At 31.6% G+C, this 72,089-nt stretch overlaps 3 protein-coding genes and 2 long non-coding RNA genes across 5 annotated transcripts; 1 reads left to right on the top strand and 4 right to left on the bottom strand.

The window, feature by feature from the left end:
• Nucleotides 1-13,636: 13,636 nt before the first annotated feature.
• Nucleotides 13,637-29,166, top strand: LOC139498644 (ficolin-1-like). The gene is made up of 12 exons (XM_071287130.1): nt 13,637-13,752; nt 14,404-14,451; nt 17,207-17,289; nt 18,983-19,054; nt 19,581-19,713; nt 20,243-20,325; nt 21,971-22,042; nt 23,201-23,345; nt 25,579-25,703; nt 26,212-26,308; nt 27,707-27,871; nt 28,862-29,166. Exons 1-12 carry the CDS (start codon nt 13,746-13,748, stop codon nt 29,104-29,106), a joined length of 1,275 nt encoding a protein of 424 aa, XP_071143231.1. The 5' UTR covers nt 13,637-13,745; the 3' UTR covers nt 29,107-29,166.
• Nucleotides 29,167-34,429: 5,263 nt separating this feature from the next.
• LOC139497145 (uncharacterized) lies at nt 34,430-35,793 on the bottom strand. Its single transcript, XR_011657691.1, has 3 exons — nt 35,688-35,793; nt 35,098-35,226; nt 34,430-34,565 (listed from the first exon to the last, which is right to left on the bottom strand). It is a non-coding gene; the product is annotated as an uncharacterized lncRNA (long non-coding RNA).
• A 2,555-nt stretch (nt 35,794-38,348) lies between these two features.
• On the bottom strand, nt 38,349-40,390 carry LOC139497144 (uncharacterized). The gene is made up of 3 exons (XR_011657690.1): nt 40,311-40,390; nt 39,087-39,215; nt 38,349-38,483 (listed from the first exon to the last, which is right to left on the bottom strand). It is a non-coding gene; the product is annotated as an uncharacterized lncRNA (long non-coding RNA).
• Nucleotides 40,391-45,285: 4,895 nt separating this feature from the next.
• On the bottom strand, nt 45,286-49,912 carry LOC139498666 (cytochrome P450 2U1-like). Its single transcript, XM_071287168.1, has 5 exons — nt 49,766-49,912; nt 48,362-48,498; nt 47,751-47,847; nt 46,922-47,125; nt 45,286-45,746 (listed from the first exon to the last, which is right to left on the bottom strand). The coding sequence occupies exons 2-5, from the start codon at nt 48,419-48,421 to the stop codon at nt 45,565-45,567; spliced, it is 543 nt and encodes a 180-aa protein (XP_071143269.1). The 5' UTR covers nt 48,422-48,498; nt 49,766-49,912; the 3' UTR covers nt 45,286-45,564.
• On the bottom strand, nt 49,719-61,995 carry LOC139497648 (cytochrome P450 2H2-like). Its single transcript, XM_071285877.1, has 4 exons — nt 61,439-61,995; nt 55,327-55,552; nt 51,275-51,395; nt 49,719-49,916 (listed from the first exon to the last, which is right to left on the bottom strand). Exons 1-4 carry the CDS (start codon nt 61,821-61,823, stop codon nt 49,719-49,721), a joined length of 930 nt encoding a protein of 309 aa, XP_071141978.1. The 5' UTR covers nt 61,824-61,995.
• Nucleotides 61,996-72,089: the final 10,094 nt, after the last annotated feature.

Below are 72,089 nucleotides of genomic sequence, written 5' to 3'. Positions count from 1 at the left end.
AAAACATATTGATAAAAGTATTTAAATGTCCCACAATATATGCATGACGATATATAATTACACATGCGTATGTACATACAGGATATTGCACAACTAAGCCAATACAGTTTATATAGTTAAATTTTCCTATTAAATATCGGGTGAGCCGTAGCGTAGTGGATAAATGACTACTTACTACTGAGACTAAAGCAGCTAGTTCTATCCTTGTCTGTTGAGTCTCGGCTCGGCAGCAGGGATACCACTTCGCCAACTCGACACTCACTCTTTTTATTTTATTATTTCAAACGTATTTTTCTTTTCGCTGAATTTTGGGATAATTTTGGAAATTAATTCATAGTTGAAAAATTTTTTTTTTCTTTCCTTTCGTAATAAAGGTTGTGTGAGTTTGGTTGACATTTTTACTTATAGGATATGGATCCTTTTGTTTGAAAAGTGAAAATATTTACACTATCTTTCTATATAGTGAAAGGGAAAAGCACGACGACAAAAATAAAGTGTCCTCCGTACAAATTTTCATCTCAGGAAGTTAATGTATAAATTGATTCTTTTTTCATATTTCCATGAATGTTTTATGTTTCGAATTATTTTTCATCGTGATCTTTAGTCTTAGTGTTGCATTATCTATCATCATAAACGGGATTCAGAAAAAAAAAAGACACCCCTTTTTTACCGGATAGAGCTGATAATACAAGGCGTGAAAAATCATACGAAAAACTTGCCTATTCGGCATTAATATTTTTTGTCTGGTCGTGTATCATTGTTTTCTTGTTCTTATTAGCAAATATCTTTCCCTGCTCTGCAGAAGAAGAAAAAAATATACGTCATTTCTCATATACTCTTTATCGTACGTGTTCTCACTATATGTAAAAACAAAGTCATTGATCATGTTGATCATAATATATAAATAGCCTCAATTTATCAGAACTGTATTTATATTTCTTAATAGACGAGCGTTTAACACGTTTGACTTGCAATAAAGGGGAGATGGGATCGAATCTTATACTCCCTTGGTTCGGCTTTTATCAAGAATTTTTAATCAGTTATTTACGATAATTTCTTCACGCGTGATATTTCCCAGTTCCTTATTAGTAAATATCTTCAACTGTCATTAGGAATCTTATTGAACTGTTGATAAATTGTTTAGATCTACTTTCATTTTGACTTTGATTCTATAATCCTCAAATGAAAAACATATTGATAAAAGTATTTAAATGTCCCACAATATATGCATGACGATATATAATTACACATGTGTATGTACATACAGGATATTGCACAACTAAGCCAATACAGTTTATATAGTTAAATTTTCCTATTAAATATCGGGTGAGCCGTAGCGTAGTGGATAAATGACTACTTACTACTGAGACTAAAGCAGCTAGTTCTATCCTTGTCTGTTGAGTCTCGGCTCGGCAGCAGGGATACCACTTCGCCAACTCGACACTCACTCTTTTTATTTTATTATTTCAAACGTATTTTTCTTTTCGCTGAATTTTGGGATAATTTTGGAAATTAATTCATAGTTAAAAATAGTGTTTTTTTTCTTTCCTTTCGTAATAAAGGTTGTGTGAGTTTGGTTGACATTTTTACTTATAGGATATGGATCCTTTTGTTTGAAAAGTGAAAATATTTACACTATCTTTCTATATAGTGAAAGGGAAAAGCACGACAACAAAAATAAAGTGTCCTCCGTACAAATTTTCATCTCAGGAAGTTAATGTATAAATTGATTCATTTTTCATATTTCCATGAATGTTTTATGTTTCGAATTATTTTTCATCGTGATCTTTAGTCTTAGTGTTGCATTATCTATCATCATAAATGGGATTCAGAAAAAAAAACCACCCCTTTTTTACCGGATAGAGCTGATAATACAAGGCGTGAAAAAGCACACCTACTCTGTTTTTGTGATTCATTAGATAGGTATTTCACTTGACCCATATATTTCATCTTTTAGTACTGTGATTTTTATAAGTTATAAAGTCAACCTGTAGCTTTGATATATAAAAATGATAGAATCTGAAGCGAGACGGTGTATGAAATATTCTTGCTTTGTACGATATCAAGACAAAATATTCAACTCAAACTAGCCCTAACATAAAAAGGTGCACTCGATTTTCTCTTTTCGATACTATTGTTATCCATTTTTTGGAATTTTTTCTTGAGTCACATAATAGAAGGGCAGACACGAAAATTACTGAACTAATAGATTGATATGTTTTTGGTCCGTGGTAATTTTTTTAAAAGAAATCGGAGGATATGCATTTTCTACATCCAACTTGTAAGATACCCATGTTGTCAACCTGATATCTAATTGTTTTACTTAACTATGTACTAGATAAATTGAAAACTTATGCAAATGGTGTTTTTAAAATAAAACACTTCGTTATTAAGAAGAATATTGTAATTTTGTTTGTTTTTATTAACTTTTAAATTTTTTGTCACTATAGTAAACATTACAGTACACATTTATCGCCTTCTCTAACAAAGAGCTTCGATTCTTTTGTTCTATTTCAACCGGGTTTCCGACTGATAGACGAGCGGTTAACACGTTGGACTTGTAATAAAGGGGAGATGGGATCGAATCTTATACTCCCTTGGTTCGGTTTTTATCAAGAATTTTTAACCAGATCTTCAACTGTCATGAGGAATCTTATTGAACTGTAGGTAAATTGTTTAGATCTTCGTTCATTTTGACTTTGATTCTATAATCTTCAATTGAAAGAAATATTGATAAAAGTATTTAAATTTCCCACAATATATGCATGATGATATATAATTACACATGCGTATGTACATACAGGATATTGCACAACAAACCCAATACAGTTTATATAGTTAAATTTTCCTATTAGATATCGGGTGAGCCGTATCGTAGTGGAGAAATGACTTCTTACTACTGAGACTAAAGCAGCTAGTTCTATCCTTGTCTGTTGAGTCTTGGCTCGGCAGCAGGGATACCACTTCGCCAACTCGATACTCACTCTTTTTATTTTATTATTTCAAACGTATTTTTCTTTTCGCTGAATTTTGGGATAATTTTGGAAATTAATTCATAGTTAAAAAATTTTTTTTTTTTCTTTCGTATCGTGATAAAGGTTGTGCGAGTTTGGTTGACATTTTTACTTATAGGATATGGATCCTTTTGTTTGAAAAGTGAAAATATTTATACTATCTTTCTATATAGTGAAAGGGAAAGACACGACGACAAAAATAAATTGTCCTCCGTACAAATTTTCATTTCAGGAAGTTAATGTATAATTTAATTTTTTTTCATATTTCCGTGAATGATTTATGTTTCGAATTATTTTTCATCCTGATCTTTAGTCTTAGTGTTGCATTACATATCATCAGAAATAGGATTGAAAAAATTACCCCTTATTTACCGGATAGAGCTGATAAAAGGCGTGAAAAAACATACGAAAAAACTCGCCGAATCGGCATTAATTCTTTTTGTCTGGTCGTGTATCATTGTTTTCTTTTTCTAGTTAACAAATATCTTTCCCTGCTCTGCAGAAGAAGAAAAAAATTATACGTCATTTCTCATATACTCTTTATCGTACGTGTTCTCATATGTAAAAACAAAGTCATTGATCAGAATATATAAATAGCCTCAATTTATCAGAACTATATTTACATTTGTTAAGTAGACGAGTGGTTAACACGTTTGACTTGCAATAAAGGGGAGATGGGATAGAATCTTATACTCCCTTGGTTCGGTTTTCATCAAGAATTTTTAACCAGATATTTTCGATAGTTTCTTCACAAGTGAAATTTCCCAGTTCCTTAATAGTGAATACCTTCAACTTTCATTAGTAATTTTATTGAACTGTTGATAAATTGTTTAGATCTACCTTCATTTTGACTTTGATTCTATAATCTTCAATTGAAAGAAGTATTGATTAAATTATTTAAATATCCCACAATATATGCATGACGATATATAATTACACATGCGTATGTACATACAGAATATTGCACAACAAAGTCAATACAGTTTATATAGTTGAATTTTTCCTATTAGATATCGGATGAGCTGTAGCGTAGTGGATAAATGATTACTTACTTCTGAGCATAAAGCAGCTAGTTCTATCCTTGATGTATAATTTTTTCTTCTTCTGCAGAGCAGGGAAAGATATATGCTAATAAGAAAAGGAAAACAATGATACACGACCAGACAAAAAGAATTAATGCCGAATAGGCAAGTTTTTCGTATGCTTTTTCACGCCTTGTATTATCAGCTTTATCCTGAAAAAAGGGGTGTCTTTTTTTCTAAATCCCGTTTAAGATGATAGATAATGCAACACTAAGACTAAAGAACAAGATTAAAAATAATTCGAAACATAAAACATTCACGGAAATATGAAAAAAATAATTTATACATTAACTTCCTGTGATGAAAATTTGTACGGAGGACACTTTATATGTTTTTTCTATGAATAAATTTCCAAAATTATCCCAAAATTCAGCTAAAAGAAAAATATATTTGATATAATAAAATAAAAAGAGTGAGTGTCGAGTTGGCGATATAAACGGTATTGGCTTTGTTGTGCAATATCCTGTATGTACATACGCATGTGTAATTATATATCGTCATGCATATATTGTGGGAATTTAAAATACTTTTATCAATATGTCTTTCAATTGAATATTATAGAATCAAAGTCAAAATGAAAGTGATTATAAACCACTTATCGACAGTTCAATAAGATTTTTTATGACAGTTGAACATATTTACTATTAAGGAACTGGGAATTATCACTTGTGATGAAACTATCGTAAATATCAGGTTAAAAATTCTTGATAAAAAATGAACCAAGGGAGTATAAGATTCGATCCCATCTCCTCTTTATTGCAAGTCTAACGTGTTAACCGCTCGTCTAATAAGAAATGTAAATACAGTTCTGATAAATTGAGGCTATTTATTTCTTCAAGAACGATAACTATATAACAAATTTGGCCTTGAACCGTTTACGATACCACGTGTTTTACTTTCCACAGGGAATATTTTGACCGATCACTAAACTGAGGTAGGCAAGCGATACTTTCTCAAAATTACACTTTTGTAACAATCTTTAAGCATAATATGAACGATTTAAATATGTTTTGTAACAAACAAAAGTGTCAAAGTGTTGTTATTAAGGTTTACTTTTTGTTGAAATGAATCAACGGTGACGTTGTTGAATTATATAGGCAAATTAATTTGTTTATCGTTTCTCCCTTCAAAAACCTTTTAAAGACATGTACTAAATGATGATCTAAGATATTTCATATCAATTAATTTTAAGTAAAATGCGTAATTATCTCTAAATGAATCTTTTTCAAAAAGATGTCGATAGTTGTCTCCCTTGACATTATAGTCCATTATTTTTTTTTGGTTATGTGTAAATGGCTGAAATATATTTGATATAATAACAACTCACCTTATTAATGTAATCAGTTAATATATTAGTATGAAAGCATAATTGAAGATATTTGAATAGACTAGTGTGTGTAACTAGCTTTGTTTAAAAAGGGGGGTGGATATATTAGGTGACTCCATCGGTTGTAATGTGTAGTATGGGGTCAAATACTGATTCAACCACACATGTATTCAGTGAACTTCAATACACATCATGTCAATATAAATCTGTTTTTTTAAATAACGACAGTGTTTATTTAATCAAAAGTAACAGCTGTCGATTGATCCTCGTTAAAAGAGGGGGGTGTACATGTTTGTGTAAAAAATAAATTGTTACAATAACAATAATAATAGTACATGATGTAAATATTAATGAATGAATAGATTTATTGTGATTTATTGTGAGCGAAATCTACACAAGAATTGACCAGAACTGCAATTGTTATCTCCCTTGAATAAGCTTGTTATTTCAATTATACTAATAATTATTTAACCTAATATTTAATTATGATAAATTACACAACAATTAATAAATAGTAGTATTTACAATTAGGTTCAAGAAAATATTTATCAACATTTGGTTATTTTTTGTCTTTTTTGAAATATATAAATTTTTGACTCACCAATTTTTGGAACATTTGATGTTTTTATATAGAGTTAAGATTTTTTTAACACTACACTACTGCGAAAACTAAAGGCTCTATAGTAACCTACAGTTAATGAAAAAAAAAATAGTAACCTACAGTTGTGAATGAATATAGCTGTGACATTGTGGGGTCTGGTGGATATATCACCGTGGCAATAATACCACATCTTGTATTTTATATATTCCGATTGAAGTCAAGCATGACTAATCTGTCACTATTGTTGATATTTATAGTATTATCGTATTTGCAACACTCTCATGTGTAGTCAATGTTGTAAAAAAAAATACAATATTATTTTTACTTATTCATTAATCCATAAATTCCACACAGCTCTCATTCGTTTATAAGTATATAATTGGAGATCTGGCTTATATTAAATAACAAAACCGTTTCAACTAAACAGTATTAAGGAACAGACCTCTATAATGAAAGAAAAAATGTATGTGATTGCATTTTTTAATTCATGGTTTCAATATTTATTGAGCAATTTATCATAGCACCTTCAACAATGGGGAAAATCCATACTCCGTAGTAATTGAAATGCCTTTAATTGATACTTATAAAATGATTTATAAGAATGAAGAAAAGAATAAACCTGATTTATGTACAAAATAATAAATAAAAAGCAGAAGTGATATACAACAAGAAACGGCGCTTCCTTATTTACATTCTTTTTTATAATACAAGGTGCATTATAACATAATAGATCAAAGAAGATGTGGTATAAGTGCAAATGAGACAACTCTCTGTCAAAGTCACAATTTATAAAAGTAAACCATTATAGGTCAAGGTAAGTTCTTCATCACAGTCTTAGCTCACACCGAACAATTAGTTATAAACATGATAAAGGGTATTGAAATAGATATATTCTACCAGTATTTAAAAAAAGACAGTTGGGATTCAATCATGTGATAAAATGTAGATACATATTTTTCAAATATAAAAAAAACGCAATTAAGATTGTAAAAATCATATTTTAATATTTGTTCAATATATATTTAAAACAATCAATATATATATTGTTATCAATAAAATGTTACCTTAACTTTGCAGAACTAATTTGAAGAAACAGACTATAAAAGCAAAGTGTCAATCATTCAATGATTTGAACAAAAACAAATTAGAGTTACCTCTCTTGGCTAAAACACTTTGAATGGAAAGTCCCTTTGATATCAAATTTTTGGAAAGGGGAATTTAATAGTTTCAAGAGACAACCAATCAAATTGCTTGGTGTTTTGAGACAGGTGAAGGTCATACATTATTGAATATTTAGAAAAAATACATGGAAAGTAAACTTTAATTTTTTTCCTGACATAGCTACATATGAGAACACGTACGATGAAGGGTGTATGAAAAATGAAGTATTTTGATTTCTTTGGCAGAGCAGGGAAAGATATTTGCTAACAAGAAAAAGAAAACAATGATACACGACCAGACAAAAAGAATAAATGCCGAGTCGGCGAGTTTTATGTATGTTTTTCCCCGCCTTGTATTATCAGCTCTGTTCGGTAAATAAAGGGTGTCTTTTTTCTGAATCCCATTTATGATGATAGATAATGCAACACTAAGACTAAAGATCACGATGAAAAATAATTCGAAACATAAAACATTCACGGAAATGTGAAAAAAAAATAATTTATACATTAACTTCCTGTGATGAAAATTTGTACGGAGGACACTTTATTTTTGTCGTCCTTTTCCTTTTCAGTATATAGAAAGACAGTGAACATATTTTCTCTTTTCAGAGAGAAGGATTCATATACTAAGTAAAAAGTTCATCAAACTCGCACAACCTTTATAACGATAGCAAAGAAAAAAGAATTTATATGTTTTTTCTATGAATTAATTTCCAAAATTATCCCAAAATTCAGCTAAAAGAAAAATATATTTAATATAATAAAATAAAAAGAGTGAGTGTCGAGTTGGCGAAGTGGAATCCCTGCTGCCGAGCCGAGACTCAACAGACAAGGATAGAACTAGCTGCTTTAGGCTCAGAAGTAAGTAATCATTTATCCACTACGCTACGGCTCACCCGATATCTAATAGGAAAATTTAACTATATAAACTGTATCGGCTTTGTTGTGCAATATCCTGTATGTACATGTTTGATAGTATTTTCTTGACTTATAATGGTAGCTTATTTTCGAATATTCACTATTTTATTAATTGTGCTCAAAGTTTTACATACACAGTTAACTGAAATAATTTCATTATAATAGTCAGAAATTAATTTGAATATGTATCGTGGACGTTTACTTTGTTTAACTTTAAAAGAAAAATGTGATTTAGAGACCGTTTCAAAATAGGATGTTTGAAGTTTCCCGGTCCAAATCTAACCACTAAATAACATGCGTGTGTCAAAAGTGTATGCATTCACACTGCAGATAAAATTAAGCTCTTACAATAAGAACATTGGGCTAGAGGTACAGGGGCGGTTTGATATCTCAAAAAACAAGTCAGGAGCCTCTGGCCTATGATAGTCTTCAACAATTTTTGATTTCAGTTCATTTATATATTTTGGAGATTGTTTAGGGGCCAGCTGAAGCACGCCTACGCTGTATTGAAAACCATTGGTGGCATTCCGCTGTTTTCTGCTCTTTAATCGGCCGGATTGTTCCCCATTTCCATTCTAAATTTTATTTAAAAGAGGTACCCCTCTCCTGGATAACAATGTAGGAAAGAGAATGGGTGTAGTTGAGCATAGAAATCTGTCATTAAATTGCATATTATGTTTTTAGTTGTATTTTCGTATTGACATTAGGTAAAATTGATACATTTGCAAGATATATTATACGGAAGCTTATTAGCGCCACGCAACCTTTTTTAATATTTCTTTATATGTTGGTGTTATAACGTCAACCTTTGCGAAATAACGCAAACATTTTCAAAATAACGCAAACCGTTGGGTTATAACGCAAACATCTTGATTTAAATTATTCATTAAGTTTTGTATATGTCCGTCTGTCATTAATTTCGGTTGTGGTTCACTAGTACAGAAAAGAACCATAAATACAAGCCCAAATATGCATAGGAATAAGGGTTTACTTGAAGTGCAATTATACAGAAATTAAGAATGATTTGTGCATCAGTAAAGTATGATTTATCAATAAAGAGAGCTTACTTTGAAGTATATTTATATTTGGCAATAGCTGTATTATCAGGTTTGTGTTTTTATATTCTTTTAAAATTATTTCCCTTCCCTATGTGTAACAGTGATTCCATGCAGTAAAGCGCTTTCAATTTGGTGAGAATTAGGTAAACCACACTTTCCGGTCTGTATTTTGTGAGATCTGGGCGCTGAACTTCACTATTCTAAAAGTTTGATGAATAGTATGAAGTAATAACTAGAGGCTCCAAAGAGCCTGTGTCGCTCGCCTGATATTTTTTATCTACAATTGATGCATGAAATAATGCAACAGTTATACTTTTGCTTAAGTTTCAGAAATATAAGTCAAAAACTTATAAAACTTCACTTGTCTTTGTAATATACATGTAGTATCATGAATATAATTTGTGAGGCCTTTATAGCTTGCTGTTCGGTGTGAGCCAATGCTACGTGTTGAAGACCGTACTTTGACTTATGATGGTTCACTTTTAGAAATTGTGACTTGGACGGAGAGTTGTTTGATAGACATTCAAACCCCATCTTCATATCTATTATCCTACTCTTTATTAGGCAGTAACATGTTCTAAATATTCAAGCATTTTGTTTTGTACTGAGTACAAAGGGGATGGGGCGAGGTGTTCAATTTTAATGTATGCAGCCTCCTCCATTTAAAACTGCTGCTTCCTTTAAATCTTAAATAAGAAATAAGATCAAACAAATGTTTGCGTTACCTCGAAAAGGTAGAGTTATTTTGTAAATGTCTGCGTTATTAGGTTTGCGTTATTTTGCAAATATTTGCGTTAAAACGCAAAAGCCTGCGTTATTTCGCACATGTTAGCGTTTTAACGCAAAGGTAACGTAAATGTTTGCGTTTAACGCAAAAATAGGAAGAAATATTGAAAAAAATATTTTGTGTGGCGCAAATACGCTTCCGTAAATTAAGTATTGAATATTTCTGCAATGTGAGTAAAAATGACTTTATAATATTGATGATTAAAAAAACTGATTTCGTTTCGGATACTAAGTAGTCCGAGATTTACACTGATTTTAGCTGTACAAGCATTTTATGGTTTGAATCTTAAAGGCCAGGGAAAGAGTATAAATAGCAGCCAATGAATGAAAGAGTGGTAAATCCACATTCATATCAGGGACATATTTTTTAGAATTACCTTGTTCAAAGAGTGATTTTAAGAAAGAAAATTGTCACAGAACCTAGAACTGAACTATATAATCTGTTGCAAGAAAAATTAAAATTATTAGCTAATTCTATTTTGTTATATTCCTAAAACAAATCATGAAGCAGAGGTATTTTTCATTTGAAATATACTTTGATTGATAGCTGGGCGAATATATACATTGTTTTTGTTTACACAGGAGGTAGATGTTGCCATGCATGCAGCCATGCTTCTATGTAAAATATCAACAAACACCTTACCTGTTGTGCTAAAATTATTCCATTCCTATGTAATCCTCATATCCATTTTATATTTCTTTCATAATTCAAAGAACCAAATAAATATGCAGGTAATTTGCCCAAAAATGTAATTACAGTCATAATATTGAATTTTATCCAGTCACAATCATTTTCCCTCCAAAACTGTGTTATATACAGAACAAAGGATTTCAATATAATTAATAAAAATCCTGCAGGAGAATACATAAAAACTATTCCCACATGTGTCCCATATATGGAAACCCACACCAGGATTGGGAAACCAACAACGCACAAGTGTCACAACACATTTTGGCATAATGTCTCTCTTGTGCCAGCTTTCATAAGCATATATCTATCATCATTCCAGGCACCACGATGGAGAAGCATAGTCCAAAATCTTTTGTAGTGTTCCTTTCTTAAACTTGAGTTTCTTTGATGGGCTACTTCTGACTGACCATGCCACCACATTTGTCTGTTTTGATCATCAGTAATGCATGGCTTACAAAAGCAATATCTGTCTTGCTGTATAACAAATCTTGGTTGATCATCGTCTTCATCTTCTTCATTATTGTCTGTTTGAGTACTCTGTTCTGTGGTCATCTGTAGATTTTCTGCATTCCCGCCATTTTCAATAGCAACAGCAGAGTCATCAAGAATTTTAATTTCCCAATCATTATGTCCAAACAATTGTTTTATAGTTTCTAATTGAAGATCACTTAATTCCATAGTAACTTTCTTATCACTCATTTTTAGGATTATTTTAAAAGCTACAAACAAAATATTTATACTGACTTCAAAGATAATCTGGTCTGGATTTTATCACCAGGTTATGTGTATAGAAAGTTGCTGACTCTGCAGGTGACCTCATAAATTTGTTCAATAGATGTAAACAAGTTCAGAGGCAATTAGGGGATTGCATGTCAATTCCAGAGGCAATTAGGGGATTACATGTAGTTATTCATTTAGCAAGAAATGAAATGCTATTTTTTGACAACAAATCAAAGAAAAAAAAAGAAAAAAATAATTTATTGAAAAAGCCATGTAATGATCAAAGAAATTTGCATAGATCACTTTTATTTATATAAAAATCAAGTATCATGAACCCTTGAGACACATTTTTCTATGTTGAAACTGAATATCATGAAACATAATCTCCTGATTATTTCATATCCAATTTCTGCTCATTCCTTCAGTTTCTTTCATGGTGAGTCATGGCAACTGAAAAACAAGATTCTTCACGAAAACGTCCACCCAATTTTAGAATAGAAATTCCTGGTGACAAAACTGTCAAAAGTAGAATTTTGGAAACACTTCAAAAAGTAAAGTGTTACTTGACTTCAACTTTGAATAAGCCAGTTAACAATAGTTTAATTATAGAGGAACTTTTAGACTTTTGGATTAAACAACAACTTGGAAGTGACAATTCGAAAGAACTTCATCCTTTTCCATCCACCTATTCCCAAACAAGAAGCCAGGATGTAGACCAAGGACTGTTTGTTACTACAGAAAAATCTTTGGAAACATATGGAGAACTCTATGAGGCACATACCAGTATTTGTAATGGAAAGCTAAAAGTATTGAAAAGAACTATGAAAGGACATGTAGTATCTGTAAGACTGATGTGTACCAAGGAGAAATCACATTCCTATTTATGGTCGTCATTATACCTTCCGAATGATGAGTTCTTGGTCAATCACAGGATTTGTCATGCATTTTATAGCAGTGGACTTTTGCCAGTACATTACACTAGATTTGTCAATGGGGCAGGAATTGGCTGCATCACTAAAGAAAGAAGATCAAAATTCTTTAGAACATGCTGAAAATGAAAGTGTTCAATCAGTTGACAATGCCATAAATGATGAAATTTCTTCATATGATGACCTAGATGGCATCACCATCATGACAGATGATAGACACGGTTGGAGGAAAAATGCGAAAAATACTACAGTTGTAGCATTAGGAGAAAAAACTCACAAAGTGATGGACTGTGAACATATTACAAAGTCACAGGAAAAAGTTGCCCAACGACATGAAAGACTTGGAACTCAAATAATTTATGAAAATTTGGAGAATAAAAATGTGTCCATAAAAATTCATGCACATGATAGAAATTTGGCTGTAAATAAATTTGTGAGGGACACTCAATTTACTGTCAATCAGAATGACTTATGGCATGCTGTCAAGGCTGTAAAAAAAGCTGTCACCAAGATATCCAAAGGTACCAAACGTTCAGAGGGTATAAGTTGGAGTGTACAGCTAGGAGATAAAGTTGAACACATAGCAACACACATAAACTGGGCTGTCTGTAACTGTGAGCAAAATTCTCTAAAACTGAAGGAAAGTTTGGATAACATTGTTAACCACTATTGTGATAACCATGAAAATTGTCATAATTCATCAAGGTGCAGATTTGATTCAAACTATGAGCCATCTAGGATTGCACTTAAGCATTTAAAAGCCAGAAAAATGTTAGAGATTGCTATAAAAAGTCAACTATTTATAAATATCCTCAAAATTACATTCTTGCTAAAGACACATTTTATGTTGAAAGTTTCAATAATGTTGTGAACATATTTCAAGACAAAAGAATTTGCTTTGGTGATGATCAATATAAATTGAGATCAAATTTGGCAGTATGCCATTGGAATGAGAATGTGGACAGAGGCTTTACATCAGTGTGGAAATCAAGGAATCCTAATGCACCAGCTTCACAGAAAGGAAAGAAAATTTACAAAAAACTAACATATAATTACAGGATAAACATTTGGAACCGCTACATTTCTAGTTTCTATTAAAAACAGAATAATTACACTAATGTAATAAATTTACGAGTGTTAACTATTATCATGCAAATATGTTTGATCATCATAATCTTGTTATTTCTTAGTTATTTATTTTAGTCTGGATTATAAATTTCTACACAAAGGTAAATTCCACATGTGTTTGTTTTCTTTAACCATGCTGACTTCTATAAATAATTGATAAGATAGTTAGGCCCCTTCCATTTCCTTATTGGCTTAATTGCTCTTCAACCGGATTTCTATCTAGGTCAGCCCTGGCCTTTAACAGATAAGCCATAGTTACGTGAATAAGTGAATTTTAAACACATGCTGATTTCAATGAGCTGACTAAAATTTGAAGTATACTATAATTAAAATGAACAGTAAGATTTATCATTTCTATATTATATCCTAGAATTAAATGAAAATGCATAATTATAATTCAAAACCTTGTGTAAGCAATGCGAGTTTCTATTTGGTTGATACTGAAATATTGAGAAAGATTGTGCCATCTTGATTAGGAATATGTCGGTGATTAATCAGCACAACAAATTGTAGATATAGTTACGTCACTATGTGAAATGTTAATTTACATTGCCTTAATTCATTGAGCCGACGCAATATCAAGGCGTACCATTATGAAAATTGATTTCATAATTATTGTCAATGTTTCTGGAGTTGAAAGAAATTTTTTTTCTAAAGTTATGATAAAAAAAAATCGGCACCATCGCGGTAACATATTTTTTCAAATAACAGCAATTTTATTTTGAAATTCAAATCATTTCCGTTACCATGGTTATTTGTACTTTGAGATTTAGATTCACTTCTCATTTCAATATATTAAACAAGATTCGCTGTAAAAATATAAATTAGATACGGTTTGGAAAATCTGTTTATAAACGCACCTTTTTTTCAAATGAGACCCAGAAGTATCTCATAACTTGATCAAATGATTTTATAGCTAATCAATATTTGACGTTTCGTATCCATCTAAATGGTATCTATAATCAATATTGTTATCTTATATTTTGTAGGCTTCACACTTTTGCTGTTTATTTTGGTAGCTGGTTTCAGAAGCACATGTAAGATTTTTTTAACATAACTAACAAATACGTACATTGTTTTATTAATCGTGTCCGGTCTTTAAAATGGGATAAGAAAAGATCTGAAAAGGTAATGAAAACTACAAGTCGAAGAGAAATGAAGAATAATTTGACCACAATTAAAGCAACGAAACTAGAAAAAGTTCTCATAAATACTACCCGTGAAGAGTATGCATAATATGTGTGCAGGCATTAAGCTTAATGCCTAAAATATACATGAGAGTAAATAAAAGACATTTATTGATATTTATAAAAATATATTTGTTACGTAAATACATTATGAGAACTGTAGACTGTTTATCGAAACTGTCCTAAGATCGGTCCTTTAAGATATTCTTAGGACAGAAATTATGATAAAGTTAGGACCGACTTACAACGTCTCAGCATACACATAGAAGCTATCTGAGTATTATCTTAGCTAGGATGTCATAACCACTGTCCGAAGTAATGAAGTTAAAGAAAATAGCAAATTAAAAAATTGAAATAGTGTATCAATTTAAATCAACAATTTTAATCTAAAAACTGATTAATTATTAGAAAATGATAATAAGTTGTAATAAATAATTTTGATATTATAATTGTACATTTGACTCCTTGAAACAAAACATAAGTCAAAAAATTTAATTACGTTTTATATTAGAATTGGACAAACTAACTGTAAATAGTTAAAATTAAATATATGATCGGTAAAATCATTATATGCTTTGGGGGAGCTGAATTCGAAGTGTTACGGTTTTATACTAAAAAGTTGAAAGGCAAATCTTGTCATGAGTACTTTAACTATTTTATTTTATTACTGCATTTAAGGATGTACTTAGGTGAGGTTTTGAAATGTGTGTTAAATGTTCGGACTCCTTGGTGTTTTCCATACAATACAATGTAAAATATTTTGCCCCATAACACCCATTTATTTTTTATATAAGAATTAATAGATCATGAAAGGTCGTTTACCAAAATTTTAGAAGATTCTTGATTTTCTTTTTTTTTATTTTGAGACCCAAATAATACCTATACAAATATAAGGTAAAGGTCCGAGTCAGCCTTTTCCCGCCATATTATAAATCTCAAATATCTTGAAAAGGAGGTCCATGACCTGTCAATATTTTTAGCTTATCTGTATCCTTAATTGATACTCTACCAGCTTAAAGCATCAATTTAAATTTCTTAATTTCTTAATTTTTACCTAACCTCACCTAAGTACACCCTTAATATACGTTTGAATATGAGCAATAGAAAAAAAAATCTATTTTTACCGATGCAAAACTACAGGACCCAGTTTCATCCTAAATATAAAAAAGAGTATGTGGTTTGATTGCCAATGAGACAACTGTCCACAAGAGACCGGAAATACAATCACTAATAATATATGTTATTTGTATTAAAACGCATTAAATAATAATTTAGAAATATGAAAAATTTGTGTTAAAATCATTTTTTTATCACAAGTTGTAGAACTGTTAATAAAGAAAAATTACTTAATATCAAATAACAAAAGTGGAAAATGGTGTGAGCAAAAAATCATATCTTGATTTATATAGAATCTGCCCCCCCCCCCCCCCCCTTTTTTAATTGGATACAATATCTTTTTTACATCTTTTTAATATTTTGTAATACTACAAAAACATGAAAAAGTACGAGTTAATTCTGTTTTTAACTGCTAAAATTACTAAATTTAAAGATCTGTCAAATGAATGTTTATTTATACATGTAATATTAGAAATATAATTAGGAAACTACTTTATATCAAGAATAAATCACCAAATATGCATAAATTCCACAGTTTAGTTATTGCCGAAAATTATGATCGGCAATAAGATGAATAATCATCATCAGATTTCAGGAAATAAGTCTAATACCTGAAATTTTCCGGCAATAACTTAATGCCTAGGCGTTAGCTACTTGCCTAGGATTTAAGCTTAATGCCCAATTTCACTTATTGCCACTACCATATATATGAGATAATTTTCTTAGTTTTGGGTGAAATTTGAGGTTTAGTATATGTAAGGTATAGGGTAGAGTTTTAAAATATTGGGGAAATAAGAGGATCAATATTTACATAAGATAGTATCTTGTACCTTTGGGGAGGGGGGTGGGGAATCAGAGATTCACTATTATACATAAGACAGTTGATAAAAATATACATTAAAACAATTATTTCCTTAATATTTTAGTGTCTTAAAGGGTTTCTTTTGGGGAGTATCAGTCTCAGGTATTTGTACTATGAATTATAATGGTGATATAAAACAAACAAATAGTGCAAATTAAACGATTAAAGATTGAATTTTACCCAAATTTGACTGTAAAAATCAGGGCAGGGGGCCGATAGTTCTTGATGATTTGTCCATTTGTCAAAAAATCAAGAATAGATATGTAAAAAAGAAAAAAAAGAGTTTAGGGGTGGGTAGAACAACACTTGTATTTAAATGTGTTACGCCCGTAAATGCTTAAGTTGATGCTAAGAATTCTTACTAAAATAAAAACAAGATTAAGATGTGTTTAAGTTACCCGAATTGATAAGTGTGTGATAAGGGAATACAAAAATTTTTCTTAAATCCGTAGGAATTTCGAATGTCTTAAGGGCTGTCAATCATTTTTAGATTGATATAAGATTGCTTATTGTTACACTCTTATTTACAGCCCATGCATTTAGACTGTAAATATATATATAAGAACAAATGCAAAGATATGACAATGTAATCATTTCTGTGTTTAATTCCCTTTGTCTATTTCTTAGATTCCGGTACAGTGTGTTTGTCCTGTAGTGGCGTACAAAGTATAAATCAATGTACACACTTAGAGAACTGTCGCAATGATGAGGTATGTACCAATTATAAAGGTTAAAATTGAGAATGGAAATTGGGAATATGTCAAAGAGACACCAACCAGACAAAAGAGCAAATAAAAGCCTAAAGCCAGCAATGGGATTTCTATGCAGCGTGAAAATTCCGCACCCGGAGGTGGGTCTCAGCTGTCCCCTAAATAATAATGTGTACTAGTTCAGTGAAAATGGATATAAATAAACTTTAAAACATATAAATGAACTAAAATCAACTAACAAAGGCCAGAAAGCGATAGTGTAAACAACAGCCTTGAGTTACTATATAAAGCTGTGTGTCGATTGAGCCCAAAGTAATGAGTTCAAAGGCTTTGATATCGTGTCGAGCAGATAATATTGATCAAAAATAATAATTCTGATAATCGATTTATAGTATGTAACTATGTACATTGTATATTGCTCGATACTTACAAGGATTTTTACTATACAAATCCTTGATACAAACAAGTCTTTCTGCTGTTTCACCAGCAAAACGGATGATGACTTGATACGTTCTAGTAAAAAAAATCTAAATCAGTTCGTTCATTATGACTTCGAATAATAAGTTTCGGTAATAAGTTCGGCTGAAAGTTATTTAGGCACAGGGTACATTTGGTTGAAGTAATAAAGCTGCTATTTTCAAAACTTGAAGAGCAAAGCAGAATGATACAGACAATGGGATATACTATAAAGTTTGTTATCTTGTATGTTAAGTCCAGATAGGTCTTATATGATTTAAATAAAGAGAAGAAATAAACATAACCATTGATTTTCATGCCCCGTTTATGTTTTATGTTATGTGCGTCTATTCGTCTGTTCGTCTGTTCGTCTGTCCCGCTCAAGGTAAAAGTTTTTGCTTCAGGTTAATGTCTTTGGTCAAGGTAGCTTTTGGTGAAGATAAAGTCCTATAAACTTGAAATTTTGGGGCATCCGTGTACTATGGACACATTATTGTTTCAGCATGTTTTATAGACCAGGTTCACCGAACTACAAAATTAATGTAATTGTACTTGAGTCACCATTACAATGAACATGTCTGCTTCAAGACAATCTACACAGATAAAACATTAAAATATTACTTCTTTTTAAACTAAAGTTGTTGGAAAAAACGAAATCAAAAGAACAACGATTTAAGTTTAATTTCATAGAAACCAAGTAGATCCTGGATTTTACATGTGTCACCTTTCTACATGTCAATTTTTAACCTGTCTTTGAGGTCTAATCAGAAAAATCCGACCTTTGGAAAACAGGTCTTCCAAAAATAACCCCTGGTTTATTGAATTTTCAAACTCATAGACTAATAAATGGTTACTCAAAATGGTCTACATATATTTCTCTTTCACCAAATGTTTCATTGTTTCAAATTTGTTGATTAGTTTAAGTAAACAATGCCATCAAAAGCACTATTTTGTGTCAGAGTAGGGCAGCTTAGTAATTGTTGATCTGATACCTTTTAACAACCCCGAGGTTTATTGAGTTATATACTAGCCTAATCATTACAATTTTAACACATATATCTTCTTAATATTTATCTTTGATAAAGTGAACTTGTATTGTTAACAAAACCACGCTTGTTAAAGAAAACTTGAACACTTTATAATATATATGACACAGCAGTTCGTGGCATTATACAGGCCACAGGGAACCCATATGTGTTATCAATTAGTGATTTGAACTATTTCCATTGAAATATAGGTGTGTTTCTTTGAAAAATACAATACAGAGTCTGGTACCGAGATGTATGATTTAGGATGTTCCATTCCCAAGGTAGGTACAACGTTAGTGCAATATTAATCGGATTCGCATAAATTTTAACAAGTTTTTTTGTGTTAACCTATATATTCTATGAGCGTTATTTCAGATTGTATTCAACTTAATCCTCAAAGAGGAGATGTACTCCCTTTGAACAAGAAGTTTCAAATAATTGACATTTTTTTATTAACTGGAAATAAAAAAGCGATTTTCGGAAAGAACTTCCGGGAGAAACTCTTAAAGTAAAAGATGGTCAAATTTAAAAGTTGGATATTCCGGTTATACGATTTGGAACAAATTTAATATTCGTTTGACTGAGATGAGCTGATTTCGAAAGATGTACACGGTTGATTTGTAAAAAAAAGATAACAAAATATCGAACTCCATATAATACTTAGACTCTTAATCATACGAGTCTGTAGAATCTCAGAAATAACCTGCATAACTTTATACAGCAAATAATATTCGTGCACAACTTGATTTGTTACATGTAAGCATCATAATATATACATGTATTAGTGTACCTTTTCATTATTTTAAGCTATGTACAAAAAGAAAGACGCGACAATTAACAGAAGGCCATCATTTGACATGCCAAGGTTGTTGTAACAACACAAATGTGTGCAACCTGAATACAGAATGTGGAGATGTTACTGTCAGCCACAATAGTTCTGGTATGTTTATTCCAACGTGCAAAATTATTGCAAAGAAAGACAACATGGTCTACTCCTCATACACAGGATGGTAGTTTTGAAAGGGATATAGGCGTTTTTAATCATTTATAAAAAAAATTAAATGTAGAACTGTTTTTATAAAAAGTGTTACCCGAATAACAAGATTTAAAAATTTGGAAGAAAAAGATATGTTTATATTTTATTATATGCTGTGTATTTTCCTGGAAACTCAGAAATAATTCACAGGGATACTTTATTGAAGCTTGGACAATGAAGACAAATTGTAACAAGCATTCTGAAGAATAGAGAATATTTATTTGTTGTTAAAAAACAATAAATAATAATTTAAAAACTTAATCAGGGGGCAAACAAAATATAGTTTCGGGACCATTACTGGGTTGATTTTGGGTGTTATGCTCCTTACCTTTTATGTAAGTAAAGGGACCAAATAAAATATTTATTTTTTGGGGTTAAATCTTGCACAAATCAATTTTCTTTGCGTTACTAACTTAACATTATACTGTTTTAGAGTCTGGGAGAACTTGTGTGTCATGCACTGGAGTACAAAACATAAATGACTGTACGCACTTGGAGACATGTGGTAGCAATGAGGTACTATTTTACTTACATGATACTGATTGTAATTTATAGTAGCATAATTATGAAATACTATTAATTATACCATGCATAATGAATGATTCGTGTTTATTCTAACACAAAAAGATAAGCTGGGGTCAAATTGCAATTAATTCTTATTACTATTATTTGTATACTGGTCTACTTAATTAGTCAGATCTTCCTAATTTTTTAAGAATCTATTAAATACTGGAATTTTACTTCGTCAAGACAATGTACCAGAATTTTTTTTTTCTTCCAAAAGTAGGGAAGTTAAATCAATTTGAGATAAGAGGTGATATGGTCTGCATTTGACCTTATCTGTTCGGGTTTTTATTTTAGTTGTATTTAAGGTTTAAGGTCGTTAACCTCATGACAAATACTCCTACGATAATTCATATTGACATCATTTAATCCCAAGGGCTATATTTAGATGTATGGTCACCTGCACTGCAATATGACTGTGAGGAATGTCCTTAATAGTTATTCCACAAGGACGCGGTGTGTCAGTGTAAGATCACCCCGATGGCCGGAGGCCAGAGGTTGATCTAACACTGACACACCAAGTCCGAATGGGATAACTATTTTACATCCCAGCTCTTTTAGATTGGACGAAAAAAACATTTACAATTCATAAAATCTAGTTTAGAACGCCACACAACCATTATAATATACTTTATATATTACTATATGATGTATACCCTTTATGACCCCCGAACACGATGAGTAGATATCAAACAATGTCAACTCGCCCCACTTGCTTATCGGCCCACACTATATCGCCACTTTATAAAAAAGTTCGCCCCACTCTTGTTAACTGAATCGCCCCACTTTTGAAAAAAAAATCAAATTGAACAATCATTCTGACAACTCACCTATAACGAAAAAGGTTGAAACCCCACTGAATTAAGGTCTGCCAACTCGCCCCACTTATAAAAAGATCTTGCTTTCTTTAAGTAATTTTAATTACTGTGAGTTTGTATCCAGTCCTCCTGGTGTAGTGGTATGTGTCGTGGCATGATATGCTAAAGTTCTTGAGTTCGAATCCCTGCATATACACTGGATTTTGTCTACGTGAATTTTGATAGATAGTCTTTTCCGTATAATTGATTATAAGTTTTATAGTGGATTTGACATTCCCGCCAAAATGTTACAGAACAAAGGAGAGCATACATAACAAATAAACTCAAACTGGGGTGATCTGGTAGGGACGATCCGGCTCAGATCATCCCTGTTAGAACAAAGGAGCTGGGATGTAATGAACCTTCAGACATATATCACGTAGAACGAAAGTTGATGTTTAGACTTACGACTTATGCCTTTTGACTTTTTTCCTGTTTATTTCATTTGGGAAAAACATAAGGTTGTTTTATTTAAATATTCAGTGAGCTGTGTTAGTAGTTTCAGTTAGCGTATTATAAACATTTATATTGCATAATTCTGAATGGGATTTAATTTAGGTCGACATAAAAAAAATATTTGCATACACCACTGTCAACTAGAAAACTCCAGTCAGTGTGTGAAGATATATAAAAAGCTATCCGGATTTTTCCAACACTTATTATTTGTTGTCATTCATTATTTTAACCTTATTATAAATAACTTCATGCATCAAAGTTAAATGATGAAAACATTTTTTCAGGTGTGCTTCATTCACAAGTATGCTACTGAATCTGGAGTTGAACAATATGATTTTGGATGTACACTGCCAGAGGTATCAGTCGTTCTATCTAAAAATATAGAGATTTGTTATGATTGTCAATGAGACAGCAAACATCCAAGACTAACTAGCACGACTGTAAACAAATACAGGTTTCCGTAAAACCTTCAATAATGAGCAAATTTTATACCGTATATTTAGCTATAAAATTCACTGGTATAATAAAATGTAAACAATGCAAAAAGAATTTATCACAAAATAAAATAAAAACAAATATGACAAGACAACTCCTAAATTTAAATCTCCTGCCTTGGGACAGGCCCATATGGAATGTGGCTGGGCTAAATAGGTTTGTTAGCACACCAAACCACCCTAACCTGGAAAAAAGATGAAACAGTTTAACTATGGTGGCAATTGTTTAACTCATCCGAGTGATACGGAACACAAAACAAGTAACAAAAAGATCAAAGTACCTATATTAGATTATTGAGGAGAATGAAATATCAAATTGCTTACGGAAATCTTGTCAGCTGAAGATTTTTTTCAATCAGTTTTTGGTAAATCAGTCGTTTTTGCTAGATTATTTAACATGTTGGTCAAATACTTTAATAAAAATCCTCAGGTCCTGTACTAGTTCTGTTCCGAAATCGCCATTGAAATGTCAATATGAAGAACGGGAATGAATTCCTGTCTCATGTACATCAATTTCACAATTTTTACAACTTAAAACTTGAAATACTTACGGGAGTACGCGTCTCATTTTCAAAATAATTTACTTTCAAAACACTTGTATATATTGATAGGGGATTAATAAAGGAATCAAAAGAGCCCCCAAAAATATATAGGTCAATGTGGTTGTTTTCGAGATATTAGCCATTGAAATTTTGGCGGGAAAATGTTCTCTCTTGACTTTTAATAGCTTTATCATTGGCAAGTTTAAGTTCTCAAAAACTATTAAAAAGAAATGAAATTTAATAAAACTTTTACAGATGGCTTATCATTATACAAGTAAAAGATTTATAAATAGAAAAATCGGGGTCAATGGGCAAATTTTTTTACGGCATTCAAATGGATGAAACCAGAGGGTTCCGAAAATCTGACAAAAATTCCAAACATGACAGGCGAACATCCTTAACATCAATTTGAGATAATAAGTTGTCATTTTCTGCAGTGTATCAATAAATGATTAAGATTATTATATTTTGTATTTAGCTCTGTGTCAATAAAAGACCTGATGAGATATTTGGCAAGAGATTAGCAGAAGGCCATCATATGCTTTGTAAAGGTTGTTGCAATAAGTCAAATGTTTGTAATTTGAATGCAGCATGTGATGATGCCGTAAAACAGAACACATCAGGTAAGTTCTATGATACGTGTAATCTTAAATTTCTTCTTGTTTTGTCATCAATAGAAAACATCTGGTACATACAGTGTAGTCATCTTTAAAAAATGTATGTTTATTAGCTTCTTGTTTTCTCATCAACAGAACCCATCTGGTACGTTCTGTGTGGTCACCCAATGTTTCTTCTTGTTTCCTCATCAACAAAACACATCTGGTACGTTATGTGTGGTCATCAAATGTTTCTTCTTGTTTTTTTTAATACATCAACAGAACACATCTGGTACGTTCTGTGTGGTCGCCCAATGTTTCTTCTTGTTTTCTCATACATCAACAGAACACATCTGGTACGTTCTGTGTGGTCGTCCAATGTTTCTTCTTGTTTTCTCATCAACAGAACACATCTGGGACGTTATGTGTGGTCATCCAATGTTTCTTCTTGTTTTCTCATACATCAACAGAACACATCTGATACGTTTTGTGTGGTTGTCCAATGTTTCTTCTTGTTTTTTCATCAACATAACACATCTGGTACGTTATGTGTGGTCATCCAATGTTTCTTCTTGTTTTCTCATACATCAACAGAACACATCTGGTACGTTCTGTGTGGTCGTCCAATGTTTCTTCTTGTGTCGGCGATTGAAATTGGACCACCATCTTGTCGCTTCAAGGTAAGAATTTCACTTATTATGTCAGTTATATGAGGGTTATGATTATACAAAATAGTCCACCAAAGACTATATAAAGTAGGAAAATAAATGAGCCATCGCTCAATATTATTGGTTATCTCAATTTTGCAAACACTTCGATACCAGTTTTAGGAATTAGGTCAAACATGCAGGATATCGGCAAAATTTTTCATCACAACATCTTGATTATCAAGAACCGCCTACTTTATCAACACATGAACACGTCCGAATTCTTTATTGTACTCGGGAAAATACTTGTTACTCACAAATATCCGTCTTTATGGCCGAAAAACGTCTTATTTTTAAAAAATGGAAAAAGGATGTCGGCAACACATCGAATATCGAAGGATGTCGGGAACACACTAATAAATTATTGATGTAATTGTCCTTTGATTTTATCAACCATTATGAAGATACAATAAAAAAAAAAGGATTAGTGTTCTTTGCTTGCTTCCATTTCATGCACTCAGTTTCAGGATCAATTTTTGAAAATATTTGAGAAAAAAAAAATTGTTTTAGAAGGGGTCATTTATTGGACCAAGTCTTTTTGATACTATATATATATATGACATTTCATCTGGCACTACATCTACCGGGTGTTAAATAAAGGCAACAGTAGTATACTGCTGTTCGAAATTCATTAATCGAGAAATAAAAACAAATCCGGGTTACAAACTAAGACTGAGGGAAACGCATCAAATATAAGGGGAAAACTACGACACAACAGAAATACAACTTTAAAATGTAACAAACACAGAAGCGAACTATTATATAACAATGGCAATTTTCCTGACTTGGTACAGGACACTTTAAGAACAAAAATGGTGGATTGAACAATCGTATGCATGGCCATGTTGGTCCTTTATCGTGACCTTTGCTCAAGTCTACTGGCGGTTTTGTTGAAATTTCTTCAGCAATTGACAATGGGTGAAACTTAATATTTTTGGCAGGCGTTTTTATTTTGATGGCAAATGAGGATTTGCATGGTTTTGATTTTTTTACGGATGGCGGTTTAGTGGGCGATCTGGTCGGCTGGTCAACATCAGGTTGTATTCGCGATCGTTTCCGCATGCACAAGTTTAAGTGTTGCCGACATCTTTTTTCCATTTTTTAAAAATAAGACGTTTTTCGGCCATAATGACGGATATTTGTGAGTAACAAGTATTTTCCCGAGTACAATAAAGAATTCGGACGTGTTCATGTGTTGATAAAGTAGGCGGTTCTTGATAATCAAGATGTTGTTATGAAAAATTTTGCCGATATCCTGCATGTTTGACCTAATTCCTAAAACTGGTATCGAAGTGTTTGCAAAATTGAGATAACCAATAATATTGAGCGATGGCTCATTTATTTTCCTACTTTATATAGTCTTTGGTGGACTATTTTGTATAATCATAACCCTCATATAACTGACATAATAAGTAAAATTTTTACCTTGAAGCGACAAGATGGTGGTCCAATTTCAATTGCCGACACCCTGCGTGATGACGTAGATTTCCCCCCCCCCCCTTTGATCTCTTTCAAATAATTCTGTTGAAAAAAAAATACATTTTTGTTTATAGGAAATGGTCGCCCTAGAGAATGCGATGACTTAAACAATGCAAACACCGGTGTTTATACCATATATCCTGATGAATATCATGCAGTGAAGGCATATTGTATAATGGCAAACAATGAGAAGTGGACGGTAATATTTTTCATTCCCTTTAAGTAATTTATATAGAGCAGTTCTGCAATTCCTCCTTCCTTGTTTTGCTTAGGTCGTAAACATACAATACAGTACATTATTTAAATGTTTTGCATAGCGTTATGCTAGTTATAAATTTAAAATTGCTAGTGTCCCATTTTAATAGATGTACTGACAGCTAAAGAAATATCATTAACTATATCACGTTAAACCCACGATTACGTTTTTAATATATAGTCGGAAATTGTATGAACAATGATGTTCCTACACTACAACATATGATACAAATATACGTGGACATCATATGTTACTGTATCAAAGATTGTTACAGATACAACTATATAACCTCTTTGAAAAAAAAGATAATTGTAATTTTCGTGTTTACTGTCTTTATGTATTGATTGTCTTTTACTCACCGTCGTTTCATAATTTAAAAATGTTCTTGTTTATTTGATCTTGTTGTCGGATAATTGTTGCCTTTCCACTACATTTTTATTCGATGTTTTAGGTAATACAAAAACGATTCAATGGTTTTCTTGATTTTTATCAAGATTGGAATGCTTACAAAAGGGGATTTGGTGTTGCGACTGGAGAATATTGGATGGGTAGGTTTCTAAATATCAATACTATTACACAATATAATAGAAATAAGGTAATATATTATAATCATAGCTAAAATACCTTTTTGTTAATTGAATATGATAGAGATCGATAGTTATATATATATTCATATAGCTTTATCTTTATAAGCAATAGTTCGAAGCCTTATTCATACTACCATAATGGCAACCGTAAACATATTGAAGGAATGACATCAATTTAACTACGAGGGAACCTAAGTTTATTCACTTTCCTTTAATCTGTACAAATTTATCGAAATATGAAAGGAAAAGTAAGATCTTGAATATCATATGAAGTATCAAATATGTACACTCCTTCTGCAATTGAAAGTTCAAAATAACAATGAGAAAGCTCAAATCATCTGTTAAATTAATTCTCAACTTCCAGGTGTAATTGACGAGATAAGCCTGACATACTAGTAGATAAGCCTTTTAATTTTTTCTAGTTTAATTTTATCACATTTTTGGTATCAAGGCCATTTATAACTTCCTTACTGAGTAAAAAGTTTGGTCATTAGTTGCTTTTTTGTTTGCGGTCTCGATAAATGATTTTTATGTAGAGCTATCTCACTGCATTTTCTGTTATTTTTATATAAACAGTATCTAAAGTATTCTTTATTCTATGTTCGAAATAAGGAATTTTAGCGTTTATCTTCATTGTACATTTTCGGTTCATTTATTTTACTGAATGCTTCTATAGTTTCTCATTGAAAAAAAAATATTGGTTTTGAATCAACAAAAATACATAAATAGATCTTTGATTAGATTACAAACTCCTCCAACCGGCTCATACTTTCCTTTCTAGTGTAGTAACATCTGTATCAGAAACGTGAGCAAAGCACAAAAATCATTGCTGAAGTTTAAGAAGAAAGATAACAGAGACATACTTTTCACACCCGTCATATTTCTAAAGCAAAAATCTTCATATCCCCCCTAAGACTTTACGATTAATACTAGTTCTGCAGTTAATAAATGATAAAATTGGCAAGTAGTGAGACATTATCCTATGAGATAGACGGAACCTAAATAATAAGGATAATGAAACCTTGTTTTCGCTTTCATTTTTATTTTCGTACAGAAACATGTTGTTGTTCACCGCACTATAATCAAATTGATAAAACTATAAGTAAAAAAGTAAATTTCATATTAATAGAATCGGATTGAAAAAAACTGGAATAAAGATAATCTGAATGACAATTTAGGACATGTTCTTGATTTTATAAGAATATAAGGCATACTGACAATCAAATTACACCCCTTCATAAATTTCACAAAGAGGGACACAGTCGCTGATAGACAACATTAAATCAAATTTAATTGTCTCTCTCTTTAAATTATTTTTTTCATTTTCACGTTTTATGGTGTTTGCATTTATTCTTGAAGGAAATGACTACATTCATCGAATATCTACATCTACCGGTCATAAACTATCAATTTATTTAGAGGATTTCGATGGCACCTTTAAATATGCAAATTATTCTGTGTTTCTTATTGGTGACGAGAAAGAAAAATATAAACTGACGTTATCTGGATACACTGGTGATGCAGGTTTGTTTTATACATGTTTTTGAAAAAGATATTTTCATTATAAAACAGCATCAAAACCATAAATATTTGAACACATTTCTAAATAGTGCTCTTAATGCAAAGTCTTTGACGGATTATGATATTTTATGTCAATTTTGGTCTTCGACTGTTGCGTTTGTTACCCATCAGTGGCTTTTACATATTCTGCATTGCTCGTACTTGATGAAGGTAAATCAAGAAAACTGCTCCAGACCCATGCAATTAATAAAAGATTTGTTGATCAATTAAAGTGCAAATCTTAAAATTATCTGTACTTGCTACCATTATCATTTTTGGTCGGTTTGTGGATAGTTTTCTCGTTAGCAATTATTCTACTTCCGCTTCCTTTGACATTCTATTGTTGTTGGTCATCAGGTATCCAAATATACCTCAAAATGACGGAAAGTCTAGATCTTCTTTAAAATGATTTATTTCAAATATTTTGAAAGGTACATGTATCACACTGAAATCCATCACAAGTAAGATCAAGTTTTGTGTATGACTATACATTAGATACAATACAGTATGAAGTACTGACAATGCAAAATATTGTTGTTTCGAATTGTTCTTGTTTTATGCATTTGGATTCACAATATATGGTTTCATGCGCTTTTGATGGTTCTCTTTAAAATTGATCGTAATAAACACTAAATCCTTTGTTTCGATGTTAATTGTTGTGTTAAGTGTTCTCATGTAAATACGTAAAAAAAAATACAAAAACTCCACGGTAAATTAAAAAAATGGATATTAAAAAAACCTGACAAAATCAAACATTAGGCCAAATAAAGTACTAAGTTAAAGAGCATCGAGGACCAAAGATCCTAAAGTTTTGCCAAATACAGCTAAGATTATCCATTCCAGAGGTAGAAAAGCCTTAGTCTTTTTAAAAATTTTAAAAGTTCTGTAAGATCGTCGTCACCTAAAAACTTATTGATATTTGATCCTATCATTTGACGTTTAACTTTATTCTAGGTGATAGTTTGATAACCCAGACTGGAATGACATTTAGTACAAAGGATAGGGATAACGACCCTTCTGCAGCACTTAATTGTGCAGCGTATACTCAGGGTGCATGGTGGTATAAAAATTGTACCAGTTCAAATCTAAATGGACCTTACCTTGCTGGTGTCGGAACATATGAGAGATCTATGTTTTGGAAAGATTGGAAAGTTTTTAATTCTATAAAAAAGAGTACAATGATGATAACGCGAACTTAGATAATAAATAATTTTATTTGCTATGAAAGTGGCCACAAAAATAAAGGCATTAGTAATAAACCGCTGTTCAATATAGTTGATTTAACTGAAACAAATCCTGGTCACAAACAAAAACTGAGGTAAACAAATCAACTATAAGAGGGAAAGAAAGAAATAATGAACTGCTACAAAAACAAACGCCAACATACATGAAACTGACTATTTGATAACAACTGTCATATTCCTGACTTCGTACATCACATTTTAAGAAGAAAAGATTGGTTTTATGGCTAGCCAAACTTCCTGCTTATATGACAATATAAAAAATATCGCTAATATGACAACATTACGTGACAGGAATACAGTATACAAAAATGCAAGAACACCCAGGACAGAAACATACATGAATAAATAATATATATTTATAGTCCATTTCAAAACAACAGAATAACAATACACACCTACAATGCTTGATATAATTTACTCACACGGAAATGTTGTTTTTTACTAATGAAAATTTAACTGAAACACTTTTTATGTATAAAAAACTAAAAAAACACCTTCACCATTATTGGATACCTTTTTGGTATAGTATTAACTATGATAGTTGTGTATTTGATTCTTTTGCCGTCTGCTATTTTGCTTTTGGCTGTTTTCAATTAAAATTTGTCACAATATTGCTCATTTTAAAATAAACAACATTGGTTTCAATATTATAGTCTTTGGCGAAGAAAAATTGCAAAGAAAATTGCAAATATCCCGTCATTGCGTTATTGTACTATGGTAAATTTGTGTATTCTTGTCTTTAATTTTTGCTCAATAGCTTGGTCTGTATGCCATTTTGTGCTTCTGTGTTATATATTTGTTTGTTTTTTAGTGATTAAGATTATTAGGCAAGTGTAATATTTGAAAAAAGACGTCTAGTTAACGACTTTAATGCACCCACCTAACATACGGCTATTTTTTTTTTAATGAATGAACAATGATTTAACTTTGATTTTTGCCCGGTCGTCACAAAATCGTACGGTGCAGTTTTTGTGAAATTGACATTAATTTCGGAAATTACTTGAAATTTTATAAATTACGACATTTTTTTCAAACAAAGGAAATGGGACTTATTTCTTCTTTTTGGCAGAGTAATTTAGTGAATAAGATTATTAAATTATTGAAAACAATATTTACAACTGCAAGTCTGCGTGCTTTTGCATTCCTTCAAAATGTTTGACATTTTATAAGAAAATTTTCATAATCTTGACATTTTCAGGTCTACCATTTGACGTATATTAAATGTATTTGCACTCAATCCGTTTTAGAACAAACTATATTACTGATCAGTTATAATTTTTTCATTCAAGACCAAGATTTAATTACAAAAGGTCCTAAAATCTTGAATTTTATTCATTTTAAAATGTTGGTAAAATTACTATAGTTTCCGGAATTCCTCATCTACTTCGTTATCGGGTTTTGACTGTATTTGTTAGTCGATTTCCATGTATTTATGAGTGCTGTTAGAGTGCAATAAATCATATTTAGACGGTTCTATTTCTATTTAAAACTGTTCCAGTACTTTAGTTTTGCTTAAATAAATATAAAATCATCCGAAATTAAGATTTAATTAAATTAAAACATATTTTTTTAGTTCTGTCGAATTCACCCTTTACTAAATAAGGAATCGTATCGGAAAATTGTTGAACATTTTCCGCGTCATGTCGAATTTTCATAGTCCAGTTAAAATGAACCCTTTCTTTGCTAAAAAGCAAAAACTATCCATTGATTGGCACAGATGCATAGTCTTTCAGGTTTTTACTACAGAGAAGCTAAGTAGTTCAACATTGAAAGGAAGATCAAGTTTTATCGCCGAAGTGGAAAAACACAAAGATGAAGTATACAGAAGACTGGTCGATGAGTATGACAAAATTGAAAACACCCCATTTGAAAGAACAAAATATCACAAGAGTTGCTATAAATCTTTCACTAGTAAGCACAACTAATCGTCTTCTATTTTGTCTGGACAAAGTCTTTGTACTACAAATACTAATTCCACTGAGCCAGTCTCTACTCATATATCAACGAGGGCAAATAGATCTACACCTGATTGGTCTGTTTGTATATTTTGTAAATGTAAAGCCTTTGCGCAAGTCAAACAACTTCATAGGGTATCCTCTGAGGAGAGAACTCAAGCTGTATTGAGTGTTGCTACATACATCTCTGACAATGATATGATTTACAAAATAACTCACGAGAATTTTACTGATAAAGCTTTATACCACCGAGCTTGCATTGCTACATATTTGCTAAAAAATTTGAAATCAGAAAGTACAGAGCAATTTAATTCTGAACATGAAACAGCGTTTATTACATTTGTTTCTACAATTAAAGATGATTTAACAGTACACAAAAAAAAGTATTTTTGTTAACAACTATGCTTGAGAAATTTACTCAATTTCTGCCCGAGGATTGCCGAGAAAGCTACACTACCTATCGGCTTCAACAAAAGCTTAAAACAAATTTTGGTCAGTCGATAGTCATACAGCCTCAACAAGGCCAAGGTATGTCCAATATTGTATATAGTAGCTTTATATATACGGTTGTCTCATGCCGTAAAGACGGCTAACCGTTTAAAATGTGACATACAGTCTGTAAAATTTAAAGATCTGAGCAGTGATTGTGAAACTGTTTGCAATGAAGAGCAAATACTTAATGCAGCTGCTACTATTTAACGGAAGCAGATTAGTGAAGTTGTTATCCAATGTGATGAGTATCCATTATCTCAAGACACTTCACTGGATCATTCAATTGCAATTATGCCGCATGCTTTAAAAACATTTCTGTATTATCTTTTGAATGATGGCGCAAACCCGGCAGTTAATAAATAGTACGAAATACCTATTGACAAGGTTCGTAAATGTATGGCTTTAGCAGAATGTATAGTATATATACATAGACATTCTTTTTCTCCTTTTCATTTAAGTTTAGCATTACAAATGCACCATATCTATGGATCAATAACTCTTGTAGATACATTAAACAGTAATACTATTTTACAGCGAAAAAAAGTTAATTAGTACTATAATAGAAATATTTTCCCCAGTAGTAATACTTCATTCCTATAGCATTGTTTCGTTTGTGCAGTTGTTTTAACTCGATGTTTCTACTGAAGTAACCAAAGAATTGAAATTGCAACCAGGACCTTTGACCCCGATTTTAAAAAAATGCACTATAATTTCTTTTGACGACCGGGATATTTGGAAAGTACACATTCTTAGCTTTCCATTGATATATAATTTAGCCGTATGTTAGGGAGGTGCATTACAAATGTATATTTGGCTTTGATATCACTCGCCTATATAACCTAATGTTGACTGCTGTATTTGGACATTTTTACCAATTATGTCTGTTTGTATTGTTCACGCATCTTTGTCAATATAATGGAATTTGATGCGACTATCGTACAAGTGAGACGTTTAGCTAGCTATAAAACCAGGTGCAATCCACCATTTTCTACATAGGCAAATGCCTGTATCAAGATAGGACTGTGACAGCTATTTTCCATTCGTTTGATGTGATTGAGCTTTTGATTGTGCCATTTGATTTTGGACTTTTCGTTTTGAATTTTCCTCATAGTTTACCTTTTTTTCATAACTAAAGCTTAACTTAGAATTAGAATATGAATTTTTACAAAGAAGTTGAAGGACGTCAGCGATGAATAAGTATAAAAATCTGAATATACAATTCTAGAGGGGAAATATGTGTGATTATCTTACCTCCTATACATTTCTAAGAATGTGATTGGTTAAAAGCGTCCTCATGGAGACCGTGTATATTTGATATTAGGTTAGAAGGGAGGCGGGGCTTATCTCATACACGGTTAGTAGTGGAGTTACGTCCCTTAATATTCATTATAAGGTAGTAGGGAGGCGGGGCCTATTTCATACACGGTAAGTAGTGGTGTTACGTCCCTTTATAAAAACAAAAAGGTACTGAGAAAAAATCGTAAAGGTTTCAACAGACGAAGAAAGTGATGATTAAGATTGAAATAGATTCATAAAACACATTTAAACCTAACAAGTTGTTATTGTTGGTATCTGTTTTTGTAAGATCAATGGAAGTAGTTTCTTAATGCTAACAGTATTGAAGACTTGCTATTTTGATAGGACACTAGTCTAAATTTCACAAGTTAAGATAGTCGGTAAGATAAATTCGTTACATAGCACACTATGGAACTAATAATATCAAAGCGTGTATAACCTACCGTGCGAAAAGAAAACAAGTCAATACTGTCTCGACTTGTATATAAGCTAAAATAGGTAAGGCACACAATTTTCGAATTAGGCGATCTTTCAAACGCATTTCTTTGGGGAATGGAAATAGATTTATTGTACACGTTATAGAAAAAGGGGGTGCATATTCAAATGGAGAGTACAGTTAAAACGAAGAATTCGTAAAGAAAATAGATAGAAAACACCATGCTATGAATAAACAAACATTAGTCCACTAAACATTACACATCAGAATATTGTAGAGACATATTCCACAAAAAATGAGTGAACTCAGAATATTCGTTCCGGAAAATAGGTGCTTCTAAACTAGTTACACCACATGACGTAATGTTCACAGCAAATACAAATCTGACACAGTTATGATTATTGAATATGAGGAAAGGCCGACAACGGTAACATGTATTTCGTCAACTACTACCCTGAGACTTTGGAATAAAATTTGCCTATAGACCTTTTCAAGAAGTCGCCCATCTGTTTGATTTTTATGAAAAAATATCTAAACAAATTTATGATTGTACACATGGTCTTAGCTATAAGTTAACAGTGGCAAATTTTTCATGCACGTTAAGGACGGCGTGGTTTTAGCGGATCATGCGTACACTACGTTAGAAACATAACATTTAAACCCTTTGACCATTTATTTTTTAAAAGGTTCCAAATATGGTATCTGTAAATAAATGCTTTATCTCGCAAAACGTTTGCAGCACATGACATGTATACTAGTATATAAATTAAAATTTGTTAAAATAGTTTTTTTTTTTTTAAATAATATTTTAAACATTTTTGTCCGGAGAACCTTTATATCTACTCATATTGATACAACAGGAAGCTCGAGAAATTTTTATAACTATTTAGATTGCTAGATTATTATGATTTTAAAAGTACTATGTTACGACCCACCCATCAAAGTGAGGATCAGAAAGCATCGGTTGTCCGTGCTATCATATAATAACTTAAGTTGATACTGAGTGGTGGTGTTTAGTTAACTTGTTAGTCGTCTATAGTTTGATACTTCAGGATATTATAAGATTTCTTTACATTATATTACGATCAAAACAACTACACACAATGGTAAGCCTTTTATTGGTATCCTACTTTATATAGTAGGTGCACAGACACACACATTATCATAACAATGGCGCCGATTCTGTGGACAGTTCCATGGACTATGTTGTAAACATGTATCTTTATTCTTGCAAACTAAAGCATAAAACATGTTTTTATCTTTTTAAAAGTAGTTTATCATGTTTTCAATAGAAATAATAGAAAAAAGCAAATATGACTTTGATTTTGTTCGTTTTTGTTTGATTGTTTTTTTTTTATTTTTTTTTTTATCATTTGTGTTTGATTTTTTGTTTTATTTGCTGAAAAGTTTGAGGAAAAGTGTCCTTGCACAATGAGTGTTGTAAAATTTTGAACTATCCGCAAAGTGGTTGCACTGTAGATGCAAAAATCAAAATGCTTACACGCTACATCTCATCACTATCAAGATGCATGTACCAAATATAAACCCAATCCTTCAAAATGGAGTAATGGCTGTTGTGAACTTTTAAACTATTGGCAACTGGAATTATCTGCACGACAAATGTAAAAAAAAACATGCAAACCGGCTACAAACTACAAATCAACATTATAAAGATGTAATTTGTCGCAAACTTAACAAATTATGTACAGTATGTAATACATATTTCTTAACAAATTATATTATACAAAACATATTGAAAATATATACCAGCAGGTCCAATCTCAGCACACGTGCAAAAATTATCAATGCACGATAATTTGTAGTTTAACTCAGGACACTTGGTATGTAGGCAGTCCTTACTGGTTCCACTTGAACACGATTCACTGGAGACCAGCACTGAAAATAATTAAAGCTCAATACATACATTCAATTGTAATGCTAGCATATCTTACAAGGCATATTGTCATTTGTTTAAGGATTGCACGATACATAAGATTCTGGTCATCTCGATAGTTATACAACGTATTGTTATGTAATTCTCATATGTTTTTTTTTTAATTTTGTTTTGTTTTGAATTACATATAATGGTTGTTTACATTAAAATATTATGCGTGTAAATGGTAGTTTTTAAATTGCGGGATAACTGAAAAACTACTTCAGTGGTACAATAAAGGAAATTCGAAATTAATGTTTCAAAACAAAACATATTTGATTTACTAGTATTTAAAGATAACACCTTATTCCATAGCACTGACTGACATATGTATTTGTTTGCTTGAAATATTGCGGAAAGAAAATGCTATTTTTTTAAATTCTAACAAATGACTATCGTAAGCAATATCAAGATTGAAACATACCTAAATAACACAGAGCAAAGAAACAAACTGCAATTTTCATCTTCCAATGTCAATTTCGCTTCTGTAAATGCCTTATCTCACGGACATATACACGCCTGTGGCATATTTCAACACGTTCGTGACATTGCTATTTATACTTGTACTTCACACGTTTATAAGATTTTAAGCATAAATGTTGAAATTAATGTTTGAAAACAAAACATATTTGATTTACTAGTATTTAACGCCTTATTCAATTGCACTGACTGACATACATATTTGTTTGCTTGAAATATTGCGGAAAGAAAATGCTATATTTTCAATTTTAACAAACAGTGCTTCGGTACTAACTAACATGATTTAACAAATTTTACTAAAATTGTCTGTTTATAAATTTTGAAATTATTATGAAACTAAGGTTTCAACTCCCTCAGGCAAAGTTGGTTTTAGATGAATTTGGCTATTTATTTTAGGTATTTTTGACATATAGCTCTTCAACGATTTTCGATTCTTATCTATCTTCGGATTTCAAATGTTTGGCTTTGAGCGTTACTTTACTGATGAAGGTAAATCCAGAAAAGCGCTTCGGACGCAATAAATTATAAAACGTGTTCTTTTCCATTTTTTACATCACTGGGTCTATACCTCTGCTGGTGGACTATAAGTCCCCGAGGATATCATCAGCTCAGTAGTCAGTGCTTCGGTACTGACATGATTTAACAAACTTTACTAAAATTGTCTGTTTATAAATTTTGAAATTATTATGAAACTAAGGTTTCAACTCCCTCAGGCAAAGTTGGCTTTAGATGAATTTGGCTATTTATTTTGGGTATTTTTGACATATAGCTCTTCAACGATTCTCGGTACTTATACATCTTAGGATTTCAAATGTTTGGCTTTGAGCGTTACCGGGAAAGGTAAATCCAGAAAAGCGCTTCGGACCAAATAAATTATAAAACGTGTTGTTTTCCATTTTTTGAACACCTTTTGAATTAAGAAATATGCTATTTTTTCGAATAAAAATGTAAGTTGATTTTTACTCATTTCTATATTTCCTAAATCCAAATGCTTAATCCCCTGATAAAACTGCACTGTAAAACAATGAAAATATCTATCCATGTTTTATATAGGAATAACTAGTAATATGCTTTACCAGAAACAAATTTGCCATTTTGTAAATGTGTTCTGTAAAATATTTAGTGTTCCTGTTCTTACACTGTATCCTTTTTGGTTTGTATATATCTTTGTATGCGTTTTTTTGGTCCTTCATTAAGAACTTAACCATTCATCAATTAATAGATGTACTTGTTTGCCTCTCCCTTACTTTCTGTTTTTTAAGACTCCATTTGCTTAAACTCCCAAGTAAGATAAATTAATTATGTACATCCTTAACGTTTTGAATAAATCTTTTTTAATACAATTTGATAATTTTTTATACATGCTACAGTGTAAAATCCCATTCTCTGGTCAAATTTGATTGTAAGTATTTCTTATCTCATATGTACTAGCATGAATGCATTTATCTTTAGACTTATTCATGATATTTGACCCAGTGTGTCAGTCAAATTAATGTAAACAAAAGTATAATACGCGGTTCATCAAGAGAAATTATTCTGAAAGAATAAGTAATATTAGTCAATGAGTAAAGATTAGATCCCTTAGATCTTGGAAAGGATCGTGAATGCGTAAACATACAATTCAACTTCAAATTCTGTGAAAATTGGATGTATTATTAAAAGGGGGACATTTTAGAAAAAAAAACTAATGTCTTCTCAAAGTGTTACCTTGTATTATGTGACAAGAACATTATTCCTAATTCTTTATTTTATTCTGAATTATTTATTCATTTTAATATTGTAATATGAATTTGTTCTGAGTCAATTTTGTTAAAACATGTTATTCCAGACCTCTATTAATATATTTGTTGGTAATATACGCATCTTTAAACAATGTAGTTATTTCTGAATTCTGAATCTTAATCCATGTGGCATTATTTCTGCGTTGTATATATTTTTAATAGGTTTTATTCTATAAAAAGTAAGTTTGTTGTTAACAACGACACTATTTTGCACTAATGATAAAAGTTAAATGAATTGTTCGAATAGGACAAAAACTATGTTTGAGTGTGACTAAATTATTGAATGGTTAATATTATTATCATTTTTCTGCTCTTTGTTTCCTTTCTTAATTTTATCAAATTCTTCAAACATCTTCAACCCCTTGGCCATTCGTTTTAAAAAAAGTTACAAAGTTGGGTTTCTGCATGTAAACCGATGCTCTCTAGAGTAAAAATCATAGAAAACATGGCATCTTTATAAAAATTGAAATTGGTTTTTTTTCTGAAATACTATTTTAAGCATGTGTCAAGATATCCCTTTAAACTACCAATATTGATTCAGAGGTGTCCAAAAAGAGGTTCTGTAAAGCAGACCCGTCGAGAATTTTTTTTCATTTCTTTTCTTGTTTCTAGATTACTATATGATTTTAACAGTATTAATAATGGCATGTTAGGAATCATCCATCAAAATGAGGATCGGTTGACATAGGTTGTACGTGCCTTAATACAATAACTTCAGTTGATACTGTTTGTTGGTGTTTAGTTTATGTGTTAGCCGTCTTTCGTTTGATACTTTATGATAGTATAACATTTCTGTACATTATAGTACGAACAAAACAACTACAAACAATGATAAGCCTTTTATTGGTATCTGCATTATAAGGTTGGTGCACAGACACACACATTATCATAACAATGGCGGCGATTCTGTGGACAGTTCCATGGACTATGTTGTAGACATGTGTCTTTATTCCTGCAAACTAAAGCATAAAACAATAGTTTATCTTTCGAGTAGTTAACCAATCGAAATAATAGAAAAGAGCAAATTAGGTGTTAAATTTGTTTGTTTTGTTTTTTGTTTGTTTGATTGTTTTTTTTTAATTAAAAGAAAAATGAAAAAAAAATGTAAAAGATTAAAAACAAGACCCATTCCCGCGTCTTTGTATGCATTTTATTGAGGTAACATGTATATTGATTTATAACTAATCATTTCATTCCATTGAAACCTTGGCAACTTTGAGAAAAAGCTATCCCTGTACAATGAATGTGTTTAAAATATCTTATTATAAGCCAATTTACAGTTGCTGCTACAAAAATCAAAATGCTTACACGCTCGTCTCATCTTTCTCAATCTGCTTGTACCAAATAGAAACTCAATTGTACAATATAAGCCAATGAAATTTAAAAATTTGGAATTATTGGCAAACAGGAATTACCTGCACGACAGATGTAAGAAAAAATGCCGAACGGCTTCAACTCATCATTATCATGATTATATAGCTGCTTTTTATTGTAAATTTTGTACAGTATGTAATACATATTTCTTAACAAATTAAATTATAAAACATATAACAAAAAAGTACCAGCAGGTCCAATCTCAGCACAAGTGCAAAAATTATCAATGCACGATAATTTGAAGTTTAACTCAGGACACTTAGTATGCAGGCAGTCCTTACTCGTTCCATTAGGACACGATTCACTGGAGACGACCACTGAAAACAATATATGAAATAATGAACGCTCAATACATAAGACTAGCATCTCTTACTAAGTTATACCTTTTAATGTACAAGCATATATTAATTTGTAAAATATGAAAGCTTGATATCAAGAAGACTTTCTTTAAATAGAGTGTTTCCTGTCTTACTGAGGAAACTTCTGCCTCCCAAACATGTCAAAGGAAAGAAGCTGACTTTGGTTTTTTTATACATACATTAGCATATTGCCATTGATTGATGTACATAAAAATAAAAAAAGATATTATCGTAGATGAACTTGAGACAAATATATTTTTAAACAATTAATGGACAACACATTTAGGCAGATTTCTTTATCTTGTTAGTTGCTACAAAGTTAACGTAATGTCTGTGTGTTTTCTGCATATAGTTTTAGAATATATTTCAATCATTAATGTTACAGTAAATAGTTATCAAAGGTATCAGGCATATTATTTTGATACGCCAGACTCATCAGTGACGCTCAGATGAAAACAGTGATAAAGCAAAACAAATATAAAGTTGTAGAGCATTGAGGACCCAAAATTAAAAAAAAGTTGTGCCAAATACGGCTAATGTATGCCTGGGGTAAAATCCTTAGTATTTGTATTAATTTTGCAAACAGTAATTTATTAAAAAAAAACCAACAACATATAATTGATATCATCTTAACACCGTTCCTCTACAGCACTGTTCTTCTAATTTTAGGCACAAGTTTGTGGTCATCTCGATAGCTATTATGTACACAACGTTTACACATGGAATTCTCTAATGTTTTTATGTTTTTGTTTTGTTTTGAACTACAGATAATAGATAATAGTCATCCATATTAAAAAGATACAAATCTACATAGTATTTTTTTTATAACACTGGATATCTGACAAACTACATGGATGGTACAATAAAGGTAGCTCGAAATTAATTTTTGAAACAAACCATATTTGATTAGTAACTAGTATTTAAAGATAATATCTTATTCCATTGCATGTTTTGGCCGACGTATAAGTTTGCTGAAAATATTGCGGAAAGAAAATGCTATATGTTACATTCTGACAAATTTTCATCGTAAGTTATATCAAGTTACGAACATACCTAAACAACACAGAGCAAAGACAAATACTGAAATTCTCATCTTCCTGTGTGGATTTCGATTCTGTAAATGCCTTATCTCATAGAAATATACACGCTTGTAGCATATTTCAACATGGTCTTGACATTACTTTAATTCTTGAACTTCATAAGTTAATAATATTTCATATTCAAATGTTAAACGACATTTGAATTGAGAAATAGGCTATTTTCTCGCGTAAAAATGTTAACGTTAGTTGCTTTGTTTCATTCATGTATTTCCTAAATTAAAAATGAATTATCCATTAATGAAACCTATGCATTGTAAAGCAATGAAATCATTTTTTTGAGACCAGCTAGTAACAGGCTTTTTCGGAAAGAAATTCGCTGTCACTTTGTTTATCCAGGCTATACAATATTTGGTGATCAAATGTTCTCACACAAGCTGGTTAATATATAGTACGCTTTGTTTTTACTAATGAAAAAAAGTACTAACGTTTGTATTGGTTAAATTTGATCTTTGTACGCTTAGCAATAGCTATGTGATAACGGGCAACTTTTAAATGTTTCTTTGCCTGCCCACAATAACATTTTTTTAAAGTCTTTATTAGTCTAAACCTCAAATTAAAATATGTTATTCATGTAAGGCCTTAACGTTTTAAACCTGAATGATTTCATTTGTGATAACATCCAATTATTCTTGCACATATTACAGAGCATTAAATTAGCACACAATTTAAAAATCGTATTCTCTGGTTAAAATGGAATTGTAAGTGTGCCTTATCTCATATGTACCAACATGAATTCATTTATCTTTAGACTGTTTGACAATGTGTTCCAGTCAAATCAATGTAAACAAAAGTATATCCTCGCTTTCACTCGGTGAATGGAGAGAAATTGCAACGAAAGAATAAGTTATAATGATAAAGCATTACGATTGGATTAAAAAATATCTTGTTAAGGATCGTGAATGTAACTTTTTTTTATATATATAGATTAGACCGTTGGGCCCTTTATAGCTTGTTGTTCGGTGTGAGCCAAGGCTCCGTGTTGAATGCCGTACAATGACCTATAATGGTTTACTTTTCTAAATTGTTATTTGGATGGAGAGTTGTTTCATTGGCAATCACACCACATCTTCTTATATATATTATATAATATAACAACTTATTCTATAAAAATGGGATGCATTATAAAACGACGAAACATTTAAATAAACAATGTCTTCTTAAAATGATATATTTCATTATTTTCAAATTTTGTGTTTCCTTAAAAGAACACAACGGTGCTTTTTCCATTAAAGAACATAATCTCCTGCGGACAGTTGAAATCATATCACAATTTATAATTAAAAATGGTGACCATTTACTATGAAATGCTATATTTGAACACAAATCGGTAGTGTGTCAGGTAGTGTAATTCGTTTTTTCTAGAAAAGGTTCAAATTATCTAAGAAATAGTAGAATTGTGTAAATTTAAAATGCCACATCTCTTTGTATTGTAAAAATTGCGAGAAATAGGGAAATAAAAAGTAATACACCTAACCCCTTCCTACCAAAACAAAAGCTTCCTACTCAAAATCTTTTATTGTTTTGATGTGATCTTTATTTTGAATAAGAGAGGCACGAAGACAAAAATACATCTGAAACTCCAATTGCTCTTTGCCGTAAAAAAATGCCTACCTTTCTACCCACCGTCTCTACCTTAGGGTAGGGTTTCGGCAAACCAAGATATTTTAAAGTGTGGCCTTGAGCAAGGCATTATTTGGATCATGAAAGCAATGAATTGTTAAAACATTCGTATTTTTCATTATTTAATGTTGATTTCTTTGTTCATTTTAATTTTCTAATATTATACTTATTTTAGTAAATTTTAAAGACATGTTTATTAAAACAAGTTTTGTCAGACGTATATTTAAAAATTTGTACTAGTAAAGACATTTTAAAACAATGCTAAATTTTCTGTACTCTTTATCTTTAGTCATGTAACATCAGTTTTGAGTTGCATACATTTTGAAAAGGTTTTATTCTCGAAATTTGTTATAAACAACGACACTAGTTTATAATAATATTTTTTACAGAAATGTTGTAATAGGACAAAACGTATGTTTGGATTTGACTAAATTAAATAGTATTTAAGGTAGCACAATACAAAGATTTTTTCACTCCCAATCAGACAACTATAAACTGATGTAATTCATTTCATCCTTCTTTATATTTTATAAATGAGGTACCAAAAGAAAGAAGAAAGATTAATCTTTCAAATTGTGATAAAATATTTTATAGATTCTAGTACAACACAGCTTGACCTCCAAAACCGTGTCTCAGATTTCCAAAAACATCAATAGAACAAATTTTATACCCAATTGAATTTAGTGGTCTCTTATGAATTGATGCTGCAAACTTCATTGAAGATTTATGAGAGGATGAAATACAATAGGAAAAATCTGAGACACAGTTTTGGAGGTCAAACTGTGTTGTGCAAGAATCTATGAAATATTTTCGGATGCTATGAATAACAAAGAAGCTAAATTCATTCAAGTATGAACATCACAATATGACAACTAATTACATAACAATTAATTATGTAATAATTATGTAATAATGAAATTATTACAATTTGAAGGATTAATCCTTCTTCTTTCTTTTGGTACCTCATTTATAATATTTAAAGAAAGATGAATGGAATTACATCAGTTTAAAGATGTCTGATTGGGGATGAAAAATCTTTGTATTGTGCTACCTTAAAAGGTAAATATAATTATCATCTTGTAGAGGAAAATAAAATTGAGAATGGAAATGGGGAATGTGTCAAAGAGACAACAACCCGAGGCAAGATAACCTCTGTGTATCATACTTGTCTGTTAATAAGGCATGTTTGATGAACTAGCGATGTGTTCTGTATTGTCCCTGTTTAAAAAAGATGTCGTTGGGTTGTTTTCTCAATGAAACAAAAAACTTCTGATAACAATAATGTAAAGTAAAGATAGCACAACGAAAATGAAATTCTTCTATTATTCATTTTCGATATTCTGGGTATTGCAGATACTTTCTGAAACTCCTAGACATAGTATTTCTTGTTAATTTGTTATGCTTCCTTGCAAACTTAATAAGAAAACTCATGTGTACTTTGTTTCAAATGTTAGAGTAACTGGACATTTACTCTACTTTCCACTATATAGATGATGTTCTTTCACTAAATTATTAAAATTTGGTGACTATCTTGAACGCATCTATCCAATCGAACTAGAGATAACGAATATAACAGAAACAGTTAAGTCGGCCTCATATCTTGACTAACATCTAGAAAATTAATAATGAGGGGCGGTTGAAAACAAATCTTTACAACAAAAGAGATGAATTAAGCTTTCCAATTGTGAATTTTCCATTTCTAAGTAGCAACATTCCAGCAGCACCTGCATACGGGGTATATATCTCCCAATTGAAACGATATTTCCGTGCTTGCATTTTCTATCATGATTTTCTTGATAGAGGGTTGCTGCTTACAAGGAAGCTATTTAACCAAGAGTTTCAAATGGTGAAGTTAAAATCATCCCTTCGTAAATTTTACGGACGCCATCACGAGTTGGTTGACCGTTATTGAATAACCATTTGACAAATGATATCGGGTATGTTCCTTACGTCGTAACCAACATCCTTTTCCCGTACATGTAACCTACCGAATTAGACTATTTACCGGATTTGTAATAATATGAGCAACACGACGGGTGCCACATGTGGAGCAGGATCTGTTTATCCTTCCGGAGCACCTGAGATACCCTCAGTTTTTGGTTGGGTTCATGTTGTTATTCTTTAATTTTCTATGTTGTGTCATGTGTACTATTGTTTGTCTGTTTGTCTTTTTCATTGTTAGCCATGGCGTTGTCAGTTGATTTTCGATTTATGAGTTTGACCGTAACCAAAAAACAAAGCAAAAATACTTAAAGATATAATGAAATACTTGGCACAACTCAGGCATCAGAATTTCAGAAGGGTAAGAAATTCCAGTTCAGAGGTCAGACCCTATACTTTTCATGTATAGCATAATTCACAAAAATATATATTTATGATATACTGCAACAAACGACAACCACTAAATTACATAATTAATCAGAATGTGACAGGGTTTAAAATGTTTTAATGCGTGCAGAATTCTGTGCTTTTTATGTGTTATTATTTCCATGAATTGACCTTTTTCCCCCGCTTTGCCACATAGATTAACTTATCTTACTCTTTTTATTTTATTTTAATAGTTCTAAAGGAATTATGTAATGAAGGAAAGTATTAAGTCCTTACAATGTTTGCTTCCCATCCCTTGCAAACAAGAAATCCCATTCAATACTTAACACACTTTCACTTTTGCATTGTAAGTTTGAACCCCAAAGCTCAGTTATCACATACTTATGATAAAAAGAGGATGAATATTTGTTTGTCAAAGAAAAGAATCTTTCATTATATTTTATCAATGTATGCCATATAAATTTCATCTTATTACGTCATTTCAATTTTACTCTGGTGGGGTTTCCTCGAATATAAACAAGTAAGTTGTTTGATGAGATATTTGCTAACCATAAACATTGGATCTTTCGATTTCTGCAGTAAAGATTCCATGAAAGTTTCATGGAAGTCCATGCATTGGTTAGGAACGAAATATACAGAACTGATGAAAAACCCCTCCTTCATCAAATGCTTCCTACATGAGGGTGTTTTCACTTTTAAATAGTTGTTTAAAGCATATAAAACAAATGATGGTATATTCATGAATTAAACGTTTCGTCATGTATTAAAATAGTGACATCCGTCCCCTCTTGTATCCTCACTGTTGTGAAAAGTAAAGTGATTTGATATGTTTGTGTTACTACTTTGAACTCCTTGTACATGTTTAATTATCAAATAATGTTTTTTATGATGATTTCTCTTGCTGTGTTTGATACAACCGTAACCTTATTTGGTTTTTTTTTCTAATGGTATCCCAATTTCTGCATTGTGTATGACATTAAGCTGTTTGAATAATGGTATATGGATAATGAATAATGTATTGATAATTAATCATGAAAATCAAATCTTATTGCTACATCAAATTAAAAGAAAACAGTCTCATAAATTTCAGTTTACTGTGTTGGTATTTAAAAAACAGTCGCATAAAACATTCGGTTTACTGTCTTGGTAACAAAAAAAACCAGTCGTATAATACATTCAGTTAACTGTCTTGGTAAAAACAGTCTTATAATACATTCAGTTTTCTGTCGTGGTAAAAACAGTCATATAATAGATTCAGCTTATCTTGGTAGAAAACACATTTTAAAGTTCTTTGGTTGCTGTGTTATTCCAGTCATGATCCCATCTACTGGTAACTCATCATTCTCTTCAGCTTTAGACAGATCAAATCGTTGTAATATGGACACAAATATCAAGAAAAGTTCGGATTCAGCTAATTGCTGTCCTAAACAAATTCGAGGACCTGCAATAGTAAATATATAAATATTACTTTCTATCCGCAAATATAGGAATTATTTTGATCTAAATCATCAAATTATATTTGACACAGACAGAACAACAGACTTCAGAGTGAAAATACCTAAATATACCTTACGGAAGTTGTTAATCACATGTAGATATTATTAAACACGCTTAAAGTTTTGTGAAAAGTATATACAAAGTTAATATCCTTTTTAAATAATGAGGTAGTAATATTATACTTTGATACATTTGTAGCTAATCCTAATCTAAACCTAAAGACATATTATTTTTTTTATTTATGCACAATGATGACTTACTGAATACACAGATTCAATTATCTAATAAGCAACACGAATTGTGCCACTAGTAGAACAGGATCAATTCAGGAGCCTCCTTGTGGTGTTTTTGACTATGTTGCCACTCCATAGGGACTATTTACTTACCAGACAAAATATTTCAGAATAATTTGATTACTAGTATTTGAAAATATAATTCTCAATTAATGATTATGTGTTTGGCAAACTAAATGTGAATATGTGATTATTTGAAAACCCTCATAATGGGCTACATTTAGGAGTACATGGTTATTGCTATATCTTTAGTCTTATGTTTACAGTTGTATTGACTGTTGTTTGCTGTTATGCCATTTTCGGGGTACTAAGTTGTCATTTGTCAATTAATGCTTATAATTGCACAGTTTTTACGTGTATACAAGATACAAGTTTTATAATTGGCTAAAGTAAACACCTTTTTTGTGCAGGTCAGAGTCATCAATAGCACTTAAATCAAAACAATTGCAAGGCCAATTCAATTTCAGCCGCATTCATTGAGTGTGTAGGGAATGTAAAATCCTTTGTAAGCTTGCTTGTAAGCTGAACTGTTAAGTCATTATTAGGTCAGGTAGACAACCCTCTTTTAAGACAACACTAGTCTGATAGACAACCAATCTATATGTATCTACCAAGGAGAGTAGTATAACTTACCTAATAATTAATTCACGGTAGAGCTAACAAGCACGCTAACCAAGGATTCTACCCTTCTCTACACACTTAATGCAATCGGCTGTAACGATTTGACAAGTACTGGTAAATAAGAAACAATTATAAAAAAATGTACGACATTGGCTATTTGTTGCACATAACAATACTGCTTTATGTTATACGTATGCGAACTTACCCATTGAAAAGGCAGAAAAACCTTCTTTTTTAACAAATTTGTCATTATTTAAAAATCGTTCTGGTCTGAATACATCCGGCTCCTCCCATAAAGATGGATCATGATGTACTGACATCAAGCTAGGAAATATTATAGCATTCTTTGGAATTGTCATTCCATCTATTTCAATGTCTTCAACTGCAAGATGTGGTACGGCTAGAGGTGCTGGAATTATAAAAACATTATTCTATACTTAATACGACATAAAAGGAGATTAACATCAATGAGATAGCGACCCGAAGTTAAAAAAAATAAATGTATGAATATTTGTGAATTTTTATTGAATAATTGCGTTCTGTATAGACATTATATCATTCCTAACTTTCATCATTGACTTTTAATATTCGACGCCAATATTTATGCAAACGCATAGTGCTACTGCATTGATATGTTACCACGAAGTGTTCAACTACAAAACAAAATCATCTTTTCTTCTAGTGACTTTCCCAAGATAAACACATATTTAACAACATATTAGTGGAGTTTCAATTTACAACTGCTTTTCTAATTGTCAATCATATGTTTATATAGCAAGTAGCAATTCAACTTTTGCTGACATTCAAATTATTCTGTTTCAAATGAAATATCAAAATCAACAAAAGATGTCAAACTAATAAAATTTTATACTCAGCACAACAACAGATCAAAAACTTGAAAGTATATACTTTATTCTCTAAAACTAATTAATAAAGGTACAGAAAAAGAAACAAAATAAACGAATATAAGTAGATTCTTTAACATTTCAATTCTGTAACATGGAGTTCAGTTGTTTACTAGTATCTGTAAATACCTATAGTTGCTATTCTCTGTACTTCTTTTAAGGTGGCCATAACATAAGGTAAATTATCTTTGTCTTTGCCCACTGGGTCTCTATCTTCACCAACTACCTGAATTTAAAAAAATAAAACAACTTGATAACTTTGAAAAATTTCATACAGGCAGGTTGTGTCTCGCTCCAATATCAATCAGCTATCGATATTATAGAAATTAATAATAAATATAAATCAAAATAAGCAATTACCTGATAATGTACATTGATGGTAAAACAAAATCACAATTTAAAAAAGCAAAACTAAAAGTAAAACACAACACAACACAACCAAAAACGCGATATATATGTCATGCAGATGATTGAGCAGTTCTGATGCATCGTATTTATCGAGTTGCACGTATTACATTTTGATGGTAAGACAAAATACGAGATATTGATTTAAATAATTCGTGACCTAGAGTAGACGTTCATAAAAGAGGAGAAACTTCTTAGTGCCATTCTCAATATATTTGTATTGGTGTAATACGGATGTTTATACCTTAGTCCTGGTATCTTACAAAGCCATTTTCGACCAAAAAAAATGTAATAACTCCTTTTTTATATTGTATTAAAGTTTAAGCATACAATACCTCCAAAATTTGATCCCTGCATTTTTTCTGTACATCCGGGTATTTTATCATATAAAGCATGGTCCATTGTAATGACACAGATGTTGTATCAGTGCCAGCAATATACAGATCAGCTATAGTGAGAAACAGGTGGTTCTCTGAAATAAAACAAAGTTGAATAGTGCAACACATTCTTTTGATTTAAAGGTGCTTTAAAAATTAGGCATTGTTAATAAAAACCGATAAACACAGTTATCTAAGCAATAGATATACAATTATCTCAATTCGAATGCAATATTTTAAAAAAATTCTATAGTTGTTAATATTACCATATGAGCAGGAGGTTTTGCTAGCCATTCAACCACGAACAACCCATCATTTGTTTCTTTAAATGTCCTGTACCAAATCAGGGGTGTGGCAGTTGTTATCAAGTATTTTCTTTCTATATATTTTGGCGTTTGTTTCACTTCAGTGTTTCTGTTGTTCCGTTATATTCCTCTTATAGTTGATGTTTTCCTTGATTTAGTAGTAACACGGATTTATTTTCTCTCAATCGATTTATGACACGTTTGAACACGGTATACCTTTATTTAATTAGTATTGGGAATTGAAAAAAACGCAATATATGAAAAAAAAATCACAGAACTGTAACATCGTCATAGGCATCCAAACAATGTTACATCATAGCTATAGACTCCCTATTTCAAGCATGAACACTAGCTGTATTTGTACTCTTTGTCCGCTTCTGAATAGATTGAATATTATAAAAAAAAGTTCTATGCACAAAATGTGACGTATTTGTTTATTTAAAAAAAAATTACATACAAAAAATCAAAATCGGAATTCAAACTCATTGTGATTTCTTTTAGTCACGGACCAATAGAACGTAAAATCTTACCCTTCAAAATATTGTCAATGTATAATGTTTATTTTTCCAGAGACTAAGTCGCAATACATATATCTAATGAAACTTGAATAGGAATCTACTATCGTAGCAAATAGAGATGCACAAATACGCTGAAATGGACCTAAAAAGAATAGCCAAATACGTTTACGTTTAACTTTGCATGAGGTTCTTCTTATTTTCTACGTTTATCGAAAAAAGATTTGCGAAAAAAATGTGATAAGCAATTTCAGTAACAAACCATTGATAATTGAGTTGTTACTACATACAGAGACTAACAGTCTATGGATAGCGGTATCGGCTTAGAAATATAAAATTAATGAAACCTTCATAGATTTTGAGTGATTTAATTCGGGATGTGTAAAAATAAAATGTTTTAAAAAACAAATACGGCTCACATCTACAAGGACTTAGAAATTATATTGTACCAGTCACGATAGGTTACGTCACATAAACTTATAGGCAAAAAACCTGTTATTGTATCTGGATGTGTTTGGATATGGACATAAATACTAGCTTACCTGATATTTTGCTGTTAGACTTTCCTTCCTGTTGAAGGTAAAGATCCAAAAAGTGTCGAACATTGTTTGGATCAAACGATCGTCTTTCGTCGTCTATTCTAGAACGAATGTAATCTTGAACTTCTTTGCGATTCTTTATGAGCGTGGGAATCTGTGGAAAATGACAAAACAGGGTATAAATATATGTGAATTAAACTGATATAGTTATCGACCAAAAGATAAACAACAGTATACAAAACACATCAAAACACAACACACAAAACTGAAGACTGATCAATATGAACCCTCGCCAAAACATGTGAGGGGTCTCTGCTTAATAATGTAGTAATAACTTCTAGATAGTTCTATCAATATAAAACGTGTGTTGACATTAAAAGATACAACTAGAAAATGAAAAAAAAAATAGAAACGGATTTTCGGTGTATCACTATTTACAGAAACGATTTTATTAAAAAAAAAAGGTATTTGTTTGATAGCTGTTGTGGCAACCACTAACAACAACTTGATATATTTCAAGGTAGTAGGGTAGATTATGAATCAATAAAACGTGATTTTGTTTTTCTGTAAATGTTTTTCAATTTTCTTGATTGACTTTATTCAAGAAATAACAGTGAAAATAATCTATGCTCCAAGGCAGATGATTCTTTACCACATACGGACCTATGAAAATATATAAAAAAGGGTCTAAACAAATGGGCAGACCAATTGAAGCTCAACCTTGTATGACACGGATGTATTAGTTACCCTGCTTTATTTTATTAATAAAATCACGAAATAAATCAGCTTAAAACCATGTCAACCAAAGGCATCATATATGCTTAAAAATGACTGCTGATTTGACTAATGTTTCCAACCGGCTAGCTTTTCACCCAAAAGCATGGATACAGTGATGTTATTTTAGTACCATAAGTATAACTTTATTAGACATACTAAGAATAAAACTATGCATCTACTGCATTTTTTGGTTTATCTGAATACGGACTAGTAGCAGCAAAAAGTTGAGAAGGCCAAAGGAACCTGCAATTGTTAAGACCAATTTATAAAATCTGGTTTGCATTATGGGAACGGCACCTGTTCTTGGAAGCTATTATACGTCCAGAAGACATTTTGAAGGAAGATGAAAATCAAAATGACGCCTAATAAAGGTGCGTCTCAACCGTTTTTCTAGATATATTCATTAGTCACGCTCCATTTCACAGTATGAAGTGTCAAAGACATAAGTTAGAACTTGTGTTTTTCTATATATACCACCCGCATTCATTAGGAATGCTGCATTCCAAAACCCGGAGAACCATAACATACGTTAGTACTTAATACATATATGATGAAACGGGATATATATATAACTGCATAGCGTAATTAACGAAGACGAAAGTTGGATTTCCCATAAGGTCCATAGCACGTGGTCCACACACCAACATCTTATAATCACATTACCTTAAGTAGTGTAGACATACTCTGTCGGTAACAATAATATACCCTACAAGTTATGCTCAAATGTTGTCTTACCTTGCTAAATGGATTTAGATAAAAAGGTAAAGGTATCATATTTTCCGCTGCTGCATTATTTTTAAATAGATAATCTATATTTCCAAGTAGACGGTTAAAAACTGGATCGTTAAAATCAAATCTGCAACGAAAAAGAATGCATACATATAATAAGTAATTATGTAGCTGAGTTATATTTTTATAATGTAAACACGCATTTGATACCAAACCTTTCTGAATTAAATGATGTTTAGAGTTCCTGCATATCCAGTACAGATTTCAATATGATAAGCAAAATTGTGTACAATTACGAATCGGGGATGCACCTCCCTTCTTATTTTTTTTAGAATGCCACTCAAGATGTTCGATGAAGTTGAGTTGGTTAATAATCAAAAAGACCGATACTCTATTTAGAGGAGCCCTAAATGTGGTATGGTCGTGGTAAGAGCGTGCTATAATCGCAGAACAAGCATTGTAAGATCGTGTAGCAATCGGATAAATCGTGGTATTGTCGTAGTGAGAACGTGATGAGTGTAGTGACATCGTGATAACCGTAGTGAGTTCGCAGAATAAGCGTGATGAGAACGTGGTATAATCATAGCAGGATCGTTGTAGAAGCGTAATGATGCGTAGTAGCAACGTGATTGAAACAAAAGTTTACATTTTCATGCTGCTCATACTGCGAGGTCACCACAATTTGTATTTATTTAAATCGCGATGAGCGTGGTGCGATCGAAGTCTAGTGTGATTGGGGCTTAAGAAGAGCCCTGTCGCCAGAACGTGGTATGATCTTAGTATGATCTTATTAAAGCGTAAAGAGGACGTAGTACTGATTAGTAACTTAGCATCGCAAAAAAACAAAACTTTACATTCTCATGTCACTCATGCATACCTCACTAAGATCTGAATTTATTTTATATCGCAGTGAGTGTAGTGCGATCGTGATCTAATACGGGGGCTTACAAATCAATCCAATTATGTGTGTATTCGATATCACCGGATAAAACTTTTGAAAAATTGCTTGAGGGATGTATAAGTACCAAGCCACGTTCAACTAGTTTACTTTAGTCAAAATTTATTATTATATTTTAACGGCCGTTTGTTTTAAACATCGCAGACTCTAATGTAACTACACTACCGTTGTCAAATCTGAAATATTTACAAATTTAGACCGTTCAGTGCTGTTTATTTGGAAGTCTTATTGACGCAATCTTTCTTGTAACATCATAATTGTCGAAACCGTTAAAGCTTTATACTTGTGCTAGTTCATATCGCACATTATTATTTTTTATTTAAAGCATATATTTGAACTCTCTGATGTAATCAGTCATATAACCTATGTCGTGTTTAACAAATTTTTAGAATTGTGCAAGCGTCTTACCTGATGTTCGGTTTGACTTTTTTATTGTATAAATTTCAAGATTGTTACAGCTTAATCTAAGTAGACTGATAATTGATTCATTCAACATCACAATCATATACACCGATGGAGGATATCTGTTATCCGAAATATTTATAAATAATTACATTTATAGTTCCTTTTTATGTTATTGGTGTTGTTATGTACACTTTTTAGGCGTTTATATAATTTATTTTATTGTGTACATGTATCGTTACTTGTAACGATCCAGTGCCCACGTGGGAAAAATCGTTGACTATTATTCAGACGTTTTAGCGGCAATAAGTGAAATTAGGCATTAAGCTTAAATCCTAGGCAATAAGCTAATGCCTAGGCAGTATGTCTAATGCCTAAATGATGTTAGACATTAGTCTTAAATCCTAGGATTTAAGCTTAAATCCTGAAAAATGTGTGCAGGCATTAAGCTTAATGCCTAACATATAAATGCGAGTAAATAAAAGATATTTATTCATTTAAATAAAAATATTTTGTTAAATAATAACATTATGAGAACTAGGTTAATCGAAATTGTTCAAAGAATTGTCCTATAAGATTACGTTCTTAGGACAGAAATTATGATAATGTAAGGACCGACTTACGACATGTCTCAGCATGCACATCGAAGCTATCTGAGCTTTATCTTTGAGGATTATCTTAGCTAGGATGTTTTAACCACTGTCCGGAATATTGGCGTAAAAAAATATCAAATGAAAAAATTTAAATATCAAATTTAACCAACAACTTTAATTAAAAAAAACCGATTCAATATTAGAAAATACTTTTTTTTTAAATTTAAAGGTAATAAATAATTTTGATATTATAATTGTACATTTAAACTCATTGAAACAAAAAATGTAAGTAAAAAAATATAAATACGTTTTATATTAGAATTGTATTGTAAAAAATTAGAATTAAATATATAACGTACATCTTTCATATGAATCCTGAGTACTTCAAATATTTTGTTCTATTACTTATCATAAAAGTATGATTTTTCCGATGCAAAATTTCAGGGCCCAGTTTCATCCTATATTCCACGTCAGTTTTAATCTAGCGGCGTAATGCAGTACATGATATATAAGGCATGAAGATGTTATATATCATGTACAGCAGTACGCCGCTAGATTAAAACTGACGTGGAAAGGTAACACACGGCCAGCAAAAGCTCTTTTTTTGAGAGCCCAGGTGGTCGTGTGGTCTAGCGGGACGGCTGCAGTGCAGGCGATTTGGTGTCACGATATCACAGTAGCATGGGTTCGAATCCCGGCGAGGGAAGAACCAAAAATTTGCGAAAGCAAATTTACAGATCTAACATTGTTGGGTTGATGTTTAGACGAGTTGTATATACATTATGTACACAGCCATGTATCACCATCATTGATGGCGATCCGATGGATACATCTGTTGTAGAGTTGTCACTGACTCAGACGTACTTATATATATATATATATATATATATATATATATATATATATATATATATATATATAAGTGCCTATAAACAGCAGCACATGACATACAAATCTATGGGAGTGTGGATTAATCAGTACAGAGATTAATTCAATTACACAAATAAAATTATAGATTGCCTAACAATGTAATTTTAACACACTATTTAGTATGTAAATATAAGAATGTTTAAAATATTTACAAAATGATGAAAATAAACGCAATATTTCGCTAGACCAACTAGCTTTATCAAGCGTGCATCTATCCAGGTGAAATCGGATGTAGATGATAAGAAACTTTTGCAGCTCAACCTGGCCCGAGACCACAATTAATTCCTCTATTAGTTCTTTATAACGTTTTGTCTCATAAAAAAAAATTGAACTGTTCTTTTTGGCAGATCTTTTGTGTGTGTAATGTACAGTACAAGTCCAAAAATATGTCCAAGTTTCAGAAACATTGCATGTTTACAACTTACAAATTTAGCCAATACACATCCATACCCCTATGGACAAGTCAAGAGATGTTCCGAAAACTGTAAAGATCACCTTTTTGCACCTGACCTAATCACTCTTTCCATATCAAAATCAGTTAAAATAAAACATCTAAAAAATTATTTCACCTCTCTTCTTTCATTTCCACCTTATAAAAGCTAAGAAATGTTTGAGAAAAGGAAAGAAAAAAATTTAAGAAGCAATACACTTAAATTAAAGGGAACTATATTCGTGGGGTCATTAATTGTGGTCTTGGGCCACCTCTATGTTGCACTTGCTGCCATTGTTAGGCATTCTCTATTAATATATATATGTAACAAGTCTAAAAGGGTACAACATCACCAAAAACACAATAAAACAAACAATATGCTAGATATTTCGGATAACAGATGTCCTTCCTCGGTAATAGCACTATGACAAATGAATCATGTCAATTCAAATTAAGACTCTATCAAAATCTTGAAATTTATACATTTTAAGCGAACGCTGGAACAATTTTAAAATTTCCAAACACGGCGCAAAGACTACAAAGATATGCCAAAATGAAAATAGTTATTATCCATCGTCCCGTAAGATTTATCGTTGACTATTTATTCAGTCATTTTGTATATATTTTATGTTGATACATGATCTTAAATTTGGTCAGAAGACATCAAATGATTACTAAAATAGCTCAGATTTTTAATAACTGAACCTGCAAATAAATAACCGAATCACATTTTATTTATGCGTACCTTGATCCAAAAGTTATACTCGATATTATATTCGACGTTGCCTTTGAAAATGCTTTACTGACATCAAAAGGCTTTTTATTTTGCCTTGAAAACAGTTCCACTAGAAATCGTGCTTCTTCCTGTATTTTCTCTTCTAATGATTTTTTACCAACACCAAAGTCTTTGAGTGCGACCATAGTAAATCTTCGTAGGTCCACCCACTCCTTTCCATTACTCAGAACAACTCCTATTAAACATTGAAATAAAAAAAACCTAGTAGGTTTAATGATTATTAATAATAGGAATTTAAGTTTTTTTTTATTCTCTCAAGGTCTTAAGCCAGTGTATATTCAATTCTTTATTTTACACTCGGTATAAAGAACTTAAGCTCTGAAGTATAATATAAATGTTGCATTAAAAGTGAGTTCTTCAGTCTTGTGAATTTCCAATTACATCCCATCTCCTTTGTTCTAACAGGGGTGATCTGAGCCGGATCATCCCTACCAGATCACCCCAGTTTGAGTTTCTTTGTTATGCATGCTTTCCTTTGTTCTGTAACTTTTGGCGGGAATGTCAAATCCACTATAAAACGTATAATTAATTATACAGAAAAGACTATATAGTAAATTGACGTAGAACAAAATCCAGTGTTTATGCTGGGATTCGAACTCAAGACCTTTAGCATATGAAGCCACGACACATACCACTACACCAAGACGACTGGATACGAATTAACAGTAATTAAACATACTTAAATTTTTAAATTTGTCGGGTAACTTATGACAATAAGCATTTGACGTCTTGAGCCGAACAGTTTTATCATTTTTACACAATTTAATCTACTGTGTGATGGTTCATATTCTGGACGCCAGTCTTTGCTCCTTTGTAATAAATCTACATACCAAAAAACAAATATGAAGCTTAGAAATGGAAAAATATTAAATACTAAACTCGTTCAAAGGGTATCTACACGTCTCAATCTTCAGAATCGCTTATCTAAAAATACTACCATAGCTAACGTTTTTAACAATAAAAATCGTGGTTACCCTTCTATCGATAAGTGTCATGCCAAAAAATGACTTACGTGTCCCCGTCTTTCCACCAACAATACAGTAAGGTCCACATTTAATGGTCGCACATTTTCTCTAAATTTTGAAACTGATATTACTTGAAAAACAAACAGTATTATTTATTTACTCACATGAAACAAACCGGGATGCGGTATTCAGTACGTAGGTGAAACTGGGCGATATTTATCTAAACGCACGCAAGAACACCTGTATCGTTTTAAAAGACCCAATAAATTCAAAAGTATCATTTATCAACATCTTAAGAAGCACAGTCATCCTATTAAATATTTAACAGTTCAACCTTTAGAAGTAGTAAATAAGCAGCCTGGTGAATCTCATTCCAAGTTTGTACGATCACGAAAAATAAATGAATTAAATTTGATTAAAAAATTACAGACAGTCTACCCTCTCGGTCTTAATGATAATATCATGGGAATTGGCAATATATCAAGAACCGATTCTGTTAACATTTTGGATATAGTTTCTAAAACTGTTCGTAAAAATCGTTCTCATGGACGCAGAAAAAATCGCAATCAAAGAAAATTTCGGACCAACCATACAAATATTTCGGACCTAATTTCCATTTCAAAAAACAACGGCAGACATTATCTGTTAACCAAGCTTTGTTCTTTACCTATAAATAAATTAAATAAAATTTTAGAGGATTGCAACACAATTTCATATTACAGTCCTAAGTATGAAATTGTCCAAATTATAATGGCATATTGTTATTCTAAACTGTTTCCAAAAATTGATCGCCCTGAAGATCATAAAAAACATTTTATTAAAATAAAGTATGTCAATAAAGGTTTTGATTTTGTAAATATTGCCGGTATTTTTAACGACCATTCTGTTAAAGACCAAATTCCTGGATATTTTGATAATACTGAACTCCCTCTCATTTGTTATATTTACAAGAAATCTTCCCGAAAATATGTGTTTAATTATAGCCAATTGTGTAAAGATGTAAACATCACTGAAAATACACCTATGTCGTGTAATTGCAGTAATTCAGAATACACCTATGGACCAATTTCCCATGTTATAACAGGAGACCTTAACATCGTTCGCGACCGAGAGTTAAAATCATTCCTCAGTAAAGGACCTAAATATCGTCCCCCGTCAGCTATTAACTGGAATGAGTGTCGTAATATCATCAACGACTCACTCCGCGCCTACTGTTTGAAATGGGTAAAACGGGAAAAAGCTGACAAAAAATCTTTGGACTCTTTTATTAATTCAGTAATGAAGATAGTTGATATTCGAATACAACATTTTAAAGAACATTTTACCCTCAACAAAAACTATAAAAACCCTATTTCGCGTATCAAAAATAAACTAACAGAACTAGCCAAGGAATTTGTTTTTGTCCCGGCTGATAAAGCTGCTAATAATATCATTATTGTTTGACGTAAATTTTATATAGAGGTTCTGCAAAAGGAAATCACGAATTCACCAACATTCCAACTGACTTCATTTTCAGAAAACGACATCTGTAACAAACATAAACTTTTAGCTACTTCTTTACAAGCAGAACCAAACACAATGAAAGTCCCAACTATGTACTGGCTTCCGAAGCTGCACAAAAAACCTTACAAATATAGATTTATTTCATCTTCCAGCCATTGTTCAACTACTAAATTGTCTGTTTTACTTACTAGTACACTTGGTACAATAAAAAACCTGATAATAAATTGTTCAAATAAGGCCTTTGAAAATAGTGGAATTAATTACTTTTGGAGTGTCAAAAACTCGTTGGAAGTACTTGATAAATTGCATGCATATATTGGTGATTTTGAATCTGTTCAAAGTTTTGATTTTTCTACCCTATATACCACTTTGCCTCATATTCTTATTAAGAAAAAATTCACATCCCTAATTAACTGGGCATTTAAAAAGTCGGAATGCGAGTTCATATGTTCAAACTCTTTTAGATCATTTTTTAGTAGCAATAAACAAAAGAACTATGTCAATTGGACATGCTTTGATACTATTTATGCACTTGAATTTTTACTTGATAACATTTTTGTTCGCTTTGGAGATTCCGTATATCGTCAAGTTATTGGAATTCCAATGGGGACTAACTGTGCACCACTTATTGCGGACCTGTTTTTGTATTGTTATGAGTTACAATTTATGACTAAAATTAGCAAAGACCCATCAAAACAACATTTGATACAAAAATTTAACAATACTTTTAGATATTTGGATGATATATTGGCTCTAAATAATGACGACTTCAGTATGTATACTAAAGAAATTTATCCTGTAGAACTTACTTTAAATAAAGCTAATGATAACAATGACCACTGCCCTTTCCTCGATCTTGATATCTATATCATAAACGGGAAGCTTAATACAAAAATTTATGATAAAAGAGATGATTTTTCATTTCCTATTGTTAATTATCCATTTTTAGATGGTGACGTTCCCTTGTCACCATCTTATGGTGTTTATATATCTCAACTTGTACGATTCGCTCGTGTATGTAACAATGTATTAGATTTTAGCGAGAGAAATTTATGTATTACTGAAAAATTATTACACCAGGGTTTTCGATATCACAAACTGGTCAAAACATTTACTAAATTTTATCACCGGTATAAGGAAATAATTCGTAAATATAACTCAACATGCAGACATCTTATACGTTCAGGTATTTCACATCCAAAATTTTATGGAAATATTCTTTATAAAGCACAAAAATGTCAGTATTCTCCTCAGAAACTAACAAAACCTTTAAATAGACTTATTAAAAGGGGATATAGTTACGATACTGTTGTCAGGTCATTAAAGATTGCATATTTTGGATTTAACATTGATTCACTGATAGGGTCTTTGCATCGGAACTAAACACATTTATTTCTAAAAAAACAGTTGTTGGCATGACACGGGTTATGTTCTTCTCATATATTTTATGATAGTATGATACTAAACCCCTAACGGGAGGGATTGTACCTGATATTCATATGATGAAGACATAATCTTTCAATCAGTTTAATTGAGGTCTGGAGCTGGCATGTCAGTTAACTGCTAGTAGTCTGTTGTTATTTATGTATTATTGTCATTTTATTTATTTTCTTTTGTTACATCTTTTGACATCAGACTCGGACTTCTCTTGAACTGAATTTTAATGTGCGTATTGTTATTCTTTTACTTTTCTACATTGGCTAGAGGTATAGGGGGAGGGTTGAGATCTCATAAACATGTTTAACCCCGCCGCAATTTTGCGCCTGTCCCAAGTCAGGAGCCTCTGGCCTTTGTTAGTCTTGTATGATTTTAAATTTTAGTTTCTTGTGTATAATTCGGAGTTTAGTATGACGTCCATTATCACTGTACTATTATGCATATTTTAGGGGCCAGCTGAAGGACACCTACGGGTGCGGGAATTCTCGCTACATTGAAGACCCATTGGTTGCCTTCGGCTGTTGTTTGCTCTATGGTCGGGTGGTTGTCGCTTTGACATATTCACCATTTCCTTTCTCAATTTTATTAAAGGAAGCAAGATATTTTTATAAGTGGGGCGAGTTGGCAGACCTTTATTTAGTGGGTTTAAACCTTTTTCGTTAATAAGTGAGTTGTCAGACTGATTGTTCAATTTGATTTTACACTTTTTAAAAGTGGGGCGAGTCGGTTAACAAGAGTGGGGCGATTTTTTATGAAGTGGCGATATAGTATGGGCCGATTGGCAAGTGGGGCGAGTTGACATTGTTTGATATCTACTCGTCGTGTTCGGGGGTCATAAAGGGTATACAACATATAGTAATATTAATATAAAGTATATAATAATGGTTGTGTGGCGTTCTAAATTCGATTTTACGAATTGTAAATGGTTTTTTGTCTAATCTTTAACAGCTGGGATTTAAAATAGTTATCCCACTCGGACTTGGTGTGTCAGTGTAAGATCACCCTCTGGCCTCCGGCCATCGGGTTGATCTTACACTGACACACCGCGTCCTTGAGGGATAACTATTAAAGCATAAGAAATGTGTGCAATTTTAAATGGCATTAAACTAAACGTTTTTAATGTGCTGCGGCTACGTGGGAGCAAGACAATTTGCCTGTCACATTACAATTTTCTAATCATCATATTAAACGAGGTTTCATGTTTTAATCTTTGTTGTAATACTATTCAAAAAAAGATCTTACGTTGATTGTATTTAGAATTGAACTCAAAGTCAATTTTGATATGCTCCATCGAAATAAATCAAGAACAATATACTGTTAATCAAGACTTACATTTTGTATGCCCTTAAAAATCATGAAAAAAGATGTTCACGTACCTTACGAATCTATTATGATATGCTTATAACACTCTTGGAAAATAAAGCAACATAAAAAAAATTGTGCATCAAGACCAAATTGTAATTTACTAGCCTGTATCTTCTCTAATTAAGGTCGATGCTATATGAATTTCTTTAACAACACCTAAAACTGATGTTTTGCTTAGCTTTAACCCTTTTTTTACATACAATCAATAACTTAATATGATAACTGTTTTATCGTTATTTTAAGAGTGTATATCATTGCATTGACGCAATGCTATAGTAGCCTGTAGATAATAGGCCTCCATTTGACCTTGGTTATCCTTGTCATTGGATAGCTGGTTATACATTTTACCAAACTTCTCTTTGTGCGTTTTGTAAAATGTTGATATACAACGGGAGCATACTTATCAATGCACTTTAGCCATGTTTGCAAATAGGTTTGTTGTTCATAACATTGCATAGATTTAAATTTGGTTTATCTTTTGGATTTTTTGGAATTTACGCTAGTGCAGAAAGATATGTCAGTGCGTGTTCTGGTCATAATATAGAGACTTCATAAAAACGGAGAGAATGGAAGGACTTCATAATTATCTTCTTTATATATTTCGGACTATGGCGTGTCGTCCATTTCGCTGAAATGGTATATATATTGTTGTTTAATGGCCATCTGATGCCTTCCTCCGGATACGTGGAAGAGCTGTGGCTGTTTTTAACTCTTTGCTTATGTTTGTCTCCTTAAAAACTTCCACGTTTCCATTCTCTATTCTATTACATTTTATCTATATCAATTCTTACCTGCTTCTTTTGGAAACAGTTTCTTTGCAACAGCTGAATTTGATGGTCGAAATTTTGTCTTGTCAGCATTCAGGACCAACACTTTATGGACCTTGTCGTATCCAAAGACAAGAACCTGAGTAGAGTTTCCAAAGCTGAGGCCCACTAAATCTCCATATTTCTCCCGGAGTTCTAAAAATCGTTCACTTCTGTTCTGAGAACTTTTATTTTGAAAGATAGAAGCTACCAATGTAGGCAAATTACCGACAATTGGCCACGGAGTAGGTCCAGGAATATTAATAGGAGTGCGGGTCACATTGTTCCACAAAATGTAAGCAACGAGAAGTGTAATCAAAAATGTTAAAATAACAAATATATCAACGGATTGTAAAATGTGACCAATCATTGCAAGAATTAACGATTAAATAGTGTAAATTGTAAATTATGATCTACTATAAGAATTCCACTATCCTCAGAATATCGGGTTATATATGTACGAATTATCCTACAAAACTAAGCTGATGAATTTGGTAATACTAAGTTTAAAACTCTGTGTGAAGAACACATCGATGTATATCAACTAAACTTATGATTTCATTAAATGTCTGTTTTACTCGATACTTATACATTTATTAAAAGTCGTTCTACATTTTCAACTTGTATGTTATTGTTGCGTTATATGTATTTATCATGATATCTAGTACGTTCTACATTTTAAACTCTGCCAGTTTATCAGTGTTAACTTAAGGTCCTCGGGCAAAAGAATACAACATCATTGGGTTTTATATATACTATAACGTGCGTACTATAAATGTTGCGACGACTATTTAACCTTAGGCTTACGATATGAATCAATCTATTTAATACCAATGCGTGATGATAACCGTCAGCAAATATTTTTATTGCACCATGATACATGTAACGTAATTAATCCATGTCTTCATAATTTATTTTCTAGCTGCCAGTAACTGCGAGTACTCTCAGATCTGTACATAATGTCTGTTTGTTGTGAGAATGGATAGTACATATGCACGGCAACACTGTGCTTTGTTAGATGTATTTCTATTAGTATCCATCTGAAGACTTAGGCTTTTTTCAAATGATTTTGATAGTTCGTTTTTATGTATATCGTACTGTTTCACCAGGGGGAGCTGAACGCTCATACATGTATAACCTCATAACCTCGACACATTCTGTATTTGCCTGTCAGGAAACTGTAGTTTAATGGATTGTTTACTCATTTTCCTCCTGTTGACGTCAAAATAATTTTAGCCATAGATTTATCTTCATCAAACCCACCCACTCTGCCCTAAATTAGTAGAAGACAATTGCTACGGGAGAAACTGCTGTTTGGTTTATTTTTGTAAGATTTGTCTATGAAAAAGTGAAGGTCAGGATTATTACAGTGCGATCACTTAAAAGGTAGGTTAGTAGTGGTTTTTCTTTTTGCGATTTATGAATGGAATGTGAAAAACTATATCTCGAGTGAAGTTCAACGCGATTGATAGTTTAGATTATTTTTACTGATAACCGCTACGAATTTCAGCTGACGGCGACTATAAGTTTATCTTCAGGAGGCTCTAACTTCTCCATCTGTAATTGCAAAAATATCAGATTTCATGCTTAAGGGGCATTTTACTTCCAAAATAGACATAAATGAAGCCTCAGTTAAACTTACTAACATTTTCATTGAGGCTGCTGAACAATCTTTGAAAAAAAACTAAATATAAGAAAAAGAAAAAGAAACACAAAAATTTCTTTGACTCTGATTTGCACTCAATGAGAAAGAATCTTATAAATTATGGAAAAATTTACTCTTCTAACCCGAAAGATCCAATGGTTAAAAATCATTATTACAAATTATATAGGGAATATAACAAATGCAGAAAAACCAAAAAGAAAGTTTTTAAGGCAGATATTTTAGAACAACTAGAAACTCTTCATGAGGACAATCCCAAACTATACTGGGGGTTGATTAATAAGTTACAGGACACAAATCATGATTCCTCAGTTAACAATATATCACCATCTGACTGGCTTCATCACTTTCAAGATTTAAATAAGGTTAATGATAATTTTTTAGATAGGGTTAAACATCTTGAGGAGAGTTTAGAATCTGCGGAGATATCCCCGAAATGTTTTAATGAATTAGATTTTATAATAACTGATAATGAAATTATCACTGCCATCTCAAAATTAAAGTGGAATAAATCCCCTGGGTTCGACAATATTACAAATAATATGATTAAATGCAGCCAAAGTATTTTAGTTGGTTGCTTCAAAAAAATATTCAACTCTTGTTTGAGTAATGGCATTTATCCTGAAAAATGGGCAGAAGGATATATTGCACCCTTACATAAGGCTAATGATATTCTTGATTCTAATAACTATCGTGGTTTGGCCATAACTAGTTCAATAGGAAAATTGTTTAATTCTATTTTAAATTCCCGACTTGACAAATTTCTAGTCGAACACAAAATAATTGATGGCTGCCAAATTGGCTTCACAAAGAAAGCTAGGACCTCTGACCACATGTTTGTAATCAAGACAATTATTGATAAATATTGTAATAACCCTGGTGGTAGACTATATGCCTGCTTTGTTGACTTTAAAAAGGCCTTTGATACTGTTATTCACACTGGAATCAAATTGAAACTACTAGATATTGGGGTGGGATCTATTTTTTACAACATCATTAAAAGCATGTATGAAGTAAGTAAATCATGTGTAAAAGTAAATGAAAACTTAACAAATTCCTTTTCAACGCACCTGGGGGTGAAACAAGGAGACAATCTTAGTCCAAACCTCTTCAAGATCTTTATTAATAATTGACAAACTATTTAAAACACTCTGAAGACCCAGTTTCAATAAATGATCAAGATTTACACTGCCTTATGTATGCTGACGATATTGTTTTACTGTCAACATCTCCGAATGGTTTGCAAAAAAAATTGGACATTTTGCAAAATTACTGCAATGATTGGTGCTTAAGTGTGAATACAAACAAAACAAAGGTTCTTATATTCAACAAGGCAGGTAGATTGATTAACAAATATGATTTTATGCTAAATGGTATAAAACTAGAGTGTGTTAATTCATATAAATATTTGGGTATACATTTTTGTGCATCTGGCTCCTTTACAGTAGCCCAGGATGAATTGTATAAAAAGGCACTAAAAGCCTATTTTAAGTTATCTAAAGATTTTTTATCCTTGCATCCTTCAGTCAAAACAAGCATGCATGTTTTTGATCATACCATCAAACCCATCCTATTATATAGCTGTGAGATATGGGGTGCCTTTAATCCAATGTCATCTAAATATAGAAATGGAATTTTTTCATTTGACCATATTTACTCTAAATTACCTGCTGAAAAACTTCATACTAAATTCTGTAAATTTATTCTTGGAGCTCAAAAAAAAAAGCACCAATTTTGCAGTATTAACTGAGTTGGGAAGACTACCAATATGTTTTAACATGATTAAAGCAATGACTAAATACTATTACAGACTAGAAAAATCAGACACTAACTTTCCCTTATTATATAATGCATTTATAGAATCAAAAAAATTGTATGAGTCAAAGAAACCGTCGTGGTATATGTCATCTGAAAAACTTCTTTCACTGATTAATAATTATCAAATATCCTCAGACACGGCTAAACCAATTGACAACAGAAAACTAAGAAATGCCATGTTGAAAGATTGGAAAAAAATCTCAAAACTCACTCAGAAGAAAAACTATGCACATATGTTACCTTTAAATCAAATTTTGGTTGTGAAAAATATCTTAATATTGTTAAAAAAAATTTGAAGATAGACGGAGTCTAACAAGATTTCGCATATCTGCTCAGCATTTACTTATAGAGAGAGGTAGATATAGTAATACTCCCCGACACAATAGAATTTGTAAGAGATGTTGTAGTAATGAGGTCGAAGATGAAACACATTTTCTTTTCAACTGTGATAGTTTATCGGACCAAAGGAAAGACATGATAACAATGATAAATAATTGCTGCAAGAATTTTAAAAATCTTGACCTTAACCAAAAACTGATATGGTTAATGAATAATGAAGATGAGAATTTATTATCAGAATTATGCATGTTCATTAAGAAATATGAAAAGTGTTAATGGGATTTATCTCCCTCTACTTCTTGTAATTTGAACTTTATATTTTCTCTATAGTGAGTTCTAGAGCACCGTCCCTTGATGAATATTGTCCAGTAGCAATGTCAACCCTTGCTGCTGTGCATTAATCATGAGGAGAATCACTATTGGAGTTATCTCATGTATCTGTAGCTAGTTCTGAAGGATCTCCCCTTGATGACCTTTGCATTGTTGTGATGTAAAAGTCCCTCACTGCTGTGCACTGGTCATGAGGAGAACTACTGCAGAATGAGATACTATATTCCTGGTTCTATTTTTACTTTTTGTTTCCGTATTAATAAACTTTATATCATATTCTTTTAATATTAAATCGACCTCATTGCATTCAATGCCTCTTACCTTAATTATATCCTACATTGCTCATATCATCAATTTATTATTTGTGTATTACATGTACTTATAATATTGTGTATTTCACTAATGTTTATATAATCATTGTATGATGTTTTTGTATCTTGCCCGACAAGGGCCCATGATTGGTTTAATAAAATAATGTCTAATGACTTCATTATAAACTAACTATCTAACTAATTTTATTCAGGATAAAATCCAGTACAAAAGGATCATCGCTGAAACACATGAACACACATAAAAACATATACAAAACAAAACAACAATAAAACATAACAGCCAACACTTTTGACACTTATAACAACATGAACAAGCAAGAGACAAAACTCATTATATGTTTATGTGTTAAGAATCAGAATGTATTGTGTATTGTTGTCATTATTGCCCGTCAGGGGCCCTTAATTGGAAAATAAAGAACTTTGAACTTTTATATGTCCCTGATTTCATTTATATAATACATGTACACTCAAGTTTAATATTTTATCTATAAAAATTAAATCTATCTTTTATGAACACAAATTGAAACAATACAAAGGGAAAGGGATTATAGGCACTTGTTACTGACAATGGGGGTTCACTATATCCATACTCTTCTTTCCCATATGTAAAAATATAAACCAGATACATGATGTATCCCCATTGTAATTAACCAATCACCCGTCACCCATTTGAGAGCTTACACAGTGACATACATTTACATGTCAGACCAGAAACTAACAAATATCAGTGGCAAAACCAGAACTTTTCATAAAAAGGGGGGGGGGGGCTCCAGTCATGCTTCAGTCCCTATATAATCAACCAAATGTTTTCCAACAAGGTCTCAATAGTCATGACAGTGGCGGTTCCATGATTTAAATTGAGAAAAACAGGGCTGTGAGTGCCCCAAAAATGTATATAATTTTAGCTTGTATTGTACATGTTATGATATTTATGTACACTATAATATAATTGAACATAAAAATGTTAACGAAAGGATTGTTAACACACAAATCTGCTCCATGTTATGATATTAAAAATTGTTATCTAACATGTTAAACACCGCCACATTATTTATGTATGTGCCTGTCCCAAGTCAGGAGCCTGTAATTCAGTGGTTGTCGTTTGTTTATGTGTTACATATATATATTTGTTCTTCTTTCATTTTTTTACATAAATAAGGCCGTTAGTTTTCTCGTTTGAATTATTTTACATTGTCTTATCGGGGCCCTTTATAGCTGACTATGCGGTATGAGCTTTGCTCATTGTTGAAGGCTGTACAGTGACCTATAGTTGTTAATGTCTGTGTCATTTTGGTCTTTTGTGGATAGTTGTCTCCTTGGCAATCATACATGTACCACATCTTTTTTATATTATACATAAAAAATGATTTTTCAAGACTTGGAAATATTTTCTTTGCCCATTATTGCCTTTAACTTTTATGTATTGAGCAAAATACTTGAGGCATAATTATTTATAATACTTAGTAAAAACATATATTTTCTTGGTAATTCATATGGCAAATTTGTAATTTAATGTGTTGATAATAACAATGCAAAGTTTAATTTTGCTTTGAATAATTTAGTATATAATTTATTTAGTAATTGTATGTACATTTGCTTTATATTTACAGGAAGGAGAAAGATGTTCACTATGAATCAAAAATTCAATACATAGGACTTTTATATATCAACAAAAAACACTTGTACATGTACATGTGTATGTGTGATATACATACAACAAGAAAACAGTAATCAAATAGAATGTCAACGACCAGTGTCCAGTAATGTTGAAAGCAAAATGATTTTGATAGAAAACAATAGGACTAGAATATATTAAGGGTAAGTAATCCAAAAGTGTCTGTTTAGGGTAAAAACAGTCAGTTATTTACAGTGTGCTATGATTTCAATCCCACAAATATGAAACAAAAACATAATATACATGGTATTCAGACTGTTTTCATAAGGGAATAGACTGAAAATATCTACATTTAACAGTCAGATATAATTATATATACTAAATTATTCTTTTTTATATATACATAAAAGTTGCCAATGGAATAAATTGAGGATGGAAATTATAATTGATGAGATATAGGTAAAAGAATCATACACAGACTTTAAGGCCGAATGGTATTCTTTTAATAGTTTAAAGATTTTATTTTGTTATCTATGCTGTATAGATGTCAAGATAGTTACATTTGGATTTAAAACCTAATTTCAAGAATGAAGGGTACCATAATTTAAATTTAATTTATGATAAAAAAAAAACAATATTAGGGAATTAATCTTACATGATGTGCATCATATCCATATAAATGAAGCGTTTTAATAAATCTGACCATTTTTATACGACCGCAAAAATTGAAAAATTTTTGGTTGTATATTGGTATCATGTTGGCGTCGCACTCTAACTTTAGTAAAAGTGAATAGAGATCTATGAAATTTTAACACAAGGTTTATGACCACAAAAGGAAGGTTGGGAGTTGAGGTCCGAACAGTTTAGGAATGAGGGGCCAAAAAGGGGCCCAAATAAGCATTTTTCTTGGTTTTCGCACCATAACTTTAGTATAAGTAAATAGAAATCAATGAAATTTAAACACAAGGTTTATGACCATAAAAGAAAGGTTGGGATTGATTTTATGAGTTGAGGTCCGAACAGTTTAGGAATTGGGGGCCAAAAAGGGGCCCAAATAAGCATTTTTCTTGGTTTTCGCACCTTAACTTTAGTATAAGTCAATAGAAATCTATGAAATTTTAACACAAGGTTTATGACCATAAAAGGAAGGTTGGGATTGATTTTGGAAGTTGAGGTCCGAACAGTTTAGGAAAAAGGGGCCCAAATAAGCATTTTTCTTGGTTTTTGCACCATCACAATAGAAATCTATGAAATTTAAACACAAGGTTTATGACCATAAAAGGAAGGTTGGGATTGATTTTGGAAGTTTTGGTCCAAACAGTTTAGGAATAAGGGGCCCAAAGGGTCCAAAATTAAACTTTGTTTGATTTCATCAAAAATTGAATAATTGGGGTTCTTCAATATGCCGAATCTAACTGTGTATGTAGATTCTTAATTTTTGGTCCTGTTTTCAAATTGGTCTACATTAAGGTCCAAAGGGTCCAAAATTAAACTTAGTTTGATTTTGACAAAAATTGAATCCTTGGCCAAGTTGGGGTTCTTTGATATGCTGAATCTAAAAAATTACTTAGATTTTTTATTATTGGCCAAGTTTTCGAGTTGGTCCAAATTGGGGTCCAAAATTAAACTTTGTTTTTCATCAAAAATTTAATAATTGGGGTTCTTTGATATGCCAAATCTAACTGTGCATGTCGATTCTTAATTTTTGGTCCCGTTTTCAAATTAATCTACATTAAAGTCCAAAGGGTCCAAAATTAAACTAAGTTTGATTTTAACAAAAATTGAATTCTTGGGCTTCTTTGATATGCTGAATCTAAACATATACTTAGATTTTTGATTATGGGCCTAGTTTTCAAGTTGGTCCAAATCAGGATCCAAAATTATTATATTAAGTATTGTGCAATAGCAAGAAATTTTCAATTGCACAGTATTGCGCAATAGCAAGAAATCTTCAATTGCACAGTATTGTGCAATAGCAAATATTTTCAATTGCACAGTATTGCGCAATAGCAAGAAATACATGTATCTAATTGCACAATATTGTGCAATAGCAAGAAATTTTTAATTGGAGTTATCTTTCTTTGTCCAGAATAGTAGTTGAATCAACATAAATCATTGTTTTATACAATATACAATGTAAATTCACTTTTACTACCAACTGATAAATTAAAACAATCTTAACCATTTAGTGATTACAAGCACTTTCTTTACGTTTTAATATTTTAAGATGTATTTAAATGAGTAGTTATTGTTGCAAACTCCATTAGAAATTTGAATTGAGTTCAGTTTCGGAAAAAGGGAAAGGGGGATGTGAAAAAAAATTGAGGGGGGGGGGGGTCAATTTTTTTCATTTCAGATTTCATAAATAAAAAGAAAATTTCTTCAAACATTTTTTTGAGAGGATTTATATTTAACAGCATAGTGAATTGCTCAAAGGCAAAACAATTTTTTTACGTTCATTAGACCACATTCATTCTTTGTCAGAAACCTATGCTGTGTCAACTATTTAATCACAATCCAAATATAGAGCTGAATCCAGCTTGAATGTTGTGTCCATACTTGCCCCAACCGTTCAGGGTTCAACCTCTGCGGTCGTATAAAGCTGCGCCCTGCGAAGCATCTGTTTTTTTTTAGATAAGAGAATGACTTGAGCAGACTGTATTGAGGTCATAGATGGCAATAACAATGAAATACAATATATTATAATTATCATTCTTCATTACTTTTTGATTGAATTAACAAACTTAATTTAATAACAAAATATTTCATTTTCAGTAGACAACACATCCTGTCAGAGGAATAATTTTACTGGAGGATAAAAATTTTGATACCTGGAATCAGCAATTTATATGAAAGGAGGGCTATTGGTACTTTACGGAACGGAACGGAACGGAACTGAATTTCATTTAAGGTATCCAAAGGGGGCATTTATCAAAATTTCGAAAAATCTTTAAAACAAAACAAACTTTAGAATTTCTGTGTTTTACGGTTTTCCATATACAAATAACACAAATGTATACTTAATCTCATCTTCACAGGTGAAATGTGTAATAATGTATAACATCGGGAAACATTCTGTAGATGAATATGTCGGATTGTCCTGATAAATTATCATGAAACTAACGCATTTGCAAGTCATGCATTATGATACCTAGACTGACCTCACGTCGTCCTTGATTAGAGACAGTGATCAAAATGAATCTGATTTAAACTTTTTAATTTATTTTTCCGTTCCGTTCCGTTCCGCAAAGTACCAATTGCTCTGAGGAATTGGTATTTAACGAAAAAAACGGAAACAGACATCTTTAATGTAATTAAAGCAGTATGATCAAAAAAAATTGTCTGACACCTCTTTTTGCATGAGTGGTATGTGTTTTAGATAGCATTTTCGACTTGATCAATAATAAAAAATTTAACACAAAGGCTGGTTACACAAAAAGTCTTTCTCCTTCCATCGGTAATTATATTTTAAAAAAGAGGCCTTCAACAGCCCGTTCCGACGATGATTAGAGACAGTGATCAAGTTGAATCTGATGTAAACTTTTTAATTTATTTTTCCGTTCCGTTCCGTTCCGCAAAGTACCAATTGCTCTGAGGAATTGGTATTTAACGGAAAAAACGGAAACAGACATCTTTATAATGTAATTAAAGCAGTATGATAAAAAAAAATTGTCTTACACCTCTTTTTGCATGAGTGGTATGTGTTTTAGATAGCATTTTCGACTTGATCAATAATAAAAAATTTAACACAAAGGCAGGTTACACAAAAAGTCTTTCTCCTTCCATCGGTAATTATATTTTAAAAAAGAGGCCTTCAACAGCCCGTTCCGACGATGATTAGAGACAGTGATCAAGTTGAATCTGATGTAAAGTTTTTAATTTATTTTTCCGTTCCGTTCCGTTCCGCAAAGTACCAATTGCTCTGAGGAATTGGTATTTAACGGAAAAAACGGAAACAGACATCTTTAATGTAATTAAAGCAGTATGATAAAAAAAAATTGTCTGACACCTCTTTTTGCATGAGTGGTATGTGTTTTAGATAGCATTTTCGACTTGATCAATAATAAAAAATTTAACACAAATGCAGGTTACACAAAAAGTCTTTCTCCTTCCATCGGTAATTATATTTTAAAAAAGAGGCCTTCAACAGCCCGTTCCGACGATGATTAGAGACAGTGATCAAGTTGAATCTGATGTAAACTTTTTAATTTATTTTTCCGTTCCGTTCCGTTCCGCAAAGTACCAATTGCTCTGAGGAATTGGTATTTAACGGAAAAAACGGAAACAGACATCTTTAATGTAATTAAAGCAGTATGATAAAAAAAATTGTCTGACACCTCTTTTTGCATGAGTGGTATGTGTTTTAGATAGCATTTTCGACTTGATCAATAATAAAAAATTTAACACAAATGCAGGTTACACAAAAAGTCTTTCTCCTTCCATCGGTAATTATATTTTAAAAAAGAGGCCTTCAACAGCCCGTTCCGACGATGATTAGAGACAGTGATTCAGTTGAATCTGATGTAAACTTTTTAATTT

This window comes from Mytilus edulis, chromosome 12 (genome assembly GCF_963676685.1).
Source record: "Mytilus edulis chromosome 12, xbMytEdul2.2, whole genome shotgun sequence".
In the NCBI taxonomy this organism is placed as follows: Eukaryota; Metazoa; Mollusca; class Bivalvia; order Mytilida; family Mytilidae; genus Mytilus; species Mytilus edulis.
The sequence above is the reverse complement of the archived record's forward strand: the minus strand, read 5'-3'. Positions and strand labels throughout refer to the sequence as shown.

Excerpts from the sequence above, each read along its gene's own strand:
- LOC139498644 (XM_071287130.1), top strand. Across the intron at positions 17,290-18,982 it reads AGAACTGTCGCAATGATGAG|GTGTGTTTCTTTGAAAAATA; the intron begins GTATGTACCAAT and ends ATTGAAATATAG. Across the intron at positions 27,872-28,861 it reads TGGATACACTGGTGATGCAG|GTGATAGTTTGATAACCCAG; the intron begins GTTTGTTTTATA and ends ACTTTATTCTAG.
- LOC139498666 (XM_071287168.1), bottom strand. The coding sequence starts at position 48,421 with ATGCTTTATATGATAAAATACCCGGATGTACAGAAAAAATGCAGGGAT. Across the intron at positions 47,848-48,361 it reads GCAGGGATCAAATTTTGGAG|GTAGTTGGTGAAGATAGAGA; the intron begins GTATTGTATGCT and ends TTTTAAATTCAG. Across the intron at positions 47,126-47,750 it reads ACAGAGAATAGCAACTATAG|CACCTCTAGCCGTACCACAT; the intron begins GTATTTACAGAT and ends TTATAATTCCAG.
- LOC139497648 (XM_071285877.1), bottom strand. The coding sequence starts at position 61,823 with ATGATTGGTCACATTTTACAATCCGTTGATATATTTGTTATTTTAACA. Across the intron at positions 51,396-55,326 it reads AGTATAACTTTTGGATCAAG|ATTTGATTTTAACGATCCAG; the intron begins GTACGCATAAAT and ends TTTTCGTTGCAG. Across the intron at positions 49,917-51,274 it reads ATCTAAATCCATTTAGCAAG|ATTCCCACGCTCATAAAGAA; the intron begins GTAAGACAACAT and ends CATTTTCCACAG.